This window comes from Cupressus sempervirens, chromosome 6 (genome assembly GCF_028749045.1).
Source record: "Cupressus sempervirens isolate cs-2001-9-10 chromosome 6, ASM2874904v1, whole genome shotgun sequence".
Lineage (NCBI taxonomy): Eukaryota > Viridiplantae > Streptophyta > Pinopsida > Cupressales > Cupressaceae > Cupressus > Cupressus sempervirens.
Genome location: NC_143123.1, coordinates 58,329,708 through 58,401,796, shown reverse-complemented (window position 1 = coordinate 58,401,796; position 72,089 = coordinate 58,329,708).

Sequence of the window (72,089 nt, the reverse complement as noted above, 5' to 3'; positions counted from 1 at the left end):
GCCTTACTTATTTGACCTTTTTTGAGTTAAGGTATCAGACGAGCCAATGTTGACTCCCTTATTTCTTTCTCCATGTTTAGGCAATAATGCCATTTATTCTCTACTATTGAATATAGCTCCTTAGGAAAAATATTATCCAGTTCAAGTGGAGTATTCTTGAACTTAGCCACCATAGTGTAAATTGACTCTTCCACTATGTTTTCCTCTTCTCTTGTTAGCTTATTAAAATCAATGCCTTTAAGTCCTGACAAGTCTGCATTGTCTCTTATATTGTCACAAATATTTTCCAAATCTAATTTTTTGGTGTGACTTACCACTCTAAACTAACTGGTGTCCTCTGATTTAGTCCTCTCCTCATCTAATTTTGGATGTGCCACATATTTCCTTCTCTTTTACTCTGCTGGTCCTCGTTCTGTAGCTTTCTTCTTTTCTTGTTCTTTGGCTACCTTTTTTGTAGCTCTTGTATTTACCCTTGTGGTAGGTTTTCCTAGGCTTGGCTTGGCTATTTTCTTTCCTTTAGGCTATGTAGTAGGCTGTTTTTGTGCTTTCCTCTTCTTTGGCTCTACCTTAGGTGCTTCATTTTTTCCCTCAAAACCTTCTTGTTCCTTAGTATCTTCACCCATGCTTGGGTTAATGCTAGTAGCCCTTGCCCCTATTCCCCTTCATCTTCTTATTTCTCTTCTTCTTCCTCTACTTCTATTGTGCCTTCTCCAAATTATTCCTTAAGCTTCTTCACTAGTTTATCCTTTTTCTTAAGTGTAGAAGTAGTCTTTAACTCCATATCTACTTTAGATATCGCTACATCATATGTGCCAAAATGTGGGGCACTCTTATCTACTTCCTTAGCTAATAATGTTGTAATTACTGCAGATGCTTCATCAATATTTATTTCATACCCAAGTGGTCTAAGCCATCTTATCCTTGGTATGGCTACTTGAATGTATGTGTAATCAATATCAACAAGAAAAAAAATATCATTTATGTGCTTCTCCACAAGTGAGACTGGAATCCTAAGTCTCTGCTTCATTGATTTCTTGAAATCTTCAAAGTAGCTAGTCTTGATTGTTTCAAAATTGGCTCCCATTTGTTCTATGTATTCATTCACCTGAGCTACAATGGACTTGTTTGTCTTCCAACTAATCTTTCCATAAGAGGGGAATTCATTCTATACATAGAAGAATATACATATCAAAATTATACCAAAATTACATTGGGCTCCCTTTGTTTTTCTTATAGCTTCCAAATTCTCATTGATCTATTGTAGTTATAGTTCTGCTAGATCATAGGTATGATCCTTTTTAACAAGTTTGTAGACAATATCCACTGCAATAAAAGGAACACTATTGAGTCTACTAGATTGATAAAACTTGTGGGATATGACTCTGACAACAAAATCAACAAGAGGATCTTTAATAGTATCAATGGTCATGCCTCTCTTATTCCACTTGGCTCTAGTATTCTTCTCAATAGCTTCTTTGGAGTCACTCCTTAGGGTTTTAGGCTGATCTAGGGTTGGATACCTTGTTACGCTATGAATAATCTTTCTTGATATTTTGACTGGCCTGTCTTCTAACCATAAGCTACCATCATGTATCCTACTCAACACAATTCTGATCCATTCAATCTTAAAAATAGTAGGAATATCTAGGGCACATGTTAAGCCCTACTTCTCAATGATTTAAAACTCTTCTTTCAAGACCTTGTTCTTGCACAACTTGTCATATGACTCCCTAATTTCTATGTCTCCAATAGCACCTATTTTGTAGTTATAGCATCTTATAACATCTTGAACCATTACTACCTTAGGAGGAATTACAGATAGGGCTCCGACTGGGTCATTCTTGTAGGAAACTTCAGGGATAGGTCAAAAACTGGGTTGCTTAACTTCATTACTCACTAATTGGACTTCAAAAGACTCTTTTTCTTTGGGTTTTCTAAAATTAGGGGCCATTTCTAGGGTTTAAACATGAAAATTTAAAACTACATAGCTTGGTACAAGTATATATACCTTGAATCGAAGAAACATGTGCTAAATCTATGTAGAAGTTTGCTCAAATGCTTGATTCTTTGCTTGGAAATCATTCTACACTCTTCTTGTCTTTTTCTCTTTCCTCAAGATGGTGAAAAATGATTCAAAATGTGATCATATACCCTTGTTTCATAGCATTTAATGCTTAGTGCATTTATAGCTGTCCACTTGGCTCGTTAAGAATTTTTGCTTTACTTGGCTTCCATTGTCTTTCCAATACTCGGCATATATTGGAGTTACCCTTACTTGGCTTCATTACAAATTTCCCTTCACTCGACATTTACTACTAACTTGGCTACAAATAATCACTCGACTTCTATTGACTTTAGCAAAAAACTTGCCATATACTAGGATTTTACTCATCATTTGAGGAGAACTTTTCTTACTCGACAACACTTGTGAAGACTTGAAGTTTTAACTTTGCATCGGTATTCATGCTGATCTATCCTTTTTAGTACTTTCTTATCTTGGAACTAATGTATGATAAGGATTTGTATATTAGTTACACATAACTTCTTTTGTTTAGTTGGATGAAGTGTGACCACTTGACCTTTTGGGTGAAGTGATCTCTTCATTGGATGTGTTGCCTCCATCTTTCTTCTTCCAGGTTTTATTCATTTCTCCTCTAATGTGTTCAACATCTACCTTTCCTTTTCCTTTGTTGAACTTAGAGTTGGGTGATTTTGACCTTGTTGGGAAATTCTCACTAATGTGATCAATCTTTAAAAAATTGAAGCATGTAGTTTGGCTCAACCATCTATTGTAGCTTCCTCTAAAATGTGTTCTTATGCAATTTTTAGGGATGTGTCTATACTCTTGATAGTAGTGATAGCTATGCCTAGTGTTTTAGTCCCAATTGTAATGATGTCCATGATTATTTGACTTTGCTAGTTGGTTAGGTGTCCACATAGACTTTGATATGCACTCAAAAGCTCCATGTCCATACTTCTTGCAATTGTAGCAATGGCCTTCAAATCTTGGTGTTCTGATGGTTCTAGTCCTATAGTCATATGCTTGATGTCCTTGCTTGTTGCACTTGTGACAATGACCCATATTCTTGGGTTTTTCATGCTGATTGGCATTCTTGATCCTACACACATTAGAGATATGTCCCTTTTTACCACAAAAATGACAAGTGGGTTTTGTGTTCTTACCTTTGTCACTTCTTTCTTCTACAGTCTTTGATGACTCTCCTTCTTTAGTGCTGGTGTATCCTAGTCCTGAAGTGTCGTTATTGGATTTTGGTGATTTTAGTAGCTATTCAAAGTACTTGATGGCCACATTAGGTTTTTTGAAGCTCTCTGCAATCTCCTTCTCTCTTCTAAAATCATTTTTCAATTGTTCATTTTGCATCTTTAGTGTGGAGTTCTCAATGTCTTTGAAATTCAACTCATGATGTGCATTCATCATCTGGCTTACGGTGTCTAGCTACATGTTGGAAGTTCTTGGAAGCTCAATTAACATTTCCTCTAACTTGTTAGCAAGGTTTTTCTTGCCATCTTCTATCATTGCCTTATCTTCAATGATTTTTTTCTTCTTTTCAGTCACTTTACAAAGCATCATGGCTTGAGATTCTTGTTCAATCTTGAGAGTTATGATTTCTTTTGCTCAAGCTCTATTCTTCTCCATTAGGTCTACAATTGTTGCATCAAACTCCTTGGAATCTCCATTTGCAAACACTTTTGAGGTGTCAATCTCCTTGTACTATGTATCATTCTCAACTATGGCAATCTTTCTTCTTCTCTTTAAGGATTTTCTCAATTCTTTCCTTGCTTCTTCCAGAGAATGTAGAATGAGTTGTATCTCAATTTCCTAGTTCTCTATGATCTTCTCAATTTTTTAGACTTCCATTTCTAGATCTTTTTCTCCAAGCTGTAAGGCTTCTCCTAGTGAGAACTAGACTCTGATACCAATTGTTGGAATTTACAAGTGGGAAGATTTACTTCTGAGAGGGGGGTGAATAAGAAGTAACAAACTTTACACTCTAAAACCTTTTAACTCAAATCAATCACATGCATCTAACACATCTAATTAACATGAAAATAAAGACATGCATAGAAATAGATAACACAAGATTTGATCACCTAGAAACCCTCCAAAATGAGAAGGTAAAACTAGGGTGGGGATGACACCCAAACTTATCACTGCAACAATATGTAATTGGTTAAGGTTACACAGTTTGACCACCATCAATGGTCTGCCCTATGAAAGGCTTGCCCTGTTAAAGGCTTTACACCCTATCAAAAGTGACCTATCTAAAGGATTTACAAACATTCACTTGGAATTTCACCCCGTTACAGGATTTACAACATGGCTATTAAACCAACCTATCTTCATAGGATTCTCATTCTCTTAATACAATGGCTAGAAAGTATAATAGAGTGTATTGATCTAATGACTTACAATCTTCAATTGCTGATTCTAGATAATTGTTCTGTTCAATCTAATTTGATCCTTCCTAATATGATATATCTCTATTTGAAGTGCTAATACTCTATTCTTGACAAATTGATTTTGCAATGCTGTTCTTCCTCTAAGTCTTCTCACCCCTTCCAAAACTTTGCTAGCATTCACTCAAGCATTCCCACACAACCTCTTACTTACTCACTCCTATAAATTATGGGGTTTTGACCTCCTTATAGAGGTTTTGAGACTCAGGGTTAGGTATGAATCTATGATTGAGATTCATCCATCTTTTCTCGCTCATTTCTTTCATATTTCTTGATTAGTTGCATGCTTTCTCCATTTCTCTAATTGGTTGCATTTTGATTACATAGGGAATGTAATAGATTCAATCTTATCTTTTAGATCCTTCAAGATTCATCTTGAGTTGGCTCAAAAATCATTTACATATGAGTTTGTGAGGCCACAAACTCTTATGCTGATTCTGTGTTACTTGGCACTTATTGATTGTTGATGCTCAGCTCATATAGGAACTCTTTCTTGCTCGACACCTACACTTTTTTTGGAACATATACTGGCTCAACATCAATTGTCACTCAACACTTGAAACTTGCTTGGCACTTGAATAACTCATCATCTATTGAATTTTTGGCTCAACATATACTGTAGCATGACATCTATATTATACTTGGCATCAACTTTAGAATTTTCTTAAGTGTGTTGACACTCAATTGTCAAAACCAATCTGAGACCAACACTTTCTTTTGTTGAATCTATAAGCCAACAAATAATTTTATCTCTCCAAACATGGACATCTCAAATTTTTTACTCATTTCCTCTAAAAATCTTTGGAAAAGTCATCATTTCCAATAAACAATGTATCATCCATAAATATTTCTACCAACATAATCTTCTTGTCCAATCCTCCTTTGAGGTATAGACTCCTGTTATCATTTGTCCTTTGAAAACCAATCTTCATAAGATAATTATGAAGTATTTCATACCAAGATTTGGGAGCTTTCTTGAGACCATACAACACTTTTTGCAGCTTGTAAACCATATCTTTTTTGTAGGATCTACAAAACCTTCAGGTTTCTCTATGTAGACTTTCTCTTCAAGAATGCAAATTGCACATCCATCTAATAAAGTTTAAATCCTTTATGTTCAACATAAGAAAATAAAGTCCTAACACCTTTTAATCTTGCAATAGGAGAAAAATTTTCACCATAATCAATAACTTTTTCTTGAGGATAACCCTTGCATACTAACCCTGCTTTGTTTCTTGAAACTTCTCCATCTTCATTCAACTTATTTATGAAAACCAACTTTGGTCCAATTACATTCTTATCCTTAGGTATAGGAACAAGAGTCCAGGGCTTATTCCTTTTTATCTATTCTATCTCTTTACTCATTGCTTCAATCCAACTTCCATTATCAAAAGCATCTTTAACTAATCTAGGTTCAAATTCATTAATCAAACATGTAACTTTCAATTTTTCCATTGTCATACTTCTATCTGACTTGTCTCCAATGATCTGATTAGGTGTGTGATGCCTTCTAACATATCTTGCCAACAAATGTACCTTGGATTTAGAACATGTTCCACTTGCCTCACCATGATCTTCTACATCATGCTTGGGTCCTACTATTTGTGACTCGAGTCCTTCAGACTCAATTTTCTCTAGCTACAACTCTGTAGCCTTTGACTATGACTTGGGTCCTTTAGACTGTGACTTGGGTTACACTTGTTGCAACTCAGTAGCTTTTGGAGATTTTGGGGACTTGAGAGGTGAAGTCTGCTGACTTTCAATTGGATTTGGAAATGTATCAAGTTCAAAGTTGATAAACATTGTGTAATTTTCATGTTCTTTTCTACTCTCTTGTTTACTCTTTTTTGACAACTCATCAATTCTTACTTGCGCACTTTCTATGTTCTTATGAGTAGTTAGATTCAAACATTTATATGCTTTACTTTTGCTATAGTATCCTAGGAATATGCTTTCATCACCTTTGACATAAAATTTACCTTTCCTATTCTCTTTCAAAATATAACATTTGCTACCAAATACTTTCAAGTAACTTACATTAGGTTTGTAGCCATACCATGGTTCTAAGGATTTTTATTTGAGTCTTTCTTCAACTATACTCTATTCAAGTTATGCAGTACCATACTAATTACTTCCTTCTAGTATTTGATTGCAATATTCTTTTCTATCATCAAGGTTCTTACATAGTCCAAGATTGATCTATTCCTTTTTTAGGCTACACCATTCTACTAAGGTATACTAGCGACTAATACTTGTCTTTTGATTCCTCTTTCTGTGCAGAATTCATTGAACTCATTAGAAATGAATTCACCACCTCTATTTGATCTCAAACATTTTAGCTTCTTTCATGATTCCTTTTCTACTTTTGCTAGATACCACTTAAACTTTTCAAAATCTTTAGAATAATCATCAACAAAAAGAATAAAGTACTTATATCCATTGCAACTCTCAATTCTAGTAGGTCCACATAGTTTTGTATGAACTAGCTCCAAGACTTCTTCAGAATGATAGTTCTTTCTCTTGAAACTTGTCTTACCCATCTTAGCAACTTGAGAATTTTTGCATAGGCCCATTTCAAGTTCCTTCAAACTAGGAATACCTCTCACTTTTTTGTTTTTTCTTATCTTGACTAGGTTATCAAATTTCACATGACACAACCTCTTATGCCATAACCAAATTTCTTCTACTTGAGCAACGAAACATGAATTTTCAATAAGATCTAGGTAGAATAAGTTACCTTTTTTTTGGTTACCAGACCCAATTGGATTTCCTTTTCCATCTAGTAGCTTGGATTTTTCATTCATGAATTCCACCTTGAATCCAATGTTATTCAATTGTGCCACACTCAATATATTATTCTTTAGTCCTTCATCCTAATAAGCATTATCACATCTAAGGTAATTGGTTAGTGAGATACAACCTTTTCCCTTTATGCAACATGGTTCATTGTTTCCAAATCTTACACTTCTATCATCATAGTGTTCCATATGTTCAAACCTTATTTTGTCACCAGTCATATGATGTGAACAACCACTATCAATAATCCATGTATCATTTTTGCTAACATGACAAATAAGTGTCTTTTTCTCTTCTTCATCATCAGATTCATCTTTTATAGCAATATAGACCATTTCATCATCTTCACTACTATCTAAATCTTTAGCCATAGAACAAGAGTTCTTACTTTTATCCTTGTAGTCCTTGTAGCTTTTGAAATCCTTCTTGCCTTTGTATTTTCTACTCTTCTTTTCATGTTTTTCTTCCTTGTTTGGAAACCTTGCAGCAATGTGACCAACTTCTTCACAAGAAAAGAAGATTAAAGGAATTTTACCTTTGTACTTTCCTTTCCCTTTGGGATAGCTTCTTGCAAGTAATGCTCCAATGGGTTCAAGATCACTATCATAACTATCTTCCTCTTCACTTTTAGATTTTTTTCCTTTAGACCTTTTAGCTTTATTCTTGAGTGACAACTTTACTTCAAATATAAACTCAAGATTGCTAGAAATAGGATCATAATTATCATAGTTATCTAGCTTAGATGCTGCCAATCTTCCAACTAATGCATCCAATGTTATATCATTCTTTGGATTTCATCTCATCTCTTGAATCGCTAAAACCCTGATTGCATATATAAGAAGAAGTATTTTGAGAAACGTACTTACCATTATTTCATCTTCAATCCTTCCTCCTGTGGCTTTGATTGTACAAACACTAGCTTTGATTCTATCATTGTACTTTGCAATGTTCTCATCTTCTCCCATCTATATTTGGTCAAATTTTCCTTTGAGACTTTCATCTTTGGCTCTTCTTACATTATCATCTACTTTATAGATGAATTTTAGCTTGATCCATATCTCATAAGTAGTACCACAATCTTTGACTTCATCAAATTTGACATAGTTGAGAGTTGAAGCAATATCAATCATCATAATGTTATGATTCTTCTTCTCTACAATTTCTTCAACAATCATAGTTCCAGTAGGTGCCACATACTTTACATTCAAATATTTTAGACCTGAATCATTGATGGTTTCCAAATGTAACTTCATAAGTTCCTACCATGCATTGAAGTTATCCTTGTTTAACTTGGCGATCTCCCTTCTATAAGACATTCTGATCTTCAGCTTAGGTCCTTGAAACCTTCTCTACAAGCACCAAAATCTCTAATACCAATTGTTGGAAATATAAGAGGAGTAACTGAGAGGGGAGGGGTGAATGAGTTACCACAAAAATAAATCCTAGATCCCTAAGATGTCACTACAAAACACAAACTTTGATGAAACTACTATTACTCAATTAACACTAAAAATATGTTGTAACTTGGTAACCACTAAAATAAAAAGTGTTATTGAGAAAATAATGAACATGAAAAACTTAAGATATTATCTATGATTAACCTTAATTAAATTATTTTCATATACATGAAATAAATAGCATCGACACAAGAGACACGAAGATTTAACGTGGAAACTAAATCCGAGAAAATCCACCAATTGCAACTAGTTACTAATTTTCACTCTTTTAAAGTGAGCCCTGTTAGGAGCCAACCTTGTTAAAGGTTACAAAACACATTTTTAGGTGAGATATTATTAGATTATTTAATCACCCTATTAGGAGTGGCCTTATTGAAGGTTTTTAGAAACTTCAATCTAGAAATGCCATATTGTTAGAGGATTTACAAATAGCTATTAAGTCAACTCTATTAAGAGTTTTAGTTCACTACTACAATGGTTAGAGAGTAACAATGATATGGCCTAATTTTTGATGCAACTATATTTATGATTTTAGATCTCAATTCTGGCTTGAATACTTGATCCTTCTTGATCAAATGTGTCTTTGCAGCTCCTCAAGGATATTATGCTTATCCTTCCAATTAACTTCCTCTTAGCATCTTCTATTCTTCCATCCACTTTCACATATTCAATCCTCAATTAAAATTATAATTATATCATATAAAATGTCAAGTTTTCTTGAATACACCTTAGAATTATTATTATTCATCTCCTTAGTCGGCTAGAACCAACAAACAAATCTATTAAACTTAATATGCCAAAATAAGAAAATCCTTCGTTAGCTGACCCTACTCGGTAGACACTAACTCAAAAATTATTTTCCTATGTTAACTAATTGAACTCAGTTAATACTACATCTTCACAAACTTCCTTTGGTAATGTAGTGAGCTTGGTTAGCACTGGTTCCATCCAACTTTCCTGCACTAACCAAGTGAGCTCAATTAACACTCAACTTTTGCTAACTTCTATTCAACGCCTAAGTGAACTCACTAGACACTATCTTTTAAAATTGGAAAACACCTAGCATGCTTGGAAGACAAAGGGAACAATCTTTATCACTGAAGTGAGCTTTGCATACACTAATTGGTTGTGTGAAATCAAAGACAATATATAATTAACCAATTGTTTTCAACATGTACAACATCTACAACCAAGTAGAAAGTGGATTTTCTAAATAGGAACCATGGGAAGGTTTAGAAAATTTCTTATTGGGTCATTGGGATATGTCCACTAGAGTCATAAAAATTGATGGTTATTGAGACCTAGCTAGCTAGTTAAGTCTTGTTAAGATCAAACAACAAGCTTCTTTGCACCATATTGATATTAGTGCTAATATTAGTGTAATCGGTTTAGTATATATTAGACACTAAAGAATTAGTATTTCTAGACATATATGAGGCTAGCATAATGACTCCCAAATAAATTAATCCATAGGCCATTAGGTAGTTGGTGCAAGAAATGATCATTGAAGCTCAAGTTAAGAATCTAAGAAAGATAAGGAGAACAAAATAGGAAATTTGAATGAATGGGGATATGTAATAGATGATGAGGAAGAAGAGAGTCACATAATAGAGACAAGATTATGTTTAGAGTTAGCCAAAGATTTTTTTTAAATTTATAGGTGCCTTTAAATCTGTCAATAAAGATCATTTTGATGGGTTACCTATCTTTAATGGTAATTTGAATAGGGAAGAGTTGTTAGATTGGATAGATGGAATGAATAATCATATTAATTACTAATAGATGACAAGAAGGTCACCATTGTAAAGATAGGTTTAAATGGATAGCCTTAGTATGGTGGAACATAATCCAAGAAGAAAGGGCACAAGCTAGAAAGATGGTCATTTCTTGTGAAATAATTAAGATAAGATTGAAGACCCAATTTTTTCCTACAAAATGTGAAGTATAAATGCATAAGAGGTTACAAAATATAAAATGAAGAGACTTGGATGTGAATTCTTACAAAAAATAATTTCACAAGGCCAATTTGAGAGCCAAGAAACAAGAGAATAAAGTGGAGAAATTCGCTAGATTTTTCAATGGTCCAAGAAAAATGTACAAGAAGAAATAAGCATCTTAGCTGCTAATACTATTCATAAATTATTCCAAATGGAATTAAGGGATGAAGAAAAAATCAAAATAAAAGGGGAGAAGAATTAAAAAAATAGAGATGGAAAAGGTTATGAAGGAAGATCAATAACATTTTGTAGGGGTAATATGCTTAACAGAAGTGGAGAAACCATACTAATAGAGGGAAAAAGATAAAGTAGTGGTAAATGAAAATGTTATAGAGGAGACTATGAAGGAAGGAGTAATTCTAGAGATAGGTTTGGAAATCAAGGTAGGAGTACACTTGTATTCACTGGAAAGTGTAGCAACACAATCAAGTTGGCCACACTATGAGAAGATTTCCCGAAAGGACTTCTAGTTATCAGGTAGGAGTAAGGAGAACCAGATTGATTCAAGAGGAGTATAGTTGTAGTGAGACTTCATTAGTAGTGAAATCAGGACCATTCATGAAAGGTGAAAACTTAATTCTTAGAAGAACATTTTTAAAGGTGGCACAATACAAGGAGCTCCCATAAAGGAAGACACTCTTTAGAACCACATGCAAGTCCCATGTTAAAATTTGTAAGTTTATAGTTTATTAAGGTTCTATTAAAAATATTATAGCCTTAGAAATGGTAGATAAGTTGAAGTTGAAGAGATTTCCTTATACTAGTCCTTACAAAGTGACATGGCTCGATAAGGGTAAACAAGTCCTTATGGATGAATGAACTTGGGTACAGTTTGAGATAAGGCATTATAGGGACAAAGTGTCATGTGATATACTCCCTATGGATCCTCTTCATCTATTTCTAGGTTTTTATGGCAGTATGATGCTAAAGAAATACATGACAGGGAAATAAATTCGTATATGATAATTAAGGAGGGTAGTAAATACCAAATGGATCATTTGTTTGATTAAGAAGAAGATAAATATGTTGGGTCTAGTGTTATGTTTCTTAATGGTAATGAGTTCCTCAAAGTATTGAAAACAAAGGGAGACTATGGTTATGCCATTATAGTGAAACCTTAGGAAGTAGAAAAGGTTGAGACTAAACTTGAGGTGCTTGTAGAAGTTCAAGAGTTGTTAGGAAAGTATAAATATGTTGTAGTCAAGGAGATACTTAACACCTTAACCCCTATAAGAGATACTAGTCATCAAATATAACTATAACCACAAGCTACAAGATGCTTACAAGATGACACCTACATGAAATGAGGAAATAGGGAAACAATTGCAAGAATAATTGGATAAAGGTCTTATAAGGAAGAGGTTAAGCCCATGTGCAGTCCCAATAATGCTAGTACCCTAGAAAGATTGTAAGTGAAGGGTGTGTATTGATTCAAGGGCTATAAACAAGATCACAATTAGATATAGGTTTCCTATGCTTGGGATAAAGGACCAAATGGACTACTTTGGTGGAGCATGTTATTGATCTACGGTGTATTTAAATTTAGACTATTATCAAATAAGGATTAGACTAGAGGATGAGTGGAAGACAAATTTGAAAAGTAATGAAGGGTTTTATGAATGCTTGGTGATACATTTTGGGTACACAAATGTATATAGAACCTTTACACACCTTATGAATTTGATTCTTATTGAAATCATTTGAAAATTTGTGATAGTGTATGTTGATGAAGTTTTGATTTTTAACAACACTAAGGAGGAACCTCTCAAGCATTTGGATATGGTTCTAAAGAAGATGCACCAAAAAATATTAATGATCATCTTGGAAAAGTAAGAGTTTCTTAAAACTAAATTGATATATCTTGACTTTGTAGTATCACAAGGTTGTTTGAAAATGAATCCCTCTAAGGTAGAGACCATCCTAAATTACCAAAATCCAAAATAAATAGGAGATGTGAGGATTTATCAGGGGTTATATTCATTATAAAGTAATTTTATAAAAAGTTTCAATAATATATGTGCTTAATACCGTCAAAGGTGGAGTTAACTATCACTTTTCCTAGATTGATAAGGCCAATAGTTGTTTTGATAGTTTCAAAAAGAAATTCACAAAGTTATCTTCCCTAAGGTTTCTTGATTTTAATCAAGTTTTTACAATATAGTGTAATTCAAGTAAGTTGAGAATAAGAGAAATATTAAGTTAGGAGGACCATCTTATGGAATTATTTTCAAAGAAACTCAATGAGACTAAAAAAAAGTATTCAACCTATGACCTAAAGTTATATACCATGGTACAAGCCTTGAAGAAATGGAGTAATTAATTTTATCCTAAAGATTTTATTATATACACTCATAATCATTCCCTTATCTTCTTCAATATGGAGGAGAAGTTAAATCAAAGACACCTAAGGTCGGTAGAGAAGTTGCAAGCTTATAATTTTATCATTAAGCATATAAAGGGTGCCACTAATAAGGATGAAGATTATTTGAGAAGAAGGGTCCTTACCATAGAAAAAATTCAATTGTAAAGTGCATGGTTAGAGGCTTTCAAAGATCTGTATAAGGATGATAGAGAATATTCATAGGCATATAAAGTGTTTTCTCAATTCATTAATGAGTTTTATGTTGATTATTATAATTTTATTGTGAAGGATGGATTATTTAAAGGAAATTTTTGTGCATTCCTCAATGTTCAATGAGGGACAATACTATAAAAAAAAACATTAGGGTAGTCTTGGAGTTTTCTTTGGCTTAGACAAGACCCTAAAATAGGTAACAAGATTATATCATTTCTCTATAGTATAGAGTGATGTTAGGAACTTTTTTGAAAAATGTCCATTTTTTCAAAGGGTAAAAGTTACTTCATCTAATACAAGTATCTACCAACCATTGGCTATTCCTACTAGGCCTTGAGATTTTCTTAGTATGGACTTTATCCTAGGATTTCGAAATATAGTTAAGGGATTGAATAATGTAGATGTTGTAGTGGATAGATTCATTAAATTGACACATTTCATCCCATTTAAAAGTACCAATGATACTTCATACATTAAAAGATCATTCTTTACATAAATTGTCAAGATTCATGAACTTCTACTTAGCATTATCAGTGACAAAGATACTAAGTTTATAGGCCATTACTAGAGAACCTTGTGGAAAAGGTTATAAATTAATCTATCATTCTCACTATCCTATCATCCATAATTTGATGGTTAGGTTGAAGTGGTAAATAGATTATTGGGAAAATCATTAAGGATTCTCACCAAACAACATGCATTGGAATGGGATTTGTTTATTCATGAAGAATAATATATTTATGATGACTAGTCAATAGGAGTACTAACAAAAGTCCTTTTGAAATAGTTTATGGATGTCATCCAAAAAAAATACTAAAACTCAAGGATTTGAGTACAATGGATAAGATAAGTGCCTTAGGAATTTTTTTTTGCAAGAAACATGAAATAAATACATGAATTTGTGAAGAAATCCTTGCAATAGAGTGTAGTGAAATAAAAGGCTCAAGTAGACAAGACAAAGAGAGAAACACATTTCAAAGTAGGTAATCTAGTGATAGCCTACTTGTAGAAAAAGATTTGAACATTGGAAGTAGTGCACAAGTTTGGAAATGATGCATATGAAGTGGAACTACCCCTAATATAGGCATTTTACCTATTTTTAATGTAGGTGACATTTTTCCATTCATAGGGATATAATTGATATAAGACAAAGGGAATTTGCAACAACTCATGAAAAATATTGGGTAAAAGATCTGCCTCCTAGTGTGAGGCCTCACCCAATCCGTCATAGTACCAATGAGATAATTGTATTATGGTGATTTTTAATCCTATGTATTGATACACTTCTAATACTGTAGGGTTATGTTATTTGCATTTTGATGATCCACAATTACTTCTACATATTATGACCTAATTGATGCATTTAATGATTCTATTCATGTTTTAAGCTATTGACATTTCTTTAATAGAAATTGAATGGTAGAAATGCTTGTAATGTAAGAATGTAATGTTTAAGTGGAAATTAGAGTTAATAAATAAATAAATTTTGTTATGCATTGAGACCTAACCCGCATACCTAGGAATTCAATAGTTGTGGATTCAACATCTTGTCACAATGATAAAAATAGACTATAAAGCTATTCATAATATTAAATTGACCATGCTATGCTAAGTAAAGTTTGATGTTATAGTATTTTGAGCATTTTACATGGAAATTATTAGAAAAAGTAATTTAATTAAAAAGAATGAAGTATGGAACTCAAATGTCGAATGTGATATGTAAGTTTGATAGTTTAATATTTTGAAGGTTATATTTGAAATGATTAAGAAAGGGAAAGTTAATTTGAGATGATTAAATATATGCAAGTCTAATGTTGAATGACATAAAGATTATTTCACTTATCTACTTATTGTTTACATGATTTTCTTGGACTACTGATGCTTGAATTTAGTGTGCAGGAATTTGACCATGGGTTTAAAGGGAAATTAAGGCTCAAACTACTACAAACATGACATAGCCAAGGTTGAATCAGTGGAAAATATTCAAACCTCATTGTAATGTGTTTTATTTCGTATATGTCAATTGTATGTGTGCATAGTAGCCTAGTTCATGTACTATTGTAAAATGAGTCATTTTTAATGTAATGTGATGTTTTGTGTGTATCACTTGACACTTGTGTTGTCCTTGTGGAGATGCCATGTCATTCAAGGTTTATCAAGAAGTAACCTAACCTAAACCTAACCTCGATGAAGAACCCAAGTTAACCTCACATAGAAAAATGCCATGAGGAGTCTCAATCAAAGGAAATTCGAATTTGGACTTGGCTAGGGTTTTTAGGGGTCATTAGGTGGTCCCAGAGTGTCTTTATGAGAGAATAAGCTACCCATATGATAGTATAGCAAGTTAGGGGCCTAATTTTGATCATGTGAGTACCTAGATAGCCTAGAGGGCCCTTTTACCCATGCATTCTTCCATCAATTCGAATTTGGAGTTGTCATATCTATCTCCTCTCATGTTTTCCACTAAGTCAAAAATAGAAAAAAATAGGGGAGACAAGTTTGTAAGAAGTAGTGGCTTAGTGTTTTTGCTATTATAAGTTACTAGGAAGACTTTATTAGAGGGTCTTGGCCAAACTAGTGGGGTGTCTACCCACTCTCTAATTTTAGAGACTGATAGGTTTTGGAGGGAGATTAAGGGAGCTCTACTACAACTATCCTTACCCTAGCTTGGACCAAGGTTGGTATCTCAAACTTGCTTACTTTACACTTCTTTCTTTTGGCATGGTTAAGAAAATCTTCAAGTGTGGAGTTAATCAATGGAGTATGCTTTGCATTGTCAATCTTGTGTTATGAGTTTGTCATTGTGTTGGGAAGAAGTGAATGTGTTTTGTGCTTTTGGAGATCCTTTCTTAGTTTTGTTTTGTTGTTCTTTATTTGTTTGGTTGTTGTTTCTTGTTGAATGTGAGTGTTGATTGTGATTATGGTTGTGAAGGCTTCACTCACCCTTGGGAGGGCAGAGAAGCCTTGGGTGAAGGGCACAAGTTGGGCTGGACATTGCAGGTGAGAAAGAAAATTTTGTCTTTACCTCATGATGAGGTTGTTATTATCATGGAGCATGGGCTCCATCATGGCCATAAATCTTTTTGTTTGGGAGGTACAAGGAGGTTTGGTGGATGGGGAGAAGATGGTTGTTTTAAAGGCCTTGAGAGGCAATGCAGTGGCAATATGTTTTGGTGGCCTTGAGAGGCAAAATGCATTGGCAATATGATACTTATGATGTTAGAATTTCTCCTCCTTGAAGAGCCCACCTTCACCCAACGTTTTATGATTCCAATGGTGAATCATTATGCAAGCCATGGAAGGGTGTTGATTGTGTTTTGTGTTGTGTCTTCATGCAAAACTTTGTGATGTATGTGTGATACCCATTTTGAGCCTTGTTCCCCTAGCGCGGGGGTGGCCTCTTTGAGGCCTATGGTTGGGTGGAAATCACCCATGGTCCTTGTTGTTTGTTGTGATGCAATTTTAGGTTCTTAGAGAAAGATCTTGGAAACTTGGAGTCCTTGTTATCTTCCATGTGCATAGGAAGAGAAGGCAATATTGCATTGAGATGAGATAGAGAGAAAACTCCATCTTGTTATGTGAGCCTAAATGTATTGTAAAAGAAAGCTACTATCTTAGTTGGATTGTCAATGGAAAAGTTGTAAGTGTTCATGGGTAGTAGACATATTTTCCTTGTGTATATTTTAATCTGTTGATATACCACCTTTTGTGAGTATCATGGGAGAGAAATCCATTATAATAATGTTGTATTTGTATAGTTGCTGCTCTTTTTGTTTTGTGTATTGAGCTATAAAAGAAAATCTCCATTTGTATATACCACTGTGATGTATGGGTTCAGGGGCAGAGAAAATAATTTGGAGGTTCTCTTAACTGAATGCATTGTAAGACTATCTTTATGTGTTTTATTGGAATAGAAGTATTTGACTATCTTCTTTGTCATTTATGAGATAGTTTCATGTTAAGAAATAGTCATAATTATATTTAGAAGAGATAGTTTCATGATAAGAAATAGTCATAATCATATCTTAGAATAAAAAATTTAAGATGCATTTGATTGTGATTGTAAGAAGCTGGAATTCTCATTAAGGTTTCATTATAATGAATACTTCAGTAAAATTTTGCAATGGAACATGATCAAATGTAAGCTATAAAGTTGATGCAATATATCAAACCAATAGTATGGAAAGTTCTTTAGATTCTAGTTTTATTTACTACTATTTCAAGTAGCATCAATAGAATCGATAATCTTATAAAATAGGATAGCTCGGTTAGCCAAATTTAAACCCACACTCATATCCTATCAAATGGAGAATAGGAGGAAATGCAATAAAACTCTTAGTGAAACTTGCTGTAGATGCATATTACCTCTTTGGAAATTCTATTGAAATGAGAAATATAATGGATGCCTATTATAGTCTAATATTTTATTCAACAAGAATATACTTAGAATCTTGCAAAAACCAATACACATGCTATAAGAGATAAGACCCAAACAAAATAATAAAATAAAAATAAACCCCTAACCCATAAGAATTAGAAAGTAAAGTCTCATGCAAATCCCGTGACCATTGTGTCACTATTCCAAATAGAAACAAAAAAATAAAAATAAATATACATATATTTAATAAGATTATGTCAAGTCAATATGATGGAAGGTCTAGGTAACTATTCATAGACCTAATAATAAACCCAAGAACATTCATTCTATTAAAGCAATAAGGAAGGTAAGGAAATGAAAATAAAACATAATAACAATAAAATAATAAGAAGGACTACCTAGGCAATATAAATTAATGAAGTAAAAGTACTTAGTGTGATAGGGACAGGGGTTCACACACATATTCAACCTAGGCGATGACACCATGAAGAAAAAAGTTTGATGTAGGATTAAATGTCACCCTGACATAGTCAAAATACCCTTGATCCCTAGGAACCTTGGATAAAGGAAACCTAGGAATAAAAGCATAAGGCCAGCGCAAGATTAGAGGACACGAGTTCCACGTTTGTCGAAGTTCCCAAGCATGTGTAGTGCTGACATGGTTAGGCAATTGAATTCCCCACCTTCACCCATCACCATCACTTGGAAGGCCAAGTTGATGCCTACCCTTGAAAGCTAAATTAAGTCAGGTTTCAAAAAAAAAAACTTTTTCCAAGAACCATGGCCCCCACCTTTTCTAGGCGTACTATCCCTTGTTTGGCACGTGGTTATGTTGCCTGAAAATGCAATGCTCTCCCTTAGGCGCCATCTCTTTTCGGGAAAGGTAAAACCAATATTGTGTGTTTAAATGTATATGTAAATGCTCCCCCCCATCAAAAAAATTGCCATCATGCCTTGGGAGGACCCTCATGTCATAGCCACTTGTATTAACGCCTCCCTAGAAACAAGGGTACCTCTTGATTTTCTTGTCTTATTTCAACTTTTCAATTTGATGCTTTGAAAGAAGTTATACAGACTTGACCACATTTAGAGATAAGAGGTAAAAGTAATTTCAAAATCTCCATTCCAAATGGGATAGCCAAAATGGGAGATGTTCTAGGCATTGAATTGGCCAAATATTTTGACCCACGTGAGACCTTGTGGGACCATGTGTAGGAAGGGAATGTGCTGTTGGTAAGAGTAAGAGAAGAATTGGGATTTAGGGTAGATAGTCATCCACTTTTCAAAATTCTTATTATTAGATAATTAATTGGTACTCATTACAAGTCTTAAGTATAGGGAGATGTCACTTAGTGTATGGGAATTGTCAATGAAATTCGGTAGTGGTAAAGGTTAATATGCAAGGCATGTGGAGGTTAATGTTATTAGAATGTAATAAAATAATAATATAAAACTAGTTTATAATAACATAGCTATTATTGAACAAGGACATATACATATTATGACATGTAGTCATATGTTGTGTTTTCTAGATGCAATTCTATTATACTTTAATAAGTGTATAAAATGTGATTAGGTAACATAAATTTTAAAAGGGTAATCTTAATTATTATAAGGTAATGATGTTATTAATATCTAGAAGATTAAATATTGAAGTTAGAATTTGAGAGAGGTGTGTTGATAAATAATCATGATATAATAAATGTTGTAATGCTTTGATAAAACAAGTAACATTAATCAAAATTTAAAAACAATAATAATAATAATAAAATTATTATGTCATAATGTCATAAATTCAAGTTTTAACTTAAAGGTTATGTGAGATAATATTAAGATTTGTTCCTTTTAAAGAGGATTTTGATATTATTTAAAATCCTAACTAGATTGTGAATTTCATATATTTTTAGAATTATGAATGATGACTTAAGTTTTGTTTTTTTTTTGAAAATTTATATCAAGGAAGTGTCGAAGTCATATATGTGGATACATGTTAGTTTTAAATGATAGATCTAAGGTTAAGAAAAAATTCTTTAATATAGGTTAAAATGATTTGCTCACCATTCATTAGAACGTTCATATCATGTATAGATTTATATTTTACCTATAAGTTCACCTTTAAAAAAATAATAAAAAAAAAAAAAAAAAAATTGGTTGTGTTTTATCTCAGTAAATTTTGGGCATGACACCTAGCCAATCATTAGAGTTGGAATGGATTTAAAATCCCATGGTCATTAAGAAGAATAGAAAAGGGGTCCATAAGGAATAACTTGTAAAATGGGCTACCTTACCTAAGGTAGAAGCTACATGGATGATAAAAACAAACATCATCAAGCATGAAACCATTATTTAATACATGTGCACTCAAGGGACTTGAGTTTTTCCCACTCCTAGATTATGGCATAGGAGTACCTTCATTTTTCTGTAGAATGTAATTAGTTTATGTAATAAGGTCTAAAAGAAATATTTAATGTGATATTCAACCTAATTGGAGCTATTTTGTTTGCAAACCCTAATTGATGGACTTGGTCAATTTTGGGGCCTTGAGCCACCAAGGTTGGCTAAAGAGTTTCCTAGGTGTATTAGGAGTTTGGGATGGTTTATATTTTATTTGGAACACTTTGAGAAGTTTTGAGCAGTAGAAGTATAAAATTGCAAAGTTGGTCAAAAGTAACAATATTGCAACTTTTATAACTTTTCCAAAATCTTTCAAGAATGCAAATTTAACCTTGAAAATTAGTTGGGGATGGGAAAAATTGATCCAAGAGAATATATGAGGCCTTGTAACCTATTTTTTAGGTTAGTTAGATCAATCAAGGCAAGACACAAGTTTTTGGTGTTTAAGTTTACTATATTTTCTTTCCAGCTAGACACTTTCTGCATTGAAACTCTTAGCATATTGATTAGTTTTGTAAACTAGTAGTTTTTATCTTAAATCTTGTTGTTTTAGCTTTATTTTTCACTTGTTTTGAGGCTCTAATGTTTTATGTGTGAACAGAGTCATGGTTTTGAATCCACATAGGTATAAGACCCTCGAAACTTAGGGTTTTGTACTTTAAATACATTTCCCTAGCGTTCCACAAATAAAATTCATTAAGCCTTCTTGGAGTTCTAGGTATTCTTGTATAACTTATTTTTGTTCAATTTTTGGGGTTTCCAAGTGTACCATCTTAAACTGGAAGAACTTCAATTTAATGATGGTTTAACACCTATTTAATGCATGAACTTCATTTATTTGTATCTCTCCCCATTTCTTCGCATTTCTCCTAGGTGGAATCAAGGCAGGACCTAATAGATCTTATTTAATTCTCCTATTTCATGGTGTAAATCTTTAGGTAGGATCTAACCACTTAGGTCCTCCATTGTCTTCATCCAATCACTAGAAATCTATTTTCTTCACTCTAAAAAACTTTTCTTGAAATGTGCACTTGATTTTTCAAGATTTGGGACCTAGTTTAGGACCCTAAGGAATTTTAGAGTGTTTTGGACCCTAGTAAGTAGGGACATAGTGCATACTTACTCAATTAGAGATGTAGTGTGTCCTTTCCAAGCCAATTAGGGATGTAGTGCATCCCTTTGTAGGCCTTATTTTGGGTCCACTTCATAGATCCCATGTCCAAATTGATCTGAGGTGTTAATTTCAAGGTATAGTCAGACTATGGGAGAAATTTTATTCTAAACCCTTTATAAACCCATATATTTGTTCCATTTTTAATCATGCACACATGAGATCATATTGTACTCAAGCACTCAAGTTCTCAAGTATTAAAGTTTTCAAGCATTCAAGGAATTCAAGCAAATCCTCAATTGAAGATCAAGTATTCAACCATCCAAAAATTGAAGGGGTTTATCTAGAATTTAATATCTTTCTTAATGCATTCGAGGTACTTTTTTGCATCTTCTACATCCATTCATCCTCATTCTTGTTGATTTGATTCTATTGGTAAAGCAAACTCATTGTATTTGAATTGAGATATCCTACTATTATAAGGTAATTTACATTTATTTTACATTTAAATATTTAAATTATTTCAAAGGTAAAATACTAAACTAGGTTTTGACCAAGGAAAAATCCCCATCGACAAAAAAAAAAAAACATTTTATTTTGTAGGTTTTATATCTCAAAAGGAAGAACAAGTTGTAGATTCAGATACCCTTTTTGTCAATCTTCAGAGATTCAAAAAATATTTTGCATTTAGAGAACACTAATTAGGGATACACTGTATCCCCATTTCATAATGTCATTCCTTTTAAGAAAAGCTGACTTTGTCAAACAACTGAATGATTTCTAGGTTTCAAAGATCTTGTAATTTTAGGTTTTGATTATTAGTTGATTGGAGTTGTGTAGACAATAGAAAATCATATCCAAATTTCTTCATCCTCAAGGTGAGTTCTCTAATTAAATTCTTTAATTAAACACATTTACTTCCTAAATATAGTGTTTGATTTTATTTCATAGCTCTTGCTAAATTAAGAGATATACTGATCTTGCATTCTATCTCTAGTTCTATCCTATTAGATCTTTGTTTTCATTAGTGTCCATCACTTGGTTGGCATTAATTTCCTAGATCTAATTACTTTAGAATTGGGATTGAAAGTATTTATTTCCTTAGAATCACCTTTAGAATTGGGATTGAGGTACTTATTTCCTGTACACACCAAGATTGGTTCTCTATTTGTGCAATGATGGCCTAGGTTGATCACTAGGCAGTGGTGAGATAAGAAGAGAGTAAGAAAAAATGATTAAAATGAACATAGGATTGAATGGTGTAATATGAAGGTATATTGGGATCCTCAAAAATTTGCAAACACCATATGGGTACCTAAATTTCAATATAATTGATCTAGTGAAGGTCTACAGACACATTTTTTTAAAACTACTTTTTGTTGCTCAATAAGCCAAAAAGTGGTCATTTTGGGTTTAGGGTATTAAAGCGAAACCTAAGTGTGATTCCTTGATATTGTTTAGATTTCCCAAATGGGTGTCAAATATTGTAATTTTTTGGGGGCTTGTTGAAATGATTGGTAAGTTAAAGGCCAAATACTCAATAGACATGGTTGATTAGATTAGGCCCATTAGGACTTCTTATAGAAACTCGAAGTATTAAGAAAGTTTGAGTAGAACCCACTAAACCATTGATTAAATGGAATACAACTAACTTATTTGAATTCCATTAATGATATTAGAACATTAAGATCTTAGTTGGTGGAAGGAATTGTGGTTGTAGTCCTTTGGAAGGAGAAACTTGTTAGGTCACTAAGGTTGTACAAGGTCTACAACCTGGTAGCAAGTGGATTATTTGAATAGAAATCTTGGGAAGGTTTATGGAAGTCCTTAGTGGTTCCTTGGGAAGACCACTAGAGTCATATCCATTGGATGGTCAAACTGGCTAGTTAAGCCTTGTTAAGATCAAACCAAAAGTTCCTCTACATCATCATTTCAAGTTCCAAAGGACATACCTCCTTGGCCTTTCCTTCTTTTCTTTCCTTCAAACATATTTTTTAGTTTCTTCTTGAACCTCAAGGTGAACTAATATGCCTCTTCAATACTGGTCATTCTAACTAGACTTAAATCCTCCTAAATGCTTGGACTTAATCCATTAAGGTAATGAGAAACCTTCTCCTTTTAATAGCTTCTTCATGACTTGCATTGACGAGGACTCGATAGAACTCTTCCATGGGTGTGTGCACCAAGTCAGTGTACAAAAAAGAGAACACCCACAAAAAAATAAAATCTTTAATAACCCAATTGACTTATGAAAAATCTGATCATGTTATTTCAAACTAAAAAAAGTGGCCAGACTAGGTAACCAAGCCTAGCCTTATAACATTTAATAATAACCCAACTGAGTTATGAAATAGTTTAAATTTCTTAAAACTTGATTGAGTTTTATAAAGCTTGATTGGGTTTTGAAAAGCTAAATTAAATTTTTTTTGGCTACCTCAATTCAATCCCTAAAATAGCACAAACAAATCTTGAGGAGAAGAGAATTTGGAGAACCCAATCATGCTTTGAGGTTTTTAAAGCTATGTTCAACATTTTTGACCATGCTACCTCGTAAATAAGGTAAGTTTGTATTTTTTGTTTTCTTTAGTTCTATTTACTTCCATTTGGTTCCATTTTTTAAAAATGATGTAGGGAGTGAAGAGATAACTGTGGCCAAAGACACACTTAGCTATTCAAAACCACATGCAAGAGTAAACACAACGGAAAATTACACAATAACAAAAAAACACAAGAGATAGAGGAACAAATTCCTTTCTACATTCATAAAGATTTAAGATACGTGCCTAGCTATGAGGCTTTCTAGGTTACAACCAACATTATAATTTAGATTCAATCTACAATGCTCAAACTTCACATTTTAGCTTTTCTTTTGCTCTTCCTATGCTACTTCCTCTACTTCATCCTCTAACTTCTTGTTTAAAACTCTACCAAAGACCCCCCTTTAAATATATGCACAACTACAAGTCAGCCTATTGCAAATACAACAAAATAAACCCTTATATTAAATGCTAAAAAAAACCACAAGTTGGCTCTTAGCAAATACCTATCACAAAATTAAATAGAAAGATTAGCTCCAACTATAAACCACACATAGACAAATCGACAAATGAAGAACCAAAAAAATGCTGCAACTCGAAGAACTTAGAAACCAAAGGAACTTGAAAACACTCGACAACCAAAGGTACTCGATAACACTTGGCAACCAAAGGAACTTGGAAACACTCAACAACCAAATGAACTTGGCAACACTCAACAACTAAAGGAACTCAAAGACACTCAGAAACAATTGTGAGCTCAAAAAACAAAGAGAACTTGGCAATGCAAGGCATTACAACTCGACAAAAACTAAAAAACTTGACAAACATGTAGGATAGAAATGCAAATGGTCCTACATTAAAAAAAATTAAGGTTTGTAATAAATTTTTTTTTTTAAATTTTTAATTTTTTATTATTAGATGCATTAAAGAAACAAAGAAAATGAGTTAGCCATGAAATACCTCCTGATACACAAACAATACAATCAACCCCCAAAGCACAAAACCCTCCATTGACTATGGGGCAACCACAAAGCCCTCTTCCTACTATGACAAAACCACAAAATCCTTCACCTATTGCCACATAGGCACAAATCACTCCACCCACTGCAACATAGGCACAAAACCCTCCACTCAATATTCCCCTTCAACAATCATGGTCACCTATAAACCCTCCACGCATATCATTAGATCATGTAAATGATATCCAAGAGGACCTCATAAATTTCCTTAAAAAAATACCTCCCACATTATTTAAATGACCAATAGGTTGAGCTCATCTAGTCTTTCTCACCACTCAACCTTGAGATACACACTTGAACAAATAGTCCATTATGCGAATGAGGTGTCTAGGGAGGTTACAAAACAAGGTTCATAGAGGGAAAGATGTTGTGCACTTTATGTTGATGGATTATCATATCACCAAGTGAAATATAAGGACATAAAGAAAGGTGTTATATGTTCTCTTTTCACTAATCCTAATTCTAGAAACTCCCTATTAGGAAAAAAATTACATTTATTGGTACACTCACACTAGGAAGAAATTAGATTTTTGGGATAGGTGGTATTGCTAGAATGATTTAAAATAATCGAGAGAGGAGGTGAATCAGTTATTCTCAGATCCAAATGTACCAATAGAACTTTTAATTAGTTCAAATACTTCAGATCTAAACATTTAGTATCTTAGTCTCCATAGAAAATAATCAACAACATAAACTTGTAGTTCACTATCCTAATATTTATAAACATGCAAAATATTAAACATTAATAGTAAAACATCTCAGATAACATCCACACAAGCATGACACTAGGATTTAACATGGAAACACAAATTGGAAAAAATCACTAGTAACATGATACCAATTTTCACTTTTCTAAAGTGAGCTTTGTGAGGAGCTAACCCTATTTAAGGTTACAAAGCAAACTATTAAATGTGACCTTATTAAAAGATTTAATCACCCTATTAGGAGTGACCTTGTGATATTTCTATCAGGATTTAATTGTGTGATGTTGAGTCAAATTCATTGATCCATGTTAGAGGGATTTGGAACATTCTAGTAAAATGTCACCTTAATTAAAGGGTTTACATATGACTATTAGGTCAACCTTGATTAAAGGATTTCAATTAGTGATACAGTGGTTAAAAGAGTAACAATAGGTTGATTTGATAAATACAACTCAGTTTGCAAATATAGATCACAATGTAGCTTATATGCTGATCCACTAATTGAGCTCCATTGTCATCTCTATCTCTAATCTTCTTGGCACTTCCTCAAGTGATCAAATTTCAACTCTTCATAACTCTTCCCAACCTCCTACTTAAGTTTTCCATTCAATAGCAACAATAACTGATCCAACCACTTTTTAGGTTAGCCCTTGTGCCTCCTTAAATAGGCATTTCTAATATTTTCCACTTAAACATCATCATAGATTTTAGGGTTTGGTCAGATTCATTGAATCCTTCCATCATTTCATCTCCTATTTTCTTTTCTAGAAACTTCTCAAAACTTCCTCTTAAGTCCATGCATAGAAACTATAAAATATAGTTTCCTTTGAATTAAATGCTCTAGGTCATCCATCCTTATCTTCAACACACTTTCCATATTCCAAGGATTCAATTATGTTGGCTGGAAATCAAGATTTCCTCATAATCTGTCAAATGTTCTCATTTGGCCAATACTAGGTTTTGATGCTCGATCATTAGTCAATTACTTTGCCGATACTAACTATTCTTGCTCAATATACTTTATGATACTTGATCAATACTGATGCTTAGTTAACATTGTATTTTTCTTAGAGTATACTATTGATCTATCAAATCTAGCATCACTCATCATAAAATTCTAGCTCCTTAATCTTCTTCTCTTTTTCTTGGTCAAGCCTATGCATATGGTATTTCTTTGATGACTTCTTCTAGGCTTCAATGTAGCCATCTTCTCCACTTAGGTTATGATTCAATACTCATATTATCTTGTCAAGATCTAACTAATCAAGTTCCCATTATAGTTTCTCATAACTCAACCTTTCCTCTAGGTCCTTTTGTTATTTCTTATTCTAAAATCCTCTTTATCAATCATCTTGATATGGCACTCTACTCAAATAAAAAATGTCTCACCAATAAGGTCTAACATCAATGACAACATAAAAACTATTCTAATTATAGTTCCAATAGGTATATGTCATTTAACCAACCATCATGTAATAATTATGATGTTCCTTTATATTTTTTGAGAAAGCTTCACTGCGAGTTCATTCTTGGCAAGAAGCCAAATTACTTTGACATCTATGAGTTCCAAGGTAGAGGGAAATGATCTTTACAAGATAGACTTGGCGCCCATAAGGTGGTTCCAACACATGAGACAAGATGTACATCATAAAAAACTATATCTCATGTTGTGGTCCCAATAATTGTAAAGGATTCTATTGATTTATAGACTCTTCATGTAGCTACATCATTGATCAATTCCATCATCCATCATAGCTCATAGTTAGGTGGTATTACTTCACCTAAACCATCTTAAAAATGATTAGATGTCTCACTGGGTCATTGTAGCCTATAGAAGATTTGTCATCATCATTTGTACCATTGGTATTATCCCTACTTGTGCCACTTTCATCTTCATCACATGCATGATTGGAGTCTTTGGGGCCCGATCAACATGTGTGTTTTAGTTTCCAGTACATATGTGATGGGTTGGATACTAAGGTGATTGAGGATGGATTAACATCCCATCCATGTATACATTTTGGAAGGACCCATTATGCATATAGAGGTGGGGATTTCATGCTCATAGATGATTTGATGGCAAGTCTTTGGTGTAGAGGAGACACAAGCTTGTTTGTTTGAGTTTTCACATGTTATTATTTGTATCATGTTAAAATGGAAGAACTTCTATGTTAAGAGTGGTTATTCCTTCAAGTAAGTTGTTTGGGGTCATGTCAAGCACCTTGAATGGGTTTTTCATGGATCTGGTAGTTTTCCAGCTGTTCTACTTCTCTCTCTTTATTTCTAACCTATTTTTGACAACCTGTTCTATGAAACTGAAGACTTTTACTTTTGGGTCAAGGATGATTGGTTGGTCAAGGTGGACCTTGACCCTAACCTAGGGTAGGTTTGACCTCATCCTTGAACCTAGGTCTCATTTTTAATTTCTAGAAGTTTTGAGATCTCAGGCTTCAAAAAGTTTATTTTCCCATTTTTAGGTTGGCACTTTGGGGTTTTGGAATGGTAGACTCTCAAATTACATTTAATCTATGTCTATTCCTAGTAGTTAAGGTTAAATGGGATTTGATGCTCCTATGTCAGTCTTCTCTAGGAATTAGTGCCTTAGATCTCTATATAATGAAGCCTTCTTCCCTCATTTTGACATCTACTTTCCATCCACACATATCTATAAGCTATTCATGATTCATAAGTGTATTCAAAATCTATGAGTGACTACCTACTATTCATAAGGAGATATCATCAAGAATTCTATCAAGCATTCAAGTTTTCCATTGAAGATCAAGGATTGAAGAATTCAAGCCTTTTGAAAGAATTTGGTTTAAGCATTCAAGATTTATCATTTAAACCCTAGATCTAGCCATCATGGTGGTGTGATATTCTTTAAAGATCCTTTGTTTATCTTCAAAATCTACTGATTAAGGTGGATACTAAGCATAAAATCATGGAGGTTTTGATTTACATTTGTTAATGTTATGCTCAATCTTTCATATTAGTATACTTGTTTACATTTCAAATACAATTGCATATCTATTGAATATCATAGCTTCATTGTTAGATTTACTTCTATTACTTGCTAGCCTTCCTTATTTCAATTCCATTATTAAGGTTGATTCCAAACTGGGGTTTGATCAAGGAAAACCCCTCATCCAAACAAAAAAACCATTTTTTTTGGAGATATAGGTGTGGAGTAGAAAATTGAAGAGCATATTTAGATACCCTTTTTGTCAAGCTTGTGAGATTTGCAAATAAAAATTTCATCAAAGCAGTGCAGGTCAAGGTTAAATTTTTAGGGTATAATTGTGCCACGAGGTAAGATTGTGCCCCACTATCAGGGTCAAGGTCGACCTCCCTTCAAAAAGACAAAATATTTCTAGGTTTTCTCCACCTTGACATTTTTAGACTGGAATAGATTATTGAGTTCCCCAAAATTGCATACAGACATCAGAAAATAACATTTTCCAAATTCAAGGTTAGTTTTTATCTTTTATCTATTTCAAGATTTAAGCACATACTCCCCCATAATAGAAAAAATCATATAACCCCCCCTCTCCCAATTTTCCATCACATGATCCATTTATGCATTGATCACTTTCTTGTACTTAATCAATTTGGATCATCACATTGAAAATAGGGTTAAGATAAGAAACCTTATTTTGTTTCTATTCATTTTGGTGAACCCGATATGCTTACCCCCTATCTTTTGTGGAATTAGATGCCCTATAATGATTTGTGGTGTTATATTTCATTTCATATTGGTTAGGTCTTTTCTTACATTAAGATTAGATTTAGTTTATGCTCTTGCATTTTAAATTCAAAAAATCTATATATTCCATAAAATACAAAAATATTGCTTACATTTTATTTATTATGTAGATTATGAAGATGCTTTGGTGTGTGGTATGTTCATCATTACCCTTCTTTTAGCATCTATTTTCCATATTAATGATGTTCATGAGAGTATCATTCATTTTATTATGTTCATGATCTTTCATTTTATTCTTGCTTGTGCTTTTGTGAATTTAATTGATACTAGTCTTTCTACATTTAAAACTTTCATTAAAGATTCATGTGGTAGATTTATCATTCTTTTGGATTATGTGAAAGATTTGGTAGATGAAACACCATCTCCTAATATTCCTAATTTTAATACTACTCTTCCTAATCTAATGCCTAATTCTCCATATGTTAATCCTTGTTCATCTTATGGTTGTAGTCAAGCTATAGTTTAGGATATAGATCTGTAAGCCTTATTTGATTTACCTTCTCACGTGATTCATGATGATATTAAAGGAAAGGGTAAAGACACTTCTTCAAAACCTATTATTCCATCTTATACAAATTTTACCCATGAACATGATAAACAATCACCTCTTGTAGAAGATTCACATGATATGTACACTACAAGATATAGGATGATCACTAAACAAGGTTATAAAGGTTTAGGTCTTGGAGTTAATGAGCATGGTATTAAGTATCCCATTCATATACCCTCTAAACTAGATCTACATGGTATTGATTGTTTGCAATCTCAACTTAAGGAAGGTGATGTTAATCATTGTCCTCATCTTCATAAACTTCTCCCTACACCTACCTTGGACAACTTTGGTATTCATCAAGAGGTGGCTAAATAGGTATATGTTGAATTAATAAATTCAAAAAAAGAAATCTTTAAAAATATACCAAAATATGCCTTATATAAGTAAAAATGTCCTTTTCATTATCATAATATGCACTTAATTACTAATTGTAGACATTTTAAATTGTATGTTTGTGAATGAGCTTCTTTAGGAGTTATATCTCACTCTTGTGTAGTCTTACAATTCCATCATAGTTTTAATATAGGGGATTCCCCTCCTATTGATATAATATAGATTTATTTTCTTATTGTCTTTGGACTGGGGGGCTAGAGGTGTATTTTCATCCAGTCTCCTAGAATCCATTAGGCTTTTTATTTTGGCTTAATTGGTATTTTTTCTTCATATTCTCTATTATGCTCTATTCAAGATATCTTTTCTAAGATATTTTTTTTGTAGAGGCATCCCTTATCTTCCTCCCTAGGGGGCAAGGTTCTTCCTTCTTTATCTTTGTCTATAGAAGTGCTTTCCTTAGCTTAGTGGTACTTATTTATATTGCAATATTACTTCTTCATACTGACAGATATTTTGACTATGGATAACCTTTTTTATAAGAGGTTGTTGTCCTAGGTCATCAACTCTTTTTTATGTTGAAAATTATATTCTTTATAAACTCATACCCTTGCTTTGGTGTTATGGTTGCTTTTTCCTTAGGGAAAAATTCAGCCAAGACCAAGGAACTCAAGCACAAGCACAATAGTAGACCAAAAGAGTATGATCAGAATGACAATATGATATTCATTCAATGTATTGATTGATATGAATTGATATAATAGTACACTAGAGGTGCTTGTATATAAAGACCTTTGGAATGCTTCTAGAATGCTTAAGAATCAACAATGTGACAAGTCTTACAACCAAGCACATGTCCACCAGGTGTGGGTTATTCTCCATTAAGCACAGGAGTAAGTGCAATGATGAGAGGATAAACCTACAAAGATGTAGCATGTAAAATTATGTTGTAGACACCATGTGCTAAATTAGGAGTGCAAACTATTGTGTTGTCTAGATGAAAACTTAGTTAATTATGCAAACTCTAGTATTGTAGACACCATGTGCTAAATTAAAGTTACGTACTCTTATGTTGTCAACACAACAACTCATATGAGTGTGCATAGTCCAAGGTGTCTAACCTAATAAATAATAAAATAATGCATTAACCTAAGTAAACTTAAGTAAAGTGTAACAAGTAAATACTTATTTACACCAATATCCCCCCTTAAGTGCAACTTAGGGGAATGTACTTAAGCTTACAAAAGCTAAGATGAAATGCAAGATGGGTCCCAACTACTAGGCCATGTTAGGTACCAATGTAAATAATGCAATGCTATCTCTCATAAAGTGGAGAAAGAGGGAAAACCTCATGGGAAAAACCTTCCCCCAAAATGAGAGATGAAAAGATAAGATGCATGGATGGATGAAGTAATCAAGACCCCCCCATTACGACATAGATCAAGTATATACAAAAGAGAAATAGGAGAAGGACAAAAATCCATAAGAGGAAAAAGTCCCCCACAACCCCACCCCCCCCTTAAAGAGAATAAGAAGGAGACAAGGTAGTCCTCCCCCACCCCCTCAAATGAAGAATTTCGATCCGTGATAGCTACTCCAATGTAAAAGCTGATCCATGAATGTTGAATAATGTTCCTCTCCTTTGGAAGAAATAATGGTAGAGGTACAAGTGAGATGCTTCCCCTATGTGTAGAAAGAATCTCGATGATGAATGATGTCTCTAGAACATACTCAGCTATCCCTATGTCAATGATGATGGTCACCCCTTCCAATACTAATGAAAAAGAACATGTGCAGATCAAGCAAGGATGGATGCAGAACCTATCCCAAAGAACCATTTGTCTCCTCAAATGATAATGAGACCTCTTGCAACTACTATACATAAGTATCCATAATCATATCAATTTGTGAAGACACATCATATAGAGAATGAACAAGAGGATTAGAGTGAGCCCTCATGACAACTAAAGAAGATTCTACTTCATTAAAAAGAAGATGTAGATCATTAATGTTGTCTCCCAAATCTGCTATGTGTCACTTCACGAACAAACCTAAAATATCTGTCAAGAAATCATCCATTGATGCTAGAGCTGGAACACAAGGTGTACCCTACTGTGTTGAAGTACATAAACCTATCACTATGGTAATAGATGAGGTATTCACCTCAACAAAGAGAAGATGAATATCATCGATGATGTCTCCCAAATGTTTAATGTTAGACTCCATGAACATAACCGCAATGTTTGGAAGGAAGTCATCCCATGAAGCTGAAGTAGGAAGATATAGTGTTTCCTAATGCACTGAATCATAAGCATCTATGGTTGGAATTGGATTAGTAGAAGAAATAGGAGCATTAGGAGGTGTGATCTCATCTAGAGTTGGAGGAACCATAGTTGAAGTGACTAAAGATAGAATGTCCTTTGGAAATGGAGGAACTCATAGACCTCCATATACTTCCCAAAGAGCCATCCAAATATCATGAGGAGCACTTGCCATACAAAGATGAGCAAAGGATTCCTTACTCATGCTATTATACATAAAGAAAATAAGAAGATGAAGATGATCTGCCCAATTAGGATTAGGTGGTAGTATCTTTGAGCAGAGATAAAGAAACACTTGGTGATGTTCTCTTAGATGATCGATGATTAAGGCACTCCATTTTTGATAGTTCCTTGGTGTCAACTTTAGTCTTATACCAGACTAAAATATGTGACAAGACTCCATGATATCAATAAATGTAACCCCCAAAATATATGTGTCCAGATGAGCCCGTACTAAGCATTTGAAGTAACAAAAATTAGGATTTGTGAGTTGCAAAAAAATTTAAGAACATAGATCTCAAACCACCTACACCAATGTGTAGATCATGAAATTCTACCCCAAAACAAAAAAAAATTGCTTGAAAAAAGGAGTCTGTATGAGGGAGATATCGCAGTTTGAAAATCACCTCTATTGATATTTTTCCTCAATCACCGCCATTGTGCCTCCAAAAATCAAATGACTCTAATTTTAACCTTAGATGTCCAATTTTGGTGGAACAAAAGTCACTTTGGGGTTTTTTTGACCTTTTGAATATGATGCTAATATCTAATTAGCACTAGCAAGCTCCAATCTTTGCCTACAAAAAATCTCTCCTACTAGCTTGGCAAATTTTTTTTTTGAACAAAATATGTAGATCCAAAAAATAATGCAGAGAAATTGTAGAGAATGAAATAATAAAATATACAGATCTAAAAATTAAATTCAAAGATGTGAAATGACCGTACCAAACTTGCAAATCGAACCTTCGAGTGCTAGTTTGTAAAAAAAAGGCCTCAAATTTGACTATGGCCCAATATAGCCAAATTTATAGTCAATTTCCACCAAATTGACATTTCAGACACAATGCTGAGGTTTTCTTTGGCTCTAGATGCTCCCAATGTTTGTGAATACTTTGGATCTAGGTTGAGTTGCTGAAGCAAGAATGGTCTTGAATGACTATGTAAAAAGAAATTCCTCAAGCTCTGATACCATGTAAGAATTTGGTATAGCTCTGATATGATGTAAGAATTTTCTTAGGGTAAAATTCACCCAAGACCAAGGAACTCAAGCACAAGGACAATAGTAGACAAAAAGAGTATGAAAAAAATGATGATATGATATTCATTCAATGTATTGATTGATATGAATTGATATAATAGTATACTAGAGGTGCTTGTATATAAAGGCCTCTAGAATGCTTCTAGAATGCCTAGGAATCAACAACATGATAAGTCTTACAACTAGGAACATGTCCACCAAGTGTGGGTTATCCTCCATTAAGCACAAGAGTAAGTGCGATGATGAGAGGATAAGCCTAGAAAGGTGTAGCACATAAAATTATGTTGTAGACACCATGTGCTAAATTAGGAGTGCGAACTATTATGTTGTCTACATGATAATTCAATTAATTATGCAAACTCTAGTGTTGTAGACACCATGTGCTGAATTAGAGTTGCGTACTCCTATGTTTTCAACATGACAATTCATATGAGTGTGCATACGCCAAGGTGTCTAACCTAATAAATGATAAAATAATGCATTAACCTAAGTAAACTTAAGTAAAGAGTAATAAGTAAATACTTATTTACACCAACAATTTTCCTTATTTCAAAGATTCATTTTCCTCTTCCTTGGAGGGGGCTTGATGATTGAATCTTTGTTCCCATTTGTTTTGAAACCTAATATTTTATCTAAAAGAACTCCTCTATGGTGGGGGTATTGTTGATAAGATCTCTTTCTTTGAGGATCCTTTTTCCATAAGTGGCATATCCTTTTTGCTATTATCTATGTTCTTGGATGTAGGGGTCAATACCCTTTGCTAAGACCATAGTGTACATTATTGTTAATAGGATATCTCCTTACATTGTGAAGTAGGTATCCTCTTCCTCTTCCTTATCATGTCTCATAAAAAACCATGATAAGGAGGGGGGCATATATAGGGTTTCCCATGTACTATAGTTTTTATTTTATATGCTAGATCTTGGAAGGTAACACACATAAGTTGCTAAATCCTGAAGAGACACACATTTTTCAATTACACACACACACACACATGTATGTATGTATGTATGCATGCTAAATCTTTGAAAGTAATGCAAATAAGTTGCTAAATTCTAAAGAGACACACATTGCTAAATCCTTTGAAGGTAATGCACATAAGTTGCTAAATCCTTAAGAGATACACAATTTTCAGAATTTTAATATGCTAAATCTTTCAAAGGTAACACACATAATTTGTTGAGTCCTGAGAAGACATGCATTTCATATTCATAGTGATACAAAAAGCTGGATCTATGGGTATTCCAAAAGCTGTTAGAAGAAACGTTACAATTACAAGCATAGTTTATGGGTGAACTATTAGGTTTGGCCACCTATTTGGCTCTCCCTTCCTTTTGGCGATTCATGGTAAGTTGAGCATCTTACTGGGCAAGGTAATCACTTCTTTTTCTCTTTCATGCTAGTAGGAGTGAATAATGAAGCTATGTTATTTATAGTGTTGCTCTTGTCTTTCTTATGTAATAACTTATATTTTTATGATAGCTTTCCAAATATGATATTAGTATGAGAAATATTTCTTAGTAAGGTTTCTTGTGCTAGTTGATTTGGGATTGTTTAGTACTAACCCTTTCTTTTATGTTGTTTTGTTTTTGTTTGTTTTTGCACTTTTGTGCATGTATGTTCAATTAGAGTCTTTAGCTTGGGGGCTTATGTCCTTAGCTAATTATTATTTTATCTTGTTATGAATCCACTTGGATATCTTCTTTCTTCTCTTCCTTTACCAAGAGTTTGTATTGAGATCATACTCTTACTAAAGTGGAGGCTAAATGTATCATCTTTAAATAGAAACATTTTTGTGTTAAGAGTTTTTAGATCTCTGAGTAAGTGGTCTGGGGTTATGTTAAGTTCCTTGAATGGGTTTTTTCATGGATCTAGTAGTTTTCCCCCTGTTCTTCTTCTCTCTCTTTATTTCTACCCTATTTCTGACAACTTGCTTTGTGAAACTGAAGATTTTGACTTCTAGGTCAAGGAAGACCTGGTGGGTCAAGGTTGACCTTGACCATGACCTAGATCAAGGGAAAATTTGACCCTAACCCAGGGCAGGGTCAACCTCATCTCTGATCCTAGGTCTCAATTTAAATTTTTGGAGGTTTTAGGATCTTGGGCTTTAGAAAGTTTATTTTCCTGCTTCTAGGTTGGCTGTTTTGGATTTTGGAATGGTAGACTCTTAAATTACATTTAATCTAGGTATATTCCTAGGGGTTAAGGTTGAATGAGATTGAATGCTCCTATGTTGGCCTTATGTAAGAGTTAGCACCCTAGATCTCTATATAAGGAATACTTCTTCCCTTGTTTTGACATCTACTTTCCATCCACACATATCTACTAGCTATTCATGATTCATGAGTGCATTCATGATCTATGAGTGACTACCTACTATTAATAAGTGCATTAATGATTCATAAGTGCATTCATGATCTACATAAAGATAATATAACCCCCTCTCTCCCTATTTTCCATCACATGATCCATTTCTGCATTGATTTTTTTCTTGTGCTTATTCAATTTGGATCATTACATTGAAAATAGGGTTAAGAAAGGAATCCTTATTTTCTTTCTATTCATTATTTAATAACCTAAATATCATAAAAGTAAATAAAATTTTATTTTATAGAACACTCTATATTGATATGTGAAGAATATGCAATGAAATGTGTAGTGAGCAACATGAGGACACCACATAGAACTCATTTTGCTAGAGGTGTGAGGCTAGGAGCAAGGACACCTAAGGTAAATATTTTTAAATATTTTTAAAACTACAATAATACACTAGCTTTGAAATATTGTTTCTTAATTTCTATGACACTATGAACTTCCCTAAATGTTGTTTCTTAATTGTTATGACATTATCCTACCCTATTTGGTGCAAGGATCTTTCCTAGGACCTTTTGAAATTTGAAATCTTACATTTGTTAGAATATTTGGAACAACTGGGGGGAGGGGTGGGGAATTAGTTATCGCTAGCTCCATATGTAAAAATAAAACACTTAAAACTTTGACAAACTCAACCTAATAACTCACTAATTAAAATTGAATGGCTAAATAAGCTTTCTTTCCTCCACAAGACTAAATTAAAATTTTATGTTTCTCTCTAGGTTAGTTCTTGGATTTATAATGAGATCATTATTCTCAAGAAAAAGATAGAGGAGCTCTAGAATGAACTAGATGAAGAAAGGGCTAAAAGAATTTAGCTAGAGAACCAGGTGGGTAATATCCCTTAGAAGTTAAAGGCCTATGAAATAGAGTTGTGCCAATTGGTTAAGGATAGTGGTAAAAGGATGGATATAGTAATTGTTGGTGCTCAAAATTGCATTCCCATTTTGAGCGTCTATTTCAAATTTTGGGAAATTTGAGCACTTTGAATGCTTTTTGATGAGATTGTACTTGGCTATACCTTTGAGCCCCTTGAGGTGTTTAATGTTTCTAACACCTTCCATTTAGCCTATCCAATTGTTTCATGAAGTTAAATTTTCATTCTGAGTCATTTAGTGAAGTCCTATTTTGAGCATTTGTCATTTTTGCATTTTCACCTAAGTGTCAAACAATAACAGGAAGCTGTGTTTGCAACTAAATATCTCGCACCCAGAAATATTTCATGATTTGTTGCTTTGGGAGTATATAGTGTCTATATCTAAGAACCTATGTTTCAAATTTTTCAAGCCGTTTCAAGTTTTTTTGACTAGGTTTTGAATCATCTAAAGTTGGTAGTTTATTGTTTTCACACATTTGCAAAATGTTCATATTTCTGGGAAGCCCTGTTTGATGAGTTATAACTTTGACCCAGTTGATCAAAATGCTAGAATTCCTTTTGCGTTGCATTATAAAGGTTAGAGACTTGTTATGTTTCAAGTTTCAGCTTATGATGAATCCATTTGATCAATTTTCAAATGCAATTTCAAACGCAATTTATAACTTCTTACTTGTGTCAGTATTTGCAGATTTGTTGGAACCCCTGTTCATGATGTCATACCTTGAAATCCATTACAGATGAGATTGAATGGATTGTACCCCTATGTTTTCCTCTAAAATACTCCAAGTCTGTCAGTTTTTAAGTCATGATGAAATCCATTTGCACATTTTTCCAGGTCTATTCCATTTGCAAAAGTCACCTTTTTGACAGTGTTTTCAATCTGCAAATCCAGGTAGCCTACTTTGAATGCTCGCTATTTGTCCCCTATTATTCATCATGAGCCCAAATTGTAGATCCATACTCTCCTCATGATAATGAACCAATGCCGCAATTTTTATTTCTCCAAGTGTTAGTTTGCCCAATTTTTGAAGCCAAATCCAAACCTAGTTTACTGTTTTCTGACATGTTTATGTGCAGGTAATTCTAAGAGGGCAACTTTGATAGAGAGTATCTTTTGACCCCAAATTTTTCATGAGACAATATTTGATGGGGTAAAAGTGTTTGGAATAGAGAATTAGTATGCCAATCTTCAGAGCCTGGTTAGGTGTTTGGACCAGTTTTTAAAGCCAGCCAACAGGCCTTGTTAGCTAAAAGTTGTAGTTTGCAAATAAGTGGTTAAATGAATTTTAATGATGTTTCAGTGATGGATTTTGATCCAAATTGGTGCCAAATAATCAACAGGATAGTTTGGAGGTTCAGTTGTTCAGAAATGAGTTTTTTTTTAGCTGGACCTGCTTTGGGGCATGACTAGCTCTGCCAGGATTGACAGGTTCAGAGGTGAATAAAAGAATGTTTTAAAAGTAAAGAGTTATGCACAATTAAATAAGGGGAAAGTGCATAAAATCAAAGGATTCCTTGATAAACATTACCTCCAGTGTGATGCAGTCATTTCCTTGAGATTGGTCAAATTGTTGATGTGTTCAACATTGAATATTTCATTCGCTTTAGTATAGAATGGAATCATTATCCTTGGGGTGGCCCCAGGGCACCTGGAGTTTAACAGGAAAAATCTATTACAACTTTGCCTACACATTTTGTAATGCAATAAAAAATACAAACTTGAGGGAATCATTTTCAATGTGACATGATTTTTAAAATGTTTTTTCTTTCTCTTTTAGATGGGGCTTGTATTTCCAACATAGTTGCAACGGAGAGAGGTGATCCTGAACTGTTTGACACAAATGGTGCTTCTCTTTGATATGTCAAATATCTCCAAGAAAACTTCAATTAAATCCCACAAATGGCAACAAAGTATGAAAGAAGTTGTTGGTGGAAAGTACGGCATCAATGTTATAAACCGCAGCAAGGGAAACATTGACCCTACGCAAATAGTTAAGTTTCCAAATCAAGCAGTCGACTAAGAAAACTACAATCAACACCATAGAAAAGTAGAACTCATGCAATGAATAGAAAGGTAATCCATATAAATAAGATTCCAAGCAACAAAGAAACATTCCACATAGTTAAAGACCAGGCCGCAAGAAGGTTGGCATGTTGGAAAAGGAAATCCATGCCAATTTGAAGTAGTTGCTCACACCCCGCCCAACAAGTAAAGAGGAAGGGTCTCCATGTTTGGAGAAAATGAATCGAGCATAGTGACCAGAAGAAGCTGCCAATAGAAGCATCATGCATCGAAGGAGTATAAAGTTTCCCATGTAGAAAGTAGAGCAACATGTGCAAGGGGAGTTGGAGAATTCAAAAACTCACTGCCAAATAAAGAAAAGCTGCACTAAATAGACCATGCAAACCAAAGGAGGGAAGCATAGGTAATGTAAAAGGAAGAAAGCACAGTCAAAAGAAAAAGCCATTGGTTGAAGGTAGAGGCAAGGAAACAAGTAAAAAAAAGAGAGAAGGCATTGCTCATGAGAACAAAAGCAGCCCACACCAGTTAGTGGCAATCAAACAAATGGAAGATCATGCCTATGAAAAGAGCCATCCAAGTTTAAAGCCGCTCAAAAAGAAGAAGAAGCTGTAGCATATGGAGAAAGCCACCCATGCTGACAAAAGGAAGTCTACTTGTTAAAAGCTGTGAGAATTAACAATTTTAAAATCAATTTAAAAATGTTCGCAACCAATAACATCATTAGAGGAGGCCTTAGGTAGCATGAGTTGGAGGAGGCATTTTAAATCCTTTATCCCACATTCTTTGCAGAGATTTCTATTTAGTTGTTTAAATGCTAATCAAGACACTCAATGAAATGTCTTAAAAGAGGAGTCTTTTGAAAGGCAGTGGGATGCGCAGGTGGGCCTATGGTTAGCCAGAAAGAGTAAAATTTTGAATGCTAACACACAATCCAAAGCTAGTGACATCAGCATTGCAGCGACTAGAAAAATTAGAAAATCCTACACCTCACTACCTCGCTAGCCAAAAAATCCAAAGGTTTTCAGCTAGTGACATAGGGAGTCATCAAAAACCTTCAAAATTCGATGAGATAGCAATGGGTCTATGTGGCAATAATGTGGCACCATCAGCGAATCAGTGAATGACATGTGGTGAAGTAGGTGATGATGTGGTGAGATCACAAATAGAGGAAGGAGATCATGCCACATGGCACATTTGACAGTCCTTGCTATCTCGCCAAGGAGAAGTTGCTCCCACAATAACATGGTGACATAGCAAGGGTAGAGGTGGTGATGACACATGGCAGCGGGTCCTAGTAGTACTGACATCGGAAATGCAAGTTTCAACCAATAATGGAGCACCATGTGGCAATGAGGTGGCAGTGATGAGGTAGGTATTGACTAAGCAATGAATGGGAAATGAAGGAGCAACCAACCATCCAATTAGAAGCTACCACATGGCAACCTGGGTGGTGCCCACTGGGCCTAGTGAGGAAGAAGGAAAAAATTGAAGAATAAAAAATAATTTTTAATTATTTTTTCAAAAGAATGTGCACATTCATAACTAAAAAATGCAAAAGTGGGCATATTTTCTAAAGTATAAACTTTAGAGTTTTTAAAATTTGGAATTTTCAAATTGCAAGCTAGAGTTTCATACTAGGGAGACATTTTTTCAAATTGAGATTCTGGAGATTTCTGGTAGGCAAAATATGCACTCCAATATACCATCGAAATCAAAATGAGAGGAACTTTCTGAATCTGAATTCAGTTTTTGCATAGGTCCTCATCAGTTCACACTATAGGCCAATTTGTAAAATTTGGGGCATTGGTGGCAGAACAAGAAAATTTGATCACTGAGCATCAAAGTTTATTAAAGAGCATATTTGAAGACCTTTTGAAGCCTGAATGTGTTAAAGATAAGCTGGAAAAGATTATTTGGCATTCTGGAGGTTATATTCAACTGATTCTAACTTTTAACCGTGAATTCACTTTTACATTAGAATCAGTTACTTTCTTTCATCATCAGGTTTCTGAGATATTTCTGCCTGGTAGAGGCCAAATGGTGAGGATTTGATTCTGGTAGTTACAGAGAGAAGGTAGAGAGAGGCTTTTCATTTTCTTGGGAAGGAATTTTGAGGGTACACATGTTAGTTGCATAATAAATCTGGGAATTGCTTCCTCTCTATTTATGCTTTCTTCTTCTCTTTTGTAAGAGTTGTTTGTAGTTTTCTCTGGGTAATACCAGTAAGGTTCTAGTGTTTTACTATGAAACCATTTTCTTTCAACACTTTCTCTCCTGTAAGAACAACATTAAGAAGGTTAATATAGATAGTTCAGATCTGTTAGGTTGTTTCATTATTTTCATTTCATGCATATGACTGTATAATTTCAAGGAAATAATACAAAGAGTAGTAGATGATTGAGTTTTAGTTGAATCTTTTCTCCTTTATTAGTAATCTTCAATGGTTTATAATCTTTGACATAGAGCTTAGGTTGTAGTTGTAGTCCCTTAAGGCTGTATGTTATTTCATTGTTTCCTGTGACTCAAAGGGTTACGCAAATGCTTTAGGGAAATTAACAGGGTTGTCAGGTTATTGATGGGGATATCATATAAGAATGAGATTTAAATTGAACATTGATGTATATTTACAAGTTGAATAGATAGATCAGATATCTAAAGATACACATATGTCTTAGATATTCATATGTATGCTTGTGATTCATGGATTTTCCCAATGGTTAAGGCACTAATCGATTACACGATCATTAGGTATTATTGCTACATATTAGGGGTTTGCAGAAATCAACATTATTAATCAAATGTGTTTTACCCTTTCATGTTGAAGGATTTAAAGGATTAATCCTCACTCAACTTATGTGATTCACAAATTTGCATTTAGCTACTATATATCTATGTTATTGCATGCATTATTAGGATATATAAGGGGTTTTTATTTGTAGTAATTAGGTTCAAATTTATGTTTTAAATGCACTAGTACCATATCTTAGAACCTCAAGGTTAACCTAACTAGGTCTTGCAGAGCTTGAAGTGAAGAAGGAGTTATGCCTTATAGTTGGCCCAAGACTGCAGTCAAGTGCATTCATCACATGAATTTTCTAGTGTTAGATGCATTCGTCTAGTTTCTTGGTTGTTTGTAAAACTATTAAATTAGGAGCCAACAGTAACCTCAAGTTTGTGTGTAACTACTATGAGCATTGGAAAAAAAGCAACGAGGAAATCATCTCTCCTATTGCAATTAAGTTGTCTAGTGGCCCTAATAAGACAACTAGGCAAATTACTAAGAAAGCTACTATTGCTACTCTAGGTTTGGCTATGGAGGACATCCTTCAAGGAATTAGGGTGGATGGTAAGGAATTAGCTAAGGTGGTCAAAGAGATAGCTTAATTGTAAGTTTTAGTTGTTGGTTGGGTTGCTGGTCCTGGTTTTCCTATCTTTGTTTCTTTTTCTAGCTTTTATTTTTTGATACCTTGTTAGGTTTGAGGTCCTTGTAAAACCTAGTTTTTAACTTTGATCATTTTTTGTAGGTTCTAGGTCCTTGTAAAACTTGGTATTTTATTGTGATTTTGAACTTTAGGTTCCAGGTCCTTGTAAAAGTTGGGGTACTTTTTTCGATTTATCTTTTTTGCTAGTTATAAGGGGTTTCAGGTCCCCTCAAAACCTATTTTTAGCTTAATCTAAAACCCACTAATTAAAATTGTTCACTATAATCTAACTCATCCATTCTATTTAGCCCTCTATTGTATATGTGCCAACTTGTAAAAATTATCACAATCAACATTAAATTTAAGCTTAAAAATAGTAAGTAGTATTAATATATAACAAACATCCACACAATATTTGACACCAAGATTTAATTTGGAAACCAAATTTGGGAAAAAGCACCAATAACAAGCTTCCACTTTTGGCTCTTCTCAAGTGAGCTCTTTTATGAGCCAACCCTATTAAAGGTTACAAAACATATTCTTAGGTGCAACCTTGTTAAAGGATTTAATCACCCAATTAGGAGTGGCCTTGTTAGAGGATTTAAGAACATTCCATTAGAAGGTCACCTTGATTAAATAATTTTAAAATGAATATTAGGTCAACCTTATCAAAAGGATTTTTACTATTTCCACAATGGTTAGAAAGTAACAATAAATATTTGATTTGATAACATACAACTCAATTTTTTAGATCTTTGTTTTGCTCAACTCTAGTTCTTTGACTAGATTCCATCATTCTCATCATCTCATATCTTCTTAGCATCTCTTCAAGAAATCCTTCACCTTAAAAACTTTACACTTCTATTTGCAAGTATGTTCACTACTTGTCTTCATAAATTTTCAGTCCAACAACCCTCTAAATCATATCAGATAAATAGGTAGCTTTGATCTTTTTATGCTTAATCACAATCATAGATCTTAGGGTTTGCGATAAGACTCAAAACATTTAATGAATCTATCCACTTTGTTCTTCTTCTTTTCTCAAAACTTCTAGAAACATATTTTCAAATATTAGCCTTTGATCACTCAACTAATCCTTTCCTTGCATTAAATAATATAGCTCATCAATCATTATTTTCAACATGTTTTGATTTTTCCAAGATTTCAACTATGTCAGCCATAGATCTTAACTCTTTTATAAACTATTATTTTTCTATCACTAAGTCATCACTATGTTCTTACATTTGGTCTTCATTGGATCAATTGGTCATCACTGAATTATCTTGCTTGATCATCATTGTTCAACTCAGTTATTGCTGTCACTTGAAAATCTCTATCACTCGACCAACACAAATACTCGACCAATACTATTATGCTTGACAATGCTTAAGTTTCTTCTTTTTTTCTTCAACTCCTTCATTGATTATGCAACATTGATAATTGTTCAAGATTAAAATAAAGCTTGCAATATCAATCTCCTTTTCTCTTCAACGGATCATTCTTCTTAATGAATATACAACACATTATCTTATCAAGTAGCAAATTATCAAGTGCCTATTGTAATTCCATCTTTGTTAAACATCTCAACTTAACCTTTCACTAGATCATCTCATGATCTCTTCTTTTCAAGTCCTCTTCATCAATTAAATGATATGACACTCTACACTCAACACTAGTAGCGAATTAATCTCTAGTAGGTTTGGTACATGTCTTACTAATAGGCTTGACATCAATGACAATATAACAATTGTTCCAATCAGGCTCTCAACAACTATAGCTCCAACAACATCGTTCCCATCATTGAAACATGTCACTATTTTCCTTAAAATGTTTCAATTGAATTTTCTTAAAGCCTTCCATCCATTATACACCTTAAGATATAGTTTGGTTTTATATAGCTTTACATTATCTACATTTTCCAATCCTCCACCTCATCCAGTAAAACCCAAGTCTCCAAGGAGTTTTACAAGGAAGTCAATAGAATAACCACATCCTTAGGTTGATGAATCATGTCATCTAATTAAATCATGCAAATTTTCTAGTGCTGAAACCTTTTCATCTCCCACACCTATCATTCCTCTTCCATCTCCCATAACTATCATCCCTCTTTCATCCACCCTACTTATATATCCCCCTCCATTTCTTGCCATTATTGAGACCCCTCTTATAGATTCCCTTCCATCTCCTACCATGATTGAAACCCTCCCATTCATCAAATCCATCTAATTTCTATCCACATCTCCTACTCCTAGCATTACCCAAACCCCATCTAATGAACCTCATGAGTCCATCCTCCATATACCCATCCCCATAGAAGAACCTATCAACCTCCATACCACCTAGGGTGTCTTGAAAGAGTGTGGAGGTAATGATTATACACTTGTATTTCTTGACAAGGTGTCAAAAGTTCATTCCTATCTATCTTTTCCTTCCTGATCATTTTTTTTTCCCAATTTAGGCCTTGTAGCCTTTTTGAGCCCTAATAAGGAATTTTTTCCTATCTTTAAACTATCCTTCCAATATCATCCACACCTTGTGTAAGATCCATTAAATATCTTAGAACCATTGGTTTTGTACCTTCAATCACCCACTACAAAAACCAACTCACTATTATTAAATCCCTTATGTTAGGGTATACTAAACAATGCTTATGATGAAGAATGATCAATAAAACATTCAATGACCTTCACATCCTTCTTGTTTCTTATTTCAATCATATTTACTTCTTGTGTCTTCTATTCATTTACAACATTTTCTCTTATTTATAACAATTCTCTTTACTATTTCATAGGGCTTGTTGAGGGCTAAATTTTCTCACGTTGATGATGTCACACTTTTTGTAATTAACTTTGGCCTTGAGAGCTATGTGGTATCATATTTTTCACTTCTATCATGTTTAAAATTTGAGTTGAACTCATCTTGTATCTTATTCATTCCTCTTATATATATATTTTAATTCTTTAGGGTACCCCACATAGCTCAAGGTTAGGAGAAAAGTGAAAGAAATAAGCAAGCACACCCAAACACAAAAAATGTATTAAATACAAGTTCAGTTTATATTTTAATTGTTTTAATGAATGAATGTATATACATGTACTCAATATTGATGAATATGTGCTGACTTGTTTGTTGAATATATGTAGAAACAATTGAACTTTTTAGAGTTGATGAATGCAACTAACACTATTGATGTTCATGACAGGGAAGAGGTAAAATTTTCATATTTCTTTCAATTAAATTTCATCATTATGTCATAAAAAGTTTGTTTTTTTCATCCAAGAAATTATCAGAGATGCCTCAGCATTGGTTTTTCCTCCTATGAGTATAGGAAACACATATGAGGTTATGGTATGCATTTTTTCTATATACATATTAAACAATTGCATTTATAAATGAGTACATGCTTTTTTCAGTTTTATAGTAATTATCAACAATTTTAGGTTAGTAACAGGTGTTAATTATCTTTTACTTGTTATATTACCCTTCACAACTTCATAAAAATCCTTTATAATTTAATTTTTAAAGGAGTCTCGTCAAACATGACAAAGGCTAGAGGTATGCATGTAGATTCTTAGTTGAATCCCTCTCATGATCTCATTTTGGATTGCTTATGTGTATGATAGAAATCCCTAACACCTATGTCTACAATGCTAATATTTTATTACTTTCCATGTAGGTCATGCCTCATACCAACACTGATTAAAATGGTCGCCTAGACTATGGGCCCCAATTCTTCAATTTATCAATTTTCTAAATCAATTTATCAATTTCTTGAATCATTGCATTACAATATTTTCTTAAATCAATTCAAATCATTTTCCTAGATCAAATTGAAATTTATTTAATTATTTCAATATATCCTAAGGTTTGATCATCTTATTCTAACTCTTATTTAATTAAAAGAAAACTTTCTCTTTTAATTAAATTAAATAACTCCTATTTAATTAAAGGAACTTGCTCCCTTTTAATTAAATAAAATCTTCACTTAAATATCTCATGATGAAAAAAGGAAATAAATCAAATAAAAATAAATAAATCCTTTTTCTCTACACTTAAATGCACATATTTCTAAGTGGGATTCCTTCATTTCCTCTTTCAACTTTCTTGTCAAATACTCCTCTTTTATCATTGGTGGTATTTTGTCTCACATGAATTAAACCTTATTATTCCATATTGGTTGTGAGAAGCCTCCCAACTCCACAATTGAATATATAAGGAGTCCTCTCCTTCTCATTTCATAATAAGAAGAATATATATTAGTTGCTATAGTATTGTTATGCTATATGTTTGGAGAGAAATTTTGGAGGAGTTTGGTCATTAGGATTTGGACATTGGAGCTTCATTGCAACTTCTCTCTTCTTGTCTTCTTCTCTCATGCATCCATGGCTTCCATCATCATGCTTCATCCTTGCATTTTTATATTAGCTTAGAGTCATATTTGCTTCATATATTAATCTTGCATTGGTATTTATTTTCATAGATTAGATTTCATTTTTTGCATTGTTATCATTTAGATTAGCTTGCATCTTCATTTGCGTGCATATTTTATGATCATGGAGACTAGTACTCTTACTTTTCCTCTTTCAATCTCTCATTTTATGTGTATTTGCATGGATACAAACTAGGTCAAATTGAGGGCCTCCATTACAAACCCTTGCAAGCCATGAATAGAGAGCTATGAGTCGCCATTTGAGTTATCATTCTTGAGAAATCTTGGATATAATGATTCATTGAACTATGTCAATATTTTAACACACATCTTTGACACCCATTGTGGGGCAACCCACCTTTATATGTTGGTTTTGGTTATTTCTGGAGCTAACTCCCTTGTGTGGATTGATTTGGAGATGTAAAACCCTAAATCTTAATGATATGATCATATCTCCCAAATAGCTTGGTATTTTGTTTAAATTTTTTTTTGCAAGTTAGCAACATATTAGATAAGCTTCTATTAAAATTTTAGAGTTTTATGAGGTAATTAGTATTTTTTATAAATTTTTCTTTATTTTTCATGAAAAATAGTTTTTGTACTTAAATTAGTGAATTTTTTGGAAAAATCTATATTTTTGGAAAGGTTTCTACATTCTAAATAGTGTTTTTTATTTGTATTTTGAGTTTAGAGCTCATATGAGGGCTCAAAAACTCGATTTAAAAAAACTGGTCTATTTTTGAAAAGTGGGTCCCTAAGGCACAAATGAAAATATTTTTCTAAAATTTTGACATTTTTGGGTAGATTTCTATTTTTTAATAGGTGTCTCTTTTTTGTATTTAGGGTTTTGGGTCCAAATTCATAGCATATAGGTCCAATTTTGTTGACTAAGTCAAATAGAAAATTTTTAAAAGGTAGTTAATAATTAACTTGCATTTAATTTTCACATGGTTTAGTGCATGATGTGAGTTTTCATTTGTGTTATTTTATGGTTATTATTCATCCTAACAATAATATTTTGAGATCTAACCATAGGATTTGCATAAGACATATTGATCTTGTATTGGTTTGCTCGTTGTTTGCTTGGAGCACTTGCTTGGTTCGTTAGATCAGTGGAGTGATACACACATGTTACTTTGGATCAGAGCTATTCTTATACATCTCCATAAAATTTGGAATTTGGAATCAAAAGTGAACCTCTCATGTGTTTGGCTTGAATGTTTTACATGCTTTCATAATTCACAATTTGATTGGTGCTCTAAAATTGGACCTAGATTTGCTTTCTAGCATACATGATTCACATAGTAATTAGGCCATATAAACACTATTTGTGGTGATCTTGAGAGAGTGGGCTTCACTTCCTTTTCTTACATGAAAATATATTCTTGATGATAGATCCCCTTGTAGGTAGGGAAAGATTTGATATTATTTCATTGTCTCGCTTGGCTTGTCTTCAATATTTGTTGATACGTTCTCTCTTTAAATTGGTGGTGATTGTTGTTGGTGGTGAAGAGGCTAGAGGAGTATGCTTTGTTTCCTTTTGGGCACATCAAAAACTTGGAACCCTTGAATCAAAACTAAGTCCCCATCTAGTCCAATTTTGTGAGTCTTCCTTGATTAGAGAGGGTTAAACATGGTGGACACTCCCTTTATTAAGTAAACCATGTGGATGGAACCTCAAGTGGTAGTAGCCACTTTCTCTATGATAGAAACACTCACTATATAAATATCCATGTGGAAGAAATCTCCATGGGTGTAGTCTTTTGTTGGGCTGTCAGATTTCCTCAGCATCTCTGATTGATTAAATTCTCATAATGTGTCAAAATCTTGGTGTTTCAGGATTGAATTTTTTCCAATTAAGATTGCAAGGGTTCTAGAGTTGACCATTAATAAGAACCATACTGGAGCCCAATTTTTCTTTTCTAGGACTATGTGTGTGATTGGAAAACATTCTGAGAACATACAGAGTGGTGGTTCTAGGGATTAGATTCATACTAAGACACTATTCTTTTTTATGTGCAAGGCTGCTTTGTGCCTTATATATTGCTTGTAGACATTTTTTTGAATTGCCTAAGTGCTTTCTTGTGTGCCTGATTTATTATAAAAATCTATTCATGCATCTAGTTGGTCAATTAAAATGAACAAGAACACCGAGTTCTTGAGTTGAAACCTTTCTCAATTTTTTTTTCTGTCATTTTCAGTCCTCCTTGGTTGATCTAAGTTAGATTAGGTCACTTACCCTGCTATTGCAACCTTGGATTGTTGTGTTTTGAACTCTTGAGTTGGTAATATTTTATTTTACAAGTGACCTTGCTTGGAGTTGGTGAGTTAGAAACTATCCTTCTTGAGAAGATAAACCTTTCGATTGTTTAATAACATGCTTGGAGAGTCTTAGTAATCTCTTATCCATTCACTTTCATTCAAATTTAATTGTGATAAATTAAAATTTGGGTAAATTATCCTCCTAATCCATATGTTCTAAGGTATTCACCCAAAGTAGTGGGTACTACTATGGCAGTGTTGGTTTATACCTATTGTAAAAATTCTATCTTATCATCTCTCTTTTGGCCAAGTGAGTTCTTTTACTATCCTAGTTTGGTGCTAACATTTCTTAGGGTTTTCCTATCAACTGGTACATTTTCTTTCATGTTAGTTATAACAAGATATCAAGTAGATCAAGGAAAGTGACCTCAAGTTGTTTTTAACCAATAACCCTTAGTTTGAACTTGCCAAAGACTTAAGAAAATTGAGTGTGAGAAAAAGCCTTCCTAGACAAACAAGAAACAAAGGAAGAACAATTTAGACTCCTAGAGTTGGAGAAACAAGCCTTCTTGGAAATAGAAGAGACAAATGATCCTACTTTCCTTTATCTCACTAAGTGCATAATGGGAATCCAATCTAAATTTGAAAAATTATTACAGGTGAAGATTACATAATTACATGAATCATCTTCATTAAGGTCTACATCTTCTAATCCAAGACATCAATTATCTTCATATTCTAGATCCAAAGACCTCTTAGGAGAGAAAGTGACTAATAACTCCTTTAAGAATATGGAAATATTTCATGATGGACCTATCTTTGACCAAGATGAGAATGACAAAAATGGTCCTAGATGTACTTTTAAGATAAATTTTACTCCTTTAGGATTTTCATATGACACGGTGCTTGAGACCTTATGAACCTAAGGTAAAGCCTCCATGGTGGAGAGATGATCACTATTGTGGCTACCATAAAATTAAAGGTCATCAAACTAAAGATTGTATTACATTGAAATATAAAATTCAAGATCTTATTGATGTTGAAATTACTAAAGAATTATATGATGAGGATACTTCTCTCAAGAATGATAATGTTGATGAACCTATGTCAAGTGATGGTTTCCTTGATACCTCCACTTTTTCTAACACTCATGAAATTTCTAAAAATTCAAAGCTATCCATCATACCTCCATCAAAAAAAGAGCCTAATGCTTTTTGCACTAGTTAATTTGTATCCTCAAGGGCTACCTCTAAAAGAAACTTAAGATAATATAAACTTGGATGCAAACCTTTTTCATGCTATTAAGACTAAAGATGGTCAACCCTCATGTGATGATATGCCTACTATTCTCACTTCAAATAGTCATTCACTATCTCCTTAGGATACTATCTTGCAAACCTCATATTATCCCTTTTCCTTAGGTGTAGCTCCATGTCAAGAAGACTCTTAAAAGGATAAAGATAAAAATGTCAAGAAAGATCAAGATTAAGTACCCCTTCATCTCCTTTGAGATTTCACTCTTCCATATCCTATGTCTTATCCACCTCCTAAGTATGATGAAGACAATACTTCCACTATTTCCCTTGAGCTTAATGAAAATTGTGAACAAAGTTTTATGCCTATTCTATCCAAAGATCCTTGTAAAGATCAAAATATTCCATCATCTTGTTCTACCACTCCATGTTTGCTTCTACTTTATATTCTTCCTAAGTCTTTTCAAGATCCAAAAAATCATATCAAAGAAGTTTCCCCTATTCAAGATGATCATGATCCTATTGAAAATTCTAATGCTTAATTTAAAGATGTTTTTGTCCTTGGTTTTCATATAGATGTTGATGGACTTATTGATTATCCTTTCTCATCTTCCACATCCAGCCTTGGACTTCTTCCAACAATAAAAAGGGCTTCATGTCTTCCTTCCTTCTTGGGTCCTTATGTCCTTTCATTTCCCCCTCCTAACTCTCCTAGTTCATCATCTATTTTAGGCCCTTAAGTCCATCCATCTCCTATCTTTCCTCAAGATCAATGTAGATGCATATCCTTGAATCCTTTTCGTCCACCCACCCATCTAATCTAGTCATATCCTCCTTCTTCCACATGTCCCAAGTATTTTGGAAGTAACTTGAATGTTCAATACAAGAAAAATAAGAAATACAAGAATCCATCTAAAAATGAAGATCACCATTTCTCCTCTAATCGACATAGGGGCATACAATCAAAAGAGATATCTAAGAAGAGAACTAAAAAACAAGTATGGGTTCCAAAATCCATCATAAAGATGTTCTCTCTAAATAATCAAAAAGAAATGAAAAGCCTATGGCCATATGGATTCCAAAGTCTCTCTTGAAAGAGTCTAATGTTGATAAACAAGTGAAGTTGACATTTAGGCTTCCAAAGACTTCTACTTCATCTTCTTCCAAAAGCATTCTTGCATTCCATGAGCCTAAACCACAATCTCTTCTATGTATTCACCATATTCTTTCATTTACATTTCCTCCATCCCCTCACTACCCTTCAAGGTTTTTTTTGATGTTGATCTTGCCTTCCTTTCCATCCACCCTTTCACAATCCTTACATTCACTATGCTTCTACCTTCTATCCTTTTCCCTCATTTTCCTATTCCTTCTATCTTCCAACCTCACTCGCTTTGCATAAAACCTTATCCTCCATTTTTCTCTTCCATCTTCCTTTCCCTATCAACATCTTTGAGCATATCATTTTGAATCCTTCATATATAATGATTTATCCTTTCAAGGAGCATTTTATAAAAAGCTTTCCTTCTTCCAAAAAGTTTAAAAAAAGAAAATGAAAAAAAGGAGAAAAATAAAAAATTGAAAGTGTGTCTTGGTGAAAACTTGGAAATAGGCACCTTGGTAGAAAAAGTAAAGAGAACTAAATTTGTCCTATGCTAAAAATCACTCCCTTGTGGTGCCTGGGATAAGTACCATGATGAAAACCTAGCAATTAGGCATCATACATAGTTCTTCTACATCTTTCATCCATTTCATCATCTCACTTTGATCTTGACAATGTTGACCTATACATGAACATTTGGTTATCTTGTTAGCTATCTTATGATGATCTTTCTTTCATCTCTTTCATGTTTAGCCTTCATATCTATTTTCCTTCATTCATTCTAGCCCTTCTCTATCCTTTTCTCATTCGGTCTTCATCTAATAAAAAAGAGTAAAACACGATGCTATGAAGTCTCTTGACATTTTTACTCCTTTAGACTACATCATTTTTTGCTTTTGCATTATGCTTTTGTGACTTATCCTATGCTGGCCTTTCATTGCTTGTCCAAATGTGCTTTACATGATAATTTTTCCATATCTTGGGTACTTTTGAGGAGTTTTCCCTTAAATATTTCTTCTCTTCATTCTCCTTCATTCTCTTGACTTTCATCTCTTCCACCAACTTGTTAATCCCTATTGTCCTCCACCTTGCTAGATATTGGGACTACGTGATGTGATCTTGCTTGGGAGTTTGATGCCTATTCTATTTAGAGGCATCCTTTTTTAATTTTTATTAATCCTAAAAAAATAAAAATAAAAATGATATTTATCAAAAAATCCAAAAAAATTATATATTCCCAAAAAAAAAAAAAAAATTAGAAAAAATGAAAAAAAATATTGGAATAAGATCTAGGTGGTGAAAACTTGGAAATAGACACTACCAGAGGCCTTTGTGCCCCTATTTCTTAGCACATGTCCTCAAAACTTAGCCCTTTTCCATCATTCCTTGTCCCTTTTTATTTGGTTTTGAATTGATCTTTGTCTTTGTCTAGGAGGCATAACTATGTTAGCTTTGGTCTCTTGGATCGTTAGTCTTTAGGACATCTCATAAATGGTGTTTTTCAACACCACCCAACTGTATTTTTCAATTCAACCCTTGACATCAAGTATTTTTTTCAACACTTATTGGTTTGGTCTTACCCAGTTTTGTCATGTGATCTTACCTACTTGCAAGAATTTGATTATTTTCCTCATAACTTAGTATTAGTTAAAACACTTAAATTTTTAAATACAAATACTTAATGCTTGAGCTATGTCATGATCTTTTCTTTGTGTGCTAACTATTATTAATTTTCATTGAGTGTTCTTATCTAATAAATCTCTTCGGTATGCATAGCTAGAGGACTTGGAGCATGGGGCATATTTTTCTATTCTTTCTACTTGTGGGTGTGGTCTTAAAACTCTAGAGTGTCTCTTATTGTCCCTTTGAGACACTTAGGAGATTTGCGACATCATCCTTGACTATTTTTGAACAACCATTCTTATGATCCTCCCAACATCTATGCATTGATGTGAGCATGAATTTGCTACATTAAATTGGGTAAGCTAACATTGAACCCATCTCAACCTTTATGTCTTTGATGCTTATGTTAGAATCTTTCCACATTCCAATCTAATATAAATCACATTCATATCTTCATAGTTGCACTTGTGACTAGTGATGATTGTGTGATTTTTCAATTTTTATTAATAATGGCCCAATGATGTAAATAAGTTCCTTCACATTCTTTCATGAATGATGAACACAAAATCCTATGTTAGAGTTGTTGAATTAACAGGTGGGAAGATTTACTTCTAAGAGGGGGGGTGGATCAGAAGTAACTAGCTTTAACCTTTTCAAAACCTTTTAACTGAAAACATTCACATGCATCTAATTCATCTAATAAACATAAAAGTAAAGACATGTATGAAAAATAGATAACACAAGATTTGGTAACCTAGAAATCCTCCAAAAATGAGAAGGTAAAACTGAGGTGGGGGTGCCACCCACAAAGTATCACTATAGCAATATGTAATTGTTAAAGGTTACAAAGTTCGACCACTTCCTATCGTATGCCCTGTGAAAGGCCTATCCTATTAAATACTTTACACCCTATTAAAAGTGACCTTTTTAAAGGATTTCCAAACATTCACTTGGAATGTTACCTTGTTAAAGAATTTAAAATCATGTTAAGGATCTACAATATGACTACTAAACCAATATAGCCGCTAAGCCAACCTATCAACATAGGATTTCCATTCATACAACACAATGGTTAGAAAGCATAGAAGAATGTCTTGACCTGATGACTTGCAATCCTCAATTGCTAATTATAGATCCTTGTTTAGCTCTATCTGCTCTAATCCTTGCTTGATTTGATATATCACTTTTTGAAACTCTAATACTCTATTCTTGATCAACTAAATTTTGCAATGTTGCTCTGCTCTTCTCTAAGTCTTTACACCCCTTTGCACTTCACTATAATTTACCCATACACTTCTCACATCCACACATATAATGGGGTTTCATCCTCCTTTTAAAGATTTCAAAGACTTAGGGTTAGGTATGAATCTACGATCCATATTCACTCTTCATTTCCTACTCAATTCTTGCACTTTTCCTATTGGTTGCATGCCTTTTCCATTTTTCTTATTGGTTGCATGCTGATTACATAGGTAATGCAAAACGTTTGATCTTATCTTTAAGATCCTTCAAGATTCATCCTATGTCAGCTCCAAAAATGGTTTACATCTAAGTTTGTGAAGATACAAACTCATATGCTGATTCTGTGCTACTCGACACTTACTAGTTGTTGATGCTCAACACATATAGGAATTTTGTCTCACTTAGCTCCTATAGTAATTTTGTTTCACTCAACATTTATACTTTTCTCAACACCTAAAGTTCACTCGGCACCTATAGTGACTTAGCACTTGAACTTGGCTTAGCACCAAAAGATCACTCAGCACCTATTGAATTCTTTGGCTTGGCACACATTGTAACTTGGCTTCTATATTATACTCAACATCATCTTGAGAATTTGGTTAAGTGTGTTGACACTCAAATGTCAAAACCAATCTAAGACCAATAATCTCCCCCTTTGACATGAGTGGCAAAAAGCCTTAACTAAACATTATGATTCTGATCTCTATCAGTATACTATACATTTTGTTCGACATATGTACAAGATTTCAAAAAATTGTTCAAAATTTTTGTATACCTCAAAAATTTGTAACTCCCCCTGAGTGGATGTGCTAATTCTGTAACCAAAATTCCATTCCTATAACCAAAGACTCTTGTGTTGAATTAGTCTCATGCCAATGTGTCTAATATTCTTTGCCTCTATTTCTTTGTACCCTATTTCTGGTCTAGTTGTACTCTTCCTCTATTTCTACTCTCTGCTTTCACATCTTCTTGTAGTTTTGCATCCTTTTGATTTTCTCAAAAGTTTAAAATTTTATATCTCCCCCTTTTTGACACTTATGTCAAAGGGTGTTAAGGATGAATAAAGTATTTAGCCAAAAATGTTTTGTTTACCTCCATTATCATCTTCAGAGAAGCATCCCAATTGTTCAATGCAATTTCTAGTGATTTGTGCTGGATGGTTGTCTCTGCTACAAGATGTACAAGGCCTTCTAGTGTAGAAAGATTTGGGTCTTTCTTCAAAACATTTTCTACATAGGCCTATTCCTTATGTAGTACTTCTAGATGTGGAGTAATAGATGATTGAATCTATATTAATTTGTCCTCAATATTGGCCTCTTCTGTTGTCCATACAACTAACTCTTTCTGTGTGTGAAGCGTAGTTGCAAAATGCTTCTCATTTTGAGCTGGATCTTTAGGTAGCTATGTGCTAGAAATCTTGAGATTTTGTTCCAAGCTTAGTATCCTTTGCGTAGATTCTTATGTGAAAAATGATGAGTCACACAATTTTGAGTACAATGAGAATACATTCCCAAGTACTATTTTCAATTTTTCAATTTTCTTAGCCAATTCTACTTGTGAAAGTGTTATCTCACTAGATATATTCTCATTGATTTTCATTTGAAACATCTTTTCAGACCATTCTAATAATTTGACATTTATATCAAGGTCTTCATTTTGTACCTAGTCCACTATGTTGGACAATTTCTCCATGATAGGCTTGGTTTCATCAAGTACTTGCAAGTTGAATGCATCAAGAAATATGTCTTTGATTTCCACTAATGCTTGCTTCTATCTATACTCATTTTTGAGTATCTCCTGCTTCTTCTTTCTCTCCAGTGCCTCTTGTACTTCATTAATTTGAGCTAGATTCATTGTTCTAGAGTCATAACTAGGTATGACTATTTCCTCATCAAGTGTAGGGTCTCCATAGTGAAGCACCCTTGCAACCTTGGTAGAACTTGAGCTTGGTGTTGAGATCTGCAGTGGTACTACATCAGTGCTTGGCTGCTTGGTAGGAGTCCCTGAGGTAGGCAAGTTCACTAATGTCTATATTGCCTCCTGCTCCTTAGGGGTTTTCTCCTCTTCTCAACTATCTTGATCAATAATGATGATTTGAGGAGGTGCACCTTGGATTTGTGTTGTAGGAACATCCTGTCATGTTTGTTCCTTTGCTGGCTCCTTGGCAGTTGTTGTTGCTGTGACTGTATGATCAATCCTAGTAGTTATATCTTGTGCTTCTTTCACTTTAGGTTGATTTTTTGTAGCTATGGGAGGTTGTGAATGTGGTTCTTGTGTGTTCACCTTTTCCCTTATAATTTCTACTACTGCCTTTTGTAATTCATCCACACTCACCAAAACTAGATTAGTGCATGGTTATGATTGCAATGTAGTTTGGTGAAGGATCTTTTTGAGATCCTCTATAGTCAAAGGATTGATGTTCTAACCTAAGGTGTTAGGAACATCCTTTACAATTACTATTTCTATAGGTGTTGTATGTGGAGGACTTGGTGGTGGCATTTGGGTGTCTTGAACACTCTGTTCTAGCTGCTACTTCTTAGCTGTTGCCTATTCACCCTATGTCTTCTCCACTGTTTCCTCTTCTTTTTCTTTCTCTACCTCCCCCTCTTTTTCATTTTCCTCTTCTTCTTCATCACTTCTTCCTTCAAATGGGTCTTCCTTCCCTTCCTTTACTCTTTCACACTTCTAGGATTAGCAGCAACAAACTCATCTTGAATGGAAAATTTCAAACCTCCTAAGTACCTTGCAACTTTAACAACTTCCTCTTCTTCCAAACCTGATCTCATGCTAAGCTTGTAGAACTCATCCGTGTATGCCTTCACATCTAGGTCCTTTTGTTTCAAACCCTGCATCTTCTTATGCATTTGAACCTCAAAATCTTTAGGAAGGAAATTATTCTTCATTTTTGAAACCATTCTATCCCAGGAAGCAATTTTAGATTTACCTATTTTTCTCCTTTCAGCCTCCTCATGATCCCACCATAGGAGTGCATGTCCTTTTAATTTGCTCTTTGCCAACTTGACCCTTTGTCCCTCAGGTACATCTTCACTTTCAAAGTAAGCATCCATAGATGCAATCCAATCTAGGAGTTCCTCCTCCTTCAGACTTCCATCATACATTGAAATGTCCTTCCTTACCTTATGGTTATCCCCTTTCATAGCCTTCAAGATCCTGAGTGTCCTCTGCTCTTCAGGATCAACCTGTTCTTCTTGCTCTTCCTCATTGTTCTCTTCTTCTTCTTCTTCAGTATCTTCATCATCATTTGTTGCCCTTCTTTGATTGGATTCTATTGCCTCTAGCCTTTCCAATAGTGCATTATAGGAGTCTTGCAACTTAGCATTCTTCTCCTTCAACTCTTGAATTTCCTTTACCAAACCTGCATTCTTGGGAGCCATTATGTCAAACAAATCAAATCAAACACAATATACTTCTTTATTCTTCTCTATTCCAAGCCTTTTCCTCACCAAGAATTCTTTTGACACCTCAAGTAGACCTTTCAACTTTGGAACACACAAGGAGGAATTAAACACTCCAAGGTTTCAACAATGGAACCAGCATACAAAAGACACCAAAAGACTTCAAAGATGATGAAAACTTTAACTTCCAATTCCCAATGAGATCTTGCTGATGCTTTGATACCACTTGATGCAGAGTGGCATGCAAAAGGTGATGGATTCCCACAAAACTGATTCAAACTCCCAAGGTTCCTATTAGGTTCTAAGACACCTTAAAGGGCAAATACCACAAATATGGAATAGACCCTCAACTATCTCTTTGAACCCCACAAAGTGTTTCAAAAGACTCAAAATGACATGTATAAATGGGTTTTACAATCCCAAAACCAAGTTCATGCACAAACCCAAGTTACCCCTCTTGACTAGTCTACTCTCTTCTTCGGATCAGCAGACCCTATTTTCTTGACTTTTCTTCCAAACTTTACAAAACACCAAGAAAAAAAATATGATTTTTAGATACCCTTTTCAGATTTTTATAACATATTAAAAAATCAGATATCACTATTTTGGAAAGATTGTACGGAATAGGACAGTTTTGTCTCAAAATTAGGTCTTTTAAGACACTTTTACAAAGCAAGTACCATTCAAACTTGTCCCCTAACTCTCAAAATTTCTACAGTATGGTATTTTGATGTCAAACTAAGGATTCCTCAATCTTTCTTTCAAGTTGACCTTTCCAGGCATGCTTTCCAACAAACCCTCTCATTAAATGGCATAAAACAAGGGCTTTACGGTTTTCCCACTTCCAATCACTTCTAGAATCTGTTCAAAAATGGAACACCATATTTATGGCATGCCCTAACTCTAGAAAACATAAAAACCCTACCTCCTTAAGGTAGATTCTCTGCTGCTATACTTGTCCCTTTGGATTTTCCTCTTTTTTTCACACCTTAATTGCTTTGGTGGCCACCAATCACTCGTTAAATGCTCAATACAGGGTTAGTAATCATAATACATGTTAAATGGATGGTATTCCATGAAGAAACAGTAAACATTTCATGGAAATACCATGATTAATTAAAGAAAACTGTCAAAAATGCCTAAAATATGACTGTTACAGCCAACAGTACGGAATTTTGATGACCAAATCTTCAAATTTGAGTGCAAAACCCTGTGAATCACCTCAATACATATCTAAAATGATATTACCATTCATTCCAATATCAAAAAATGCTTACAAAACAAAGGATTCTTCAAATTGCTCTTGAAATGAAGCACTTTTATTGCAAATTCTATAACAGTCCGTACTATCTTAAGGTACAGGCCGTACCAACACATATATATATGTTCAAGAGATAGTTCTCAACCTCCTTAACTAACTCCAATTCATTTCACTACCTATCCCTTTATAAAATTCAAATTAGAAGGTTTCCCTCCAAAACGGCTCTTATGCAAAATTTGAATTTTTTAAAGCATGAAACTATGTCTAAAGGGACTTATTGACTATTTTAACGTATGCAATGACTTGGGGTTGTTATGACATACTACTAGACCCTAACTAATGACTTCTCTACCTTAAACAACCACTAGATCCCATTCCAAGGATCAATTACAACTCTTCAACATTGGAATCAGCCCATACATCATACAAAACTATAACCTTTTGTTCTTTCAAAAACCATGATGGGTTGTAAAATAGACCAATTGATATCATGAGATGCTCCAAGACCTCTATATGTCCTTGAATCTCCAATGTGCCCCAGATGAGTATGGGATGCTCCTGCATCAAATTCACCACCTTGAAAGTTGTTCTTGTCCCAAGAACATTGTTTCACATGGATGGTTTCCTTCACTCCATATTGCTGCATATGCTTCTTAGGAATGAAATCTCCTAGTGTAAAATGCCCTCTCTTCTTATTACCTACATGAAAAACATTCAAACATTTATTAGAAATCTTAATTCCTGCCCTTGGGGCAGTCACCATTACTGTTTCAACTGTGTCTCTGTTTTCTTGGACAGTCTTTATTCCAGTCCCCTTGAGACAGTACTCCTGCTGTCTTCCCACATGCTGTTGTACCCTCTTTTCATGGTACCTTTTATGTCCTCTGATAGGACAGTAGACTTCACCAATCCACAGTCCTTCACCACCTTGAAATTCTGCCTTCATCTTTATCACATAATTCAGTATGTTCTGTCCTTTGTCTGTCATCAGTTGCTGCTGTCTCATCTTCATTCTAACCTCTGCCTGACCAGTATCAAGTTCTCTGATGCTTCCTATAAGAAGAGACTCATGTCCTTTGCAAGGTAATGGTGTCAAATCAATCCTCTTCCCATTACTCCATAGGGTATAAATATTGGTGTAGCAGTCATGTGTAACTCTCCTAGATACTTGCCAAGTTCTACCTAGGATGACATGTGCACAGTTCATATTTACAACATCACATAGTACTTGATCAGTGTACTCACCAATTGAAAAGCTTATCATGGCCTGATGATGCACTATGAAATTTTGATTGTCTTCCACCCATGTAGCATAGTATGGCTTTGGATGGTGTTGAATAGGTAACTTCAATGCATTGACAACATCCCATGAAATTAAATTGCTGCAAGTACCTGAATCTATGACCAATTTATAAACTTTACCTTGTATCAAACAATTAGTCCTGAAAATACTTACTTGTGGTGTCCATTCCTTGCCTCTCCTAATCATTAAGGATTCTCCTGTCTCAGGGTCTGCCTTACCAGTTTTCCTTACTTCCTCTTCTTCTTTATTTTCCTCCTGAATTAGGTGTATCCTCCTCTCCTTTCCCTTTTCAGGGCATTGGTAGGATTGATGCCCCACTCCTCAACATGTGAAGCATGTACCTGTGAACATACCACTTCCTCTTCCTTGTCCACTCCTACCACCTCTCTGATTTTGTCCTCCTCTTGAATCAGAACTTGGACCTTTGTCCTTCTCCTCCCAAACCTGAGCTGGCCTTCCTCCTCTTCCTCTCATGGAAGATCCTCCCCTTTTGCTGTTGTGTCTTTCATTTTTCCTCTTTAACTTTTCCTCTATCCTCAAAGCCATCTGGTAACACTCTTTCACACTTCTAGGATTAGCAGCAACAAACTCATCTTGAATGGCAAATTTCAAACCTCCTAAGTACCTTGCAACTTTAACAGCTTCCTCTTCTTCCAAACCTGATCTCATGCTAAGCTTGTAGAACTCATCCGTGTATGCCTTCACATCTAGGTCCTTTTGTTTCAAGCCCTGCATCTTCTTATGCATTTGAACCTCAAAATCTTTAGGAAGGAAATTATTCTTCATTTTTGAAACCATTCTATCCCAGGAAGCAATTTTAGATTTACCTCTTTTTCTCCTTTCAGCCTCCTCATGATCCCACCATAGGAGTGCATGTCCTTTTAATTTGCTCTTTGCCAACTTGACCCTTTGTCCCTCAGGTACATCTTCACTTTCAAAGTAAGCATCCATAGATGCAATCCAATCTAGGAGTTCCTCCTCCTTCAGACTTCCATCATACATTGAAATGTCCTTCCTTACCTTATGGTTATCCCCTTTCATAGCCTTCAAGATCCTGAGTGTCCTCTGCTCTTCAGGATCAACCTGTTCTTCTTGCTCTTCCTCATTGTTCTCTTCTTCTTCTTCTTCAGTATCTTCATCATCATTTGTTGCCCTTCTTTGATTGGATTCTATTGCCTCTAGCCTTGCCAATAGTGCATTATAGGAGTCTTGCAACTTAGCATTCTTCTCCTTCAACTCTTGAACTTCCTTTACCAAACTTGCATTCCTGGGAGCCATTATGTCAAACAAATCAAATCAAACACAATATACTTCTTTATTCTTCTCTATTCCAAACCTTTTCCTCACCAAGAATTCTTTTGACACCTCAAGTAGACCTTTCAACTTTGGAACACACAAGGAGGAATTAAACACTCCAAGGTTTCAACAATGGAACCAGCATACAAAAGACACCAAAAGACTTCAAAGATGATGAAAACTTCAACTTCCAATTCCCAATGAGATCTTGCTGATGCTTTGATACCACTTGATGCGGAGTGGCATGCAAAAGGTGATGGATTCCCACAAAACTGATTCAAACTCCCAAGGTTCCTATTAGGTTCTAAGACACCTTAAAGGGCAAATACCACAAATATGGAATAGACCCTCAACTATCTCTTTGAACCCCACAAAGTGTTTCAAAAGACTCAAAATGACATGTATAAATGGGTTTTACAATCCCAAAACCAAGTTCATGCACAAACCCAAGTTACCCCTCTTGACTAGGCTACTCTCTTCTTCGGATCAGCAGACCCTGTTTTCTTGACTTTTCTTCCAAACTTTACAAAACACCAAGCGAAAAAATATGATTTTTAGATACCCTTTTCAGAGTTTTATAACATATTAAAAAATTAGATATCACTATTTTGGAAAGATTGTACGGAATAGGACAGTTTTGTCTCAAAATTAGGCCTTTTAAGCCACTTTTACAAAGCAAGTACCATTCAAACTTGTCCCCTGACTCTCAAAATTTGTACAGTATGGTATTTTGATGTCAAACTAAGGATTCCTCAATCTTTCTTTCAAGTTGGCTTTTCCAGGCACGCTTTCCAACAAACCCTCTCATTAAATGGCATAAAACAAGGGCTTTACGGTTCTCCCACTTCCAATCACTTCTAGAATCTATTCAAAGATGGAACACCATATTTATGGCATGCCCTAACTCTAGAAAACATAAAAACCCTACCTCCTTAAGGTAGATTCTCTGCTGCTATACTTGTCCCTTTGGATTTTCCTCTTTTTTTCACACCTTAATTGCTTTGGTGGCCACCAATCACTGGTTAAATGCTCAATACAAGGTTAGTAATCATAATACATGTTAAATGGATGGTATTCCATGGAGAAACAGTAAACATTTCATGGAAATACCATGATTAATTAAAGAAAACTGTCAAAAATGCCTAAAATATGACTGTTACAACCAACAGTACGGAATTTTGATGACCAAATCTTCAAATCTCAGTGCAAAACCCTGTGAATCACCTCAATACATATCTAAAATGATATTACCATTCATTCCAATATCAAAAAATGCTTACAAAACAAAGGATTCTTCAAATTGCTCTTGAAATGAAGCACTTTTATTGCAAATTCTATAACAGTCCGTACTATCTTAAGGTACAGGCCATACCAACACATATATATATGTTCAAGAGATAGTTCTCAACCTCCTTAACTAACTCCAATTCGTTTCACTACCTATCCCTTTATAAAATTCAAATTAGAAGGTTTCCCTCCAAAACGGCTCTTATGCAAAATTTGAATTTTTTAAAGCATGAAACTATGTCTAAAGGGACTTATTGACTATTTTAACGTATGCAATGACTTGGGGTTGTTATGAAATACTACTAGACCCTAACTAATGACTTCTCTACCTTAAACAACCACTAGATCCCATTCCAAGGATCAATTACAACTCTTCAACATTGGAATCAGCCCATACATCATACAAAACTATAACCTTTTGTTCTTTCAAAAACCATGATGGGTTGTAAAATAGACCAATTGATATCATGAGATGCTCCAAGACCTCTATATGTCCTTGAATCTCCAATGTGCCCCGGATGAGTATGGGATGCTCCTGCATCAAATTCACCACCTTGAAAGTTGTTCTTGTCCCAAGAACATTGTTTCACATGGATGGTTTCCTTCACTCCATATTGCTGCATATGCTGCTTAGGAATGAAATCTCCTAGTGTAAAATGCCCTCTCTTCTTATTACCTACATGCAAAACATTCAAACATTTATTAGAAATCTTAATTCCTGCCCTTGGGGCAGTCACCATTACTGTTTCAACTGTGTCTCTATTTGCTTGGACAGTCTTTATTCCAGTCCCCTTGAGACAGTACTCCTGCTGTCTTCCCACATGCTGTTGTACCCTCTTTTCATGGTACCTTTTATTTCCTCTGATAGGACAGTAGACTTCACCAATCCACAGTCCTTCACCACCTTGAAATTCTGCCTTCATCTTTATCACATAATTCAGTATGTTCTGTCCTTTGTCTGTCATCAGTTGCTGCTGTCTCATATTCATTCTAACCTCTGCCTGACCAGTATCAAGTTCTTTGATGCTTCCTATAAGAAGAGACTCATGTCCTTTGCAAGGTAATGGTGTCAAATCAATCCTCTTCCCATTACTCCATAGGGTATAAATATTGGTGTAGCAGTCATGTGTAACTCTCCTAGATACTTGCCAAGTTCTACCTAGGATGACATGTGCACAGTTCATATTTACAACATCACATAGTACTTGATCAGTGTACTCACCAATTGAAAAGCTTATCATGGCCTGATGATGCACTATGAAATTTTGATTGTCTTCCACCCATGTAGCATAGTATGGCTTTGGATGGTGTTGAATAGGTAACTTCAATGCATTGACAACATCCCATGAAATTAAATTGCTGCAAGTACCTGAATCTATGACCAATTTATAAACTTTACCTTGTATCAAACAATTAGTCCTGAAAATACTTACTTGTGGTGTCCATTCCTTGCCTCTCCTAATCATTAAGGATTCTCCTATCTCAGGGTCTGCCTTACCAGTTTTCCTTACTTCCTCTTCTTCTTTATTTTCCTCCTGAATTAGGTGTATCCTCCTCTCCTTTCCCTTTTCAGGGCATTGGTAGGATTGATGCCCCACTCCTCAACATGTGAAGCATGTACCTATGAACATACCACTTCCTCTTCCTTGTCCACTCCTACCACCTCTCTGATTTTGTCCTCCTCTTGAATCAGAACTTGGACCTTTGTCCTTCTCCTCCCAAACCTGAGCTGGCCTTCCTCCTCTTCCTCTCATGGAAGATCCTCCCCTTGTGCTGTTGTGTCTTTCATTTTTCCTCTTTAACTTTTCCTCTATCCTCAAAGCCATCTGGTAACACTCTTTCACACTTCTAGGATTAGCAGCAACAAACTCATTTTGAATGGCAAATTTCAAACCTCCTAAGTACCTTGCAACTTTAACAACTTCCTCTTCTTCCAAACCTGATCTCATGCTAAGCTTGTAGAACTCATCCGTGTATGCCTTCACATCTAGGTCCTTTTGTTTCAAGCTCTGCATCTTCTTATGCATTTGAACCTCAAAATCTTTAGGAAGGAAATTATTCTTCATTTTTGAAACCATTCTATCCCAGGAAGCAATTTTAGATTTACCTCTTTTTCTCCTTTCAGCCTCCTCATGATCTCACCATAGGACTGCATGTCCTTTTAATTTTCTCTTTGCCAACTTGACCCTTTGTCCCTCAGGTACATCTTCACTTTCAAAGTAAGCATCCATAGATGCAATCCAGTCTAGGAGTTCCTCCTCCTTCAGACTTCCATCATACATTGAAATGTCCTTCCTTACCTTATGGTTATCCCCTTTCATAGCCTTCAAGATCCTGAGTGTCCTCTGCTCTTCAGGATCAACCTGTTCTTCTTGCTCTTCCTCATTGTTCTCTTCTTCTTCTTCTTCAGTATCTTCATCATCATTTGTTTCCCTTCTTTGATTGGATTCTATTGCCTCTAGCCTTGCCAATAGTGCATTATAGGAGTCTTGCAACTTAGCATTCTTCTCCTTCAACTCTTGAACTTCCTTTACCAAACTTGCATTCCTGGGAGCCATTATGTCAAACAAATCAAATCAAACACAATATACTTCTTTACTCTTCTCTATTCCAAACCTTTTCCTCACCAAGAATTCTTTTGACACCTCAAGTAGACCTTTCAACTTTGGAACACACAAGGAGGAATTAAACACTCCAAGGTTTCAACAATGGAACCAGCATACAAAAGATACCAAAAGACTTCAAAGATGATGAAAACTTCAACTTCCAATTCCCAATGAGATCTTGCTGATGCTCTGATACCACTTGATGCAGAGTGGCATGCAAAAGGTGATGGATTCCCACAAAACTGATTCAAACTCCCAAGGTTCCTATTAGGTTCTAAGACACCTTAAAGGGCAAATACCACAAATATGGAATAGACCCTCAACTATCTCTTTGAACCCCACAAAGTGTTTCAAAAGACTCAAAATGACATGTATAAATGGGTTTTACAATCCCAAAACCAAGTTCATGCACAAACCCAAGTTACCCCTCTTGACTAGGCTACTCTCTTCTTCGGATCAGCAGACCCTGTTTTCTTGACTTTTCTTCCAAACTTTACAAAACACCAAGCAAAAAAATATGATTTTTAGATACCCTTTTCAGATTTTTATAACATATTAAAAAATCAGATATCACTATTTTGGAAAGATTGTACGGAATAGGACAGTTTTGTCTCAAAATTAGGCCTTTTAAGCCACTTTTACAAAGCAAGTACCATTCAAACTTTTCCCCTGACTCTCAAACTTTCTACAGTATGGTATTTTGATGTCAAAATAAGGATTCCTCAATCTTTCTTTTAATTTGACCTTTCCAGGCACGCTTTCCAACAAACCCTCTCATTAAATGGCATAAAACAAGGGCTTTACGGTTCTCCCACTTCCAATCACTTCTAGAATCTGTTCAAAGATGGAACACCATATTTATGGCATGCCCTAACTCCAGCAAACATAAAAACCCTACCTCCTTAAGGTAGATTCTCTGCTGCTATACTTGTCCCTTTGGATTTTCCTCTTTTTTTCACACCTTAATTGCTTTGGTGGCCACCAATCACTGGTTAAATGCTCAATACAAGGTTAGTAATCATAATACATGTTAAATGGATGGTATTCCATGAAGAAACAGTAAACATTTCATGGAAATACCATGATTAATCAAAGAAAACTATCAAAAATGCCTAAAATATGACTGTTACAGCCAACAGTACGGAATTTTGATGACCAAATCTTCAAATTTGAGTGCAAAACCCTGTGAATCACCTCAATACATATCTAAAATGATATTACCATTCATTCCAATATCAAAAAATGCTTACAAAACAAAGGATTCTTCAAATTGCTCTTGAAATGAAGCACTTTTATTGCAAATTCTATAACAGTCCGTACTATCTTAAGGTACAGGCCATACCAACACATATATATATGTTCAAGAGATAGTTCTCAACCTCCTTAACTAACTCCAATTCGTTTCACTACCTATCCCTTTATAAAATTCAAATTAGAAGGTTTCCCTCCAAAACGGCTCTTATGCAAAATTTGAATTTTTTAAAGCATGAAACTATGTCTAAAGGGACTTATTGACTATTTTAACGTATGCAATGACTTGGGGTTGTTATGACATACTACTAGACCCTAACTAATGACTTCTCTACCTTAAACAACCACTAGATCCCATTCCAAGGATCAATTACAACTCTTCAACATTGGAATCAGCCCATACATCATACAAAACTATAACCTTTTGTTCTTTCAAAAACCATGATGGGTTGTAAAATAGACCAATTGATATCATGAGATGCTCCAAGACCTCTATATGTCCTTGAATCTCCAATGTTCCCCGGATGAGTATGGGATGCTCCTGCATCAGTTAAAGCTAGTGGTCCCTGACCTTGTTCCTCTTCATCATCCTCGGCTTCTTCACCTTCTTCTTCTTTTGCTTCTACAGTGCCCTCACCAAATTTGGCTTTGAGTTTCTTAACAAGTTCATCTTTCTTCTTTAGTTTGGAGGTAGTCTTCAACTCCATATCCACTTTTGACCTAAACACATCATGGGTTCCAAAATGTGGTGCACTTTTTTCCACTTCTTCGACTAGTAGTACAATTATTGTGGCTAATGCCTCATCTATATTTATTTCATAGCCTAGAGGTCTTAACCATCTGACTCTTGGTATGGCAGCTTGTAAGTATGTATAACCAATATCTACAAGAAAGAAAACATCATTTACATGTTTCTCTACTAATGACATTGGAATTCTTAGCCTTTGCTTCATTGTCTTCTTGAAGTCTTCAAAATAGCTAGTCATGAAGGTCTCAAAATTAGCTCCCACTGTTCAATATATTCATTGACTTGAGCTATGATTGACCTATTTTCTTTCCATGCTACTTTACCAAAATAAGGAAACTCATTCTGCACATAAAAGAATATACAAATCAAAATAGCAACAAATTTGCATTGGGCTCCCTTGGTTCTCCTTATAGCTGGTAAATTCTCATTAATCTGTTGCAGTTGCAGTTCTACAAGATCATAAGTATGATCCTTCTTCACCAATTCATAGCCTACATCCACTACAATGCAAGGCACACTATTAAGTCTGTTGGATTGGTAAAATTTGTGTGCAATCACTCTAATAGCAAAGTCCAAAAAGAGGATCTTGAATGGTGTCAATAGTCATTCCTCTTTTGTTCCACTTAGCACCAGTATTCTTTTCAATTGCCTCCTTGGTGTCACTCCTAAGGGTCTTTGGCCAATCTAGGGTTGGGTATGCTGTCACTCTATGTGCAATTCTCTTTGTGATTTTCATTGGACCATCCTCCAACCATAAGCTTCCATCATGGATTCTACTAAGCACTAGTCTGATCCATTCAATCTTGAATACGATGGGGAATTCTAGGGCTCATGTCAAACCCTTATTTTTAACAATTTTGTACTCTTCTTTCAACACTCCATTTTCACATGATTTTTCATATGCCTCCCTCATCTCCATATCACCTATGGCTCCAATTTTGCAATTGTAACATCTTCTTACATCCTAAACCATAACTACCTTAGGGGGTATGATAGATAGGGCTCTAGCTAGGTCATTCTTATATGCTACTTTTGGTATTGGGTAGAAATCAGTTTGTTTTACTTTGTTTGACACAAGTTGGACTTCAAATAGTTTTTTTTCATGGATTTTCCTAAAACTCAAGGACATTTGTGCAATATAGGGTTTGAATACAAAGAAAATGTGAAACTGTGTAGCTCGACACAAACATAAATACCTTGAAATCAATGAAATCATGTTGAAATGTTGTTGAAATCTACTTATATGCTAGATTCTCTACTATAAAGTCACTCTGCAATTTTTTTCATCTTTTTCCTTCATTTGTGATGAAGAAAAATGATTGAAAACATGATAATATACCCTATTTTTGTTGCATTTAATGCTTAGTGCATTTACAATTGTCCACTCATCTTTTGAAGGATTTCTACATCACTCGACTTCCATTGGCTTTTCAGTACTTGGCATCCACAAGAGTATTACTCATTTAGCTTCAACTAAATTTTCCTTTTTACTTAGCCACCACTACCAACTTAGCTTCTACTATCTTTCATAATCAACTCAGCATGCATTGTGATTTTACATGGAATTTGAGGGAAACTCGAGAATACTTATGAAATCTTGAGGATTTGTCTTTGAATCTTTGATCATGCTATTCTCTTCCTTTCAGTACTTTCTTATTTAGGAACTAATGTATGATAAAGCTTTGTAAATCAGTCCCTTATGCCTTCTCTTTGCTTAGTTTGATGAAGTGTGATCACATGACCTGTTAGGTGAAGTGATCCCTTCATTTGATGTGCTACACCCATCTTTCTTCTTCCAAGTCTTATTCATCTCTCCTCTGATGTGTTCTACATCTACCTTCTCTTTGCCTTTTTTGATCTCTAAGTTAGGTGCCTTTGATCTTGTTGGGAAATTTCAGCTGATATGACGAGTCTTCAAGCAACTAAAACATGTGGTTTGACTCAACCATCTGCTGTAGTTTCCTTTGAAATGTGTTCTTATGCAATTTTTAGGAATGTGTCCATATTCCTAACAGTAATGACAACTATACCTTGTATTGTAATCCCAATTGTAGTGATGTCCATGGTTATTTCCCATTGTAGGCTGATTAGGTGTCCACATAGGCTTTGATCTGCACTCAAAAGCTCTATGGCCATACTTCTTGCAATTGTAGCGATGACCATCAAAGCTTGGTATTGTGATAGTCTTAGTCCTATAGTTATGTGCTTTATGTCCTTTCTTTTTGTACTTATGATAGTAACTCACATTCTTAGGTTTTTCATGTTGATGGGCATTCTTGCTCCTACATACATTAGAGGTATGTCCCCTTTTACCACGAAAGTGACAAGTAGGTTTAGTGTTCTTACCTTTGTTACCCCTTTCTTCTACAATCTTGGATGACTCTCCTTGTTTAGTGCTAGTGTATCCTAGTCCTAAAGTATCATTACTAGCCCTTGGTGATTTTAGTAGCTACTCAAAGTACTTGATTGCCTCATTAGGTTTTTTGAAGCTCTTTGAAATTTCCTTCTCTCTTTTTAGGTCATTTTGTAGTTGTTCATTTTGGATCTTAAGTTTAGAGATCTCAATGTCCTTGACATTTAGTTCATGATGTGCATTTATCATCTGGCTTAGGGTGTCTATCTACATGTTTGGAACTCTTGCAAGCTCAATTGACTTCTCTTCCAGTCTATTGGCAAGGTTTATCTTGTCATCTTCTAGCATAGCCTTATCTTCAATGGCTCTTTTCTTCTATTTAGTAACTTCACAAAGCATCATGGCTTGTGACTCTTGTTCAAGCTTGAGTGTTCTGATTTCTTTTGCTTGAGCTCTATTCTTCTCCATTAAGTTTTTTATTGCTGCATCAAACTCTTTGAAATCTCCATTTGTAAATAGTTTTGAGGTGTCAATCTCCTTGTATTGTGTATCATTCTAAGCTATGGAAATGTCTCTTCTTCTCTTTAAGGATTTTTTCAGTTCCTCCCTAACTTCTTCCAAAGCATGTAAAGCAAGTTGTATATCTATTGCCTGATTCTCTATGATCTTCCCAAGTTTGTAGACTTCCATTTCTAGATTTTTTCTCCAAGTTGTAAGGCTCCTCCTTGTGAGAACTTGGCTTTGATATGAATTGTTGAATTTACATGTGGGAAGATTTAGTTCTGAGAGGGGGGTGAATCAAAAGTAACTAGCTTTAACCTTTTCAAAAGCTTTTAACTAGAAACATTCACATGCATCTAATTCATCTAATAAACATGAAAGTAAAGACATGCATGAAAAATAGATAACACAAGATTTGGTAACCCATGAACCCTCCAAAAATGAGAAGGTAAAACTAGGTTGGGGATGACACCCACAAAGTATCACTGTAGCAATATGTAACTGTTCAAGGTTAAAAAGTTTGATCACTTCCAATGGTATGCCCTATGAAAGGCCTGTTTTGTTAAAGGCTTTACACCCTATTAAAAGTGACTTGTTTAAAAGATTTACAAACATTCACTTGGAATGTTACCTTGTTAAAGGATTTGCAATCTTGTTAAGGATCTACAATATGGCTACTAAACTAATATAGTTGCTAAGCCAACCTATCAACATAGGATTTCCATTCTTACAATACAATGGTTAGAAAGAATAGAAGAATGTCTTGACCTAATGACTTGCAATCTTCAATTGCTAATTCTAGATCCTTGTTTAGCTTTGTCTACTCTAATCCTTGCTTGATCTGATATGTCACTCTTCGAAACTTTGATACTGTGTTCTTGATCAACTGAATTTTGCAATGTTGCTTTGCTCTTCTCTAAGTGTTTACAACCCTCTGCACTTCGCTATAATTTACCCATACACTTCTCACATCCACACATACAATGGGGTTTCATCCTCCTTTTAAAGATTTCAAAGACTTAGGGTTAGGTATGAATCTATCATCCATATTCACTCTTCATTTCTCGCTCAATTCTTGTACTTTTCCTATTGGTTGCACCCCTTCTCCATTTTTCCTATTGGATGCATGTTGATTACATAGGTAATGCAAAATATTTGATCTTATATTTAAGATCCTTCAAGATTCATCCTATTTCAGCTCCAAAAATGGTTTACATATGAGTTTGTGAAGATACAAACTCATATGTTGATTCTGTGTCACTTGACACTTACTAATTGTTGATGCTCAACACATATAGGAATTTTGTCTCACTCGACTCCTATGGTAATTCTATTTCACTTGGCATCTATACTCTACTCAGCACCTAAAGTTCTCTCAGCACCTATAGTGACTCATGTAATGTCCCATTTTAGGACATTAGTTAATTTCCTCCTATTTGTATAAAATTTGATAAAATTTGATATATGATACCCCTCTCGATATTTGATATTCTACACACACACACACACACACACACACACATATATGTATGTATATGCACATTTCAAATAGTCATGTCCTTTCATTAATATTACTCATATTAATGATAATATAATTAAATATATATTTACATTAATAAACTTAGTTAAATTAATTAATATCTTTATGTATACTATTGTAATTACTATATTATAACATATATTATTTTAATAATATATCAATTATATATATTATTATATTATAATACTTTGTATTAATAGTGTTTCTATATTAAATCATATCTTAATTATTTTAATTTAATTATTTATT